Raw genomic sequence first — 53393 nt, 5'->3', positions numbered from 1 at the left:
CTTTTTCCTGGGTGTCAGTTGCCCCATCTGGTTCAGCAGGGGTCCAATGTTGCCCTTGCTTTTCCTCCAGCTCCCCACATATCTGAAAAAGGACTTTTTATTGTCCTTGATGCTCGAAGCTAGTTAGAGTTCAGTTGCAGCCTTGGCTTTCCTGGTTTGCTTCCTGCAGAACCAAACTATCCATCCTTTATAGGCCTTTCTTTTTTAGCCTCTGGAGGTCTGCTAGATCCCTGGAGAGTCAGGGGGGCTGCTGTGCCCTCTTGCTGCCTTTCCTCCTAGATGGAATAGAATTAGCTTGTGCATTGAGGATCACTCCCTTGAGAAGCAACCACTCTTCCTGAACTCCCCTTCCCTGGGGTCGTGGTCCCTTAGGGCCTTACCAATAAGCCTTCTGAGCTTGTCAAAGTCGGCTTTCCTGAAGTCAAGGACTTCCGTGTTGCTGACTGACTTGCCAGCTTTATGGTGAAGGTGATGAGCTCGTAGTCGCTTTCACCCAGCTTCCCATTGATCACTAGATCCCCAATTAGGTCACCCCCAGTAGCCAGTACCAGGTCGAGCAGCACTTTACCTCTCGTTGGCCCACAGCTTCATGAGTCAGGTAGAGGTCATCCATGCATGAGAGGAAGCTTTGCGACCGCTCAGATTTTGCTGAGTGATCCTCCCACAAGATGTCCAGGTAACTGTGTGGCCTCAGCCTGGTCAAGCTCAGGACTTTGGGTGGGAGGTCCGTAGTAGACTCCCACCGTTGTGTCCCCATTGCCCTGTTCCCCATGGATTTTAACCCAGAGGGTCTCCAGCCGTCCACCCTGGTCACCAATATCAACTTGCAGGGATGCGTAGTTTTCCTTAAGGTAGAGAGCTACAACCCCACCCCTTTTATCTACTCGATCCCTCCTGTACAGAGTATAGCCATCTATACCCATGATCCAGTCATGGGTGGAGTCCCACCAGGTCTCCGTTATCCCTATGACATCATAATTATTTGCAGTGAGCAGGAGGGTGAGCTCCTCCTGCTTATTTCCCAAGCTCCTGGCATTTGCATACAGGCAGGCAAGTTTCCCCTTGGGGGCTCTTGCCTTGCCCACAGATTGAACCAGGGCTGTGGCAGGCGTGGGCTCCCTTAAGTGCCTTGGCCTGTTGGCTTTGCAAGGATTGCTCCGTGGGCCAGCAGGGGCAGTAGTCCCCCCGACCCCCAGCAGGCTTAGTTTTAAAGCCTGGTGGAGCAGGTCAGCCAGTTTGGCTGAGAGGAGCCTCCTCCCCAGGGGGGAGAGGTGGAGGCCATCTCTTCCCAGCAGCTCGCTGCCTCTCTCTCCAAAGAGTGGGCTGTGGTCATGGAAGCCAAAACTTTCCCGATGACACCAGCACTGCAGTCTTTGGTTCACTGCGTGGATCCTCCTCTCCTCCTCAGCCCATACCCCAAGACTGGGAGGATCAATGAGAACATCACCTGTGCCCCCAGTCCCTTTAGCCTCGCTCCCAAATCCCTGTAGCGCCTTATGACCCGGCTGGAAGTGCTCTGAGCCGTGTCATCGGTGCCCACGTGAATAAGATTTTAACCTGAAACTGATCTTTTCAATATTTTTTTTAAAAACATCCTCATTTATTAACAATACCTTAAATGATTTAACCAAAAATAGTTTAAAAAATCTAAATTACTTTATACATTTCTCCAGTTTCTCTTCTTGTCTCAGATAATGAAAGACACTCCTTACGTTCCGTTTATTATGCACTGAAAACAACATACAATTCTGCTCTGACTAGATTGAGAGTCTGGTAGAAGTTTAAATCCAAACTAAAATATCTTTAGAGAAATAAAATCTTCAGCTCCAAATTACACCCAATGTAGTAGGACTGGAGTTTGTTTGTTTGTGTGTTAAAAAAATCCTAACTTTTAGGTCAATGTATAGAAGGGTTTTTTATCATTTAAATTGAAATACATAAATGAAACATTCAGTATTAGACTGGAGGAAAAGCTTATGACTATTTCTAGCAGTGTGCAATATGGTGCAAAGTACAGTGTTGCCAACTCATGATTTTTGGCAACGTTCTTAAAGAAGTACGAGGTGCCTACGTGTCACTCTGTACTGCGTGTAGATATTTTAGACATAATTAATAGCTATTTTCAGAAGAAACTAATTTCAACATTGATGAACCAGTTGATGTAACATGGAGCTACTGCTGCTCCTAAGTTGCGCAAACAATGTGACTAAGAGGCAGCAAAAAGGTGAGTTTTTAAATGTCTCACTATGATGCACTGGAAAAGTCTTGTGAGCAATATTATTTTTTTAAAACCGCAATGAGAATGCCCTTCCTCCTCCTTGACCTACAGAGTGTCACCCTGACCCTCTGATTAATTCATGAGTTTCTCTCATCAATATGGGGTGCAAGATGAGGGCAGAAACTAGCTTGAAGCTTAAAGGAGAAACCTTGTATGCATTTTATTAAAAAAAAAAAAAAAAAAGTAAGCTTGAAAAAAAACTTAGTTGCTCTTGTTCAAAGGCAAAGAATGAGAGAGAAATTTATTGCACAACATTGAAATGGAGTAACAATTTGTTTTGCCGTATAGGAGTCGCATAACGAGCATAAATGAACAGGAAGAAAATGTAAAAAAAAGTCACAAGATGGGGCTGCAGCTAGGTCAAACCTAATCTTCAATTTCTGTTCTGAGACTTGGGTGTAAAAAGAGGGCTTTCTCAAGAGCCCATACACAAATATACACAGTCCATAAAAAAGAAGTGTGAAAAAAACACTTGTTAGCAGGGCTGGATTAACCCTTTAGTGGGCTCTAGGCAAATAAAGTCATGGAGCTGTAATACCATATATTTCTATTACTTTTTTTCACTGAATAATTATAATATATAAAATAAGCACAACTGGCCCTCTTCTTCCTTTAGGGCCCTAGGCATATGTCTCATTTGCCTGTGTGGTAATCCGGCCCTGTCTGTTTGTAAAGTCTGTAGAAATCCATTCATAAAAAAGCTAAGCAACTGGGACCTGGATTGAAAATTCCTGGTCAGAAAGCAGCAGGAGGCAAGCCTTGATGAGCATACAGAGCAGAGCTGCGCTGCCTGGTGTCAAAGTGGGAGCACAGCAGCCTGCAAGCAGTCTCTTAGGCCTTTCTCCCAGCCTCGGTAGCCCCTTCCCTCCCCCCATGTCAATATGCTGCTTCTGTGTCCTGTCACTTGCTTGTGAGGCTGTTGGGTTGCAGAGAAGCAGACGGCAGTCCTTCTGTGGGGGTCTGTGCTGTGATGGTGGGGCAAGGCTGGTGAAGGCAAGGGTTGCAGAGGGCGGTATGGAGTACTGTGAGGGACATCAGTGTGCACCGAGTAGGGGATCCTTTGGGTGGGGGCAGTTCTGTTATTGATCAGCATGTTTTACTAACCCCAGTATAGTTACTATGGTTGGGATTAAACCCCTAAATACGACCCTTGCCTGGCAGAAAGATGGCATTTACATGATCTAAACCTTGTTTTGTGCCAGGAGCCATTTGTGAACACTGATAGCCAGTCCTGACCCAGCACCCCTCACTCCTGACCTGCTGCTCCCAAACCCCAGCCCCCAGTGTGTAAAGCATTGGGGGGGGGGGGGGCAAACAGCCCCTGGCAGGCTGGAACTCTGCCAGGGCTTCCCACTTTTTTTCCTTTAAAGGAGAATCCATTTTTTAAAGTTTCTTGATCTACTTTTAAAGTTTGTTTGCGACCCTTTGATATACTGAACATGCTGCCTCCTCCTCTTTGCAACACCGCATTGCCTGAACTTTGTCATGCCGTTGCACCCTGTAAACAGCTGCTGTAGGTACTGCACAGATACTGGGCAGAATTCAAGGCCTAACCCTGTGGGGGTCTCTGATTTGATTAGGGCAACCTGATGGGCAGCCCAACTTTTTTTGCAGGCCCCCCAGTTCCTTGCTGGCGTCATTCTGACCCCGCACTCTTTCCTGCCCAGAGCAGGGGGGCTGGACCCGGTGATCTCACGAGGTCCCTTCCAGCCCCAAACTTCTGTGAATCCGCGAAAGAGTCAAAGCGTAACTGGCCTGGCCCCGACGCCGGGGAAGGCGGAGCAGTTGTGCCGCGCTCCCGCGCCTTGGGGAACCGGGCACGCCGAGCGCGGGGCGCAGGGGGCACCCGGGTCCCTGCCCACGGAGGCGTCTCACCCGCGCCCTGCGCCCTTAGCCGCGCTGCGCCGAGCCCGCTCCCCCCCTCGCAGCCACCGCAGCGCTCGGCGGGAGGGGAGGGGAGGGGAGGGGCGTGGTGCGCGACACCACGAGCGGCCCCGCCTCTCCTCCCAGGCTTCCCGCGCGGACCTTTCTCCCTTAAAAGGACAATGGGGGCCGGATGTAGAGCAGCTCGATTGAGGAGAACCGAGCCGTGGGAACGGCGCACGCGCGCAGCGCCTCGTGGGCGGGGACACATACACGCACGCACGCACTAGCGAGCTAACAACCCAAGTGCTGCGGGCGCAGGAGCGGCGGCGCAGCGCGCGCGGGGCGGCGAAGCCAAGTTGCGGGCGGCGGCGGCGGCGAGGTGAGCGCTTCGCGGTCCTCGGGCTCTTGTGGTGGTGATGATTATATTTCCCGCGGGCCGCCCCAGCTTCTGCTCGACCCAACTTCTGCCCCGGGGCAGCTGCCCCCGCTTTGTTCGCGAGCGGAGGAGCCCCGGCGGCGCCTGGCCCGGCGCGGCGGGACCTGCTGGTGCTGTCGGCGCGGAGACCCCTCCGCGGGCGGGAGGAGGGCGCGGAGCCCGGGTCGCCTTCCCGCGTGGGGCCGGCCCGCGCCCGCCGCCTGCACCTGTAGCTCGGGCGGGGGGTGGGGAGGGGTGGAGGTGGTAGCAGGGTGTGATGGGCTGGGGCCGGTTCAAGTAGCCCGGAGGGGGGAGGTGTGTATGTGTGTAAGGGGGTAGGTGGGTGTGCAGGTGGCCCGGCCTGCTGCCCTGGGGGGGCGCGTGCAAGTGGGGCGCGGGCGCGTGCAAGGGGCCCGGCCGGGCTGTGCGCGCGCGCTCTGACACGACACGTGCTCCCGGCCCGGCCGAGTCTCGTCCCCGCGGCCCCGGACCGTGATGGCGTCTGGCCACTTCCCGAGCCCCAGCGCGACTTGCCAGCAAACTCCTCTCCGCGTGGCCCCCGCAGCCGCGGAGCGAACCGCCTTCCCCGCTGGCCCCGCACGTAGGCAGGAGCAGGCTGCAGGGAAAACAAAGGGCTGGTCGCGGGCGCCGCGGGCTGTGGGCGACGTGCCTGCCCCCACCCCAGCCGGCCGGGGGGGCACGGGTTGGGGTGGTGGTGGCACCCTGCTCTGGGGGCCTGCAAACTTCAACTGGTGGCAGGAGGTGGGGGGAGCCGAGCAGCGATGACTCCGCGTCTCCCTCCCCCAGTGGCCACAAGCGCTGCGCTTCCCTGCGACCTCGTGGCAGGGGCTGTGGGAGGGCGGCTGGGGGGAGGGGGGTTGTTTCTGGCTGCACCTTGCTTCAGCGCAGCTGCTTTTGTGCACTGCAGAGAGGCTCGGGGTGCCCAGGGTGGCTGCGGGTGACCTGAGCCTTGTTGTCTACCTGATCATCATGGCCTCTGTGAAAAGTAGGTCGTCCTCGCCGGGGTGGCTGGGGGGTGGGTGGTCTTTGTTCCAGGCTGCACTGCACTCTGGCGGGGGATGCCCGTCTCCAGTACGCTTCCCTCCCACGCCCTTGCTCCTACCTGAACTTTTTTTTCTTTTTGCCCTAACTTTTTGTTCCTTGGTGTCATGGGCGCAGCTTGAGAAGAGAGCTTGGCCTCTTGGGTGTTCCTTTTTTGTCGCCAGTCCCTGGGCACGCTGCACGCTGGAAATCTGCCCGGGAATCCCAGCCCCGGCTCTGTTCAATTCCCAGGACTTTTCAGGCTTGACTTCAGGGGCTGGGATTTAGGGCCTGACCCACTTGTTGTTGTTTGGAGGGCTTTTGGAGTCTTTTCAGAGGGTTTAAGTCCTTTTTCAGGGGGACATTTAGCAGTATCCGGTAGCTACACAAAGCATCTTAGTAGAAAAATGGCAAAGTATGAGTGGTTCAGGGGCTGCTTCTCTTTACTGTGAGAGATTTAGAGAGCGTGTAGTTTTAGAACTTTTCTCTTTCTTTCCTCTTTTTTGCTACCTCACTTGGCATTATTACACTGTTTCAAATACTTGTCCTTTTGAGCTTTGTTTCAGCTGGGAATTGCAAGCTGAAACAGAGCTTAAGAGTTCTTGTTTTTGCCGTAAACTGGTTTGTTATATATAAATTTGAAAAGAGCCAGATTTCGCTTGGAGCAGCTTACCATCCATATGTGGGGGGTGGGGTGGGGTATGTATACATTTGTATTTATTTTAAGAAAGTAACCTTATTTTGAGTAAGGAGAAACACTTCTAGTTACTTAAGTCTCCATTTCATCTGGACTTAATTTCTGTTTCCTTTCCTATGCTCATCTGCAGATATGTTACTAAAGGGCTAATAAGGGGAAGCTACTGTGGGTTGTCTTGTTTACTTGCTTGCTAGGTTGTCTCTATCAGCCCAGACCAGGAAATACCTGGACAAAGCAGTGGCAAGATCCTGTTTTCCTTGTATCAAAAGCTCCCTCTGACTCTGTCAGACCTGTGGGGTGAATATCCTATGGCTGCCCCATAGATATATTCCCCCAACAGCTTTTCCTCTAAGAATTGCCAGCCAGTCCTTTGGGTCAAGATTACTTGATGATAATTGCAAAAAGAATTTCCTAGTTTTGCTTGTTTAACAAAGTTGACTAATTACTTGGCCTCTGACTTGATCTAATTGTTTTTAGCATTTTAAAACTGGCAGAAATCTAAAACACTGGAAGCTTTTGTTATGCACTTACTTGTATTTTTATGAGGGAGGTGTGCGTATTTTAGATAGGCAGTACAAGTGGCATGCTCTGATTGCAGATGTGGCTTATTTCTAATAGCATCTAGGTACATGTATGATAAAGGATGAGGATACTTACTCTTGTGGGACCAAGTTTCCAAGAGTGTAGGGCCAGATGTTGTTGAAACAGGTTAGCATTCATATATGGAATAAGTAATGTACTTGAACCTATTCTGTTTGCTTTGTTTTCTCTTAGTGCTCCTGGCAGGTTGAGGGCTTTTGTAGACCTCTGTTTTTCCATAGACCACACAGCACGAGGGTGGCAACACTTCTGCAAACAGCTCTGATCCTGAGCACTCCCTCCTACAGGTAAGACTATAAATGGCCCATCTACAGAAGTCTACTGTGGCTCTCTGTAAATCAGTACATGGCTAGATCCATTGTGCATGATGGACTTCCAGGTTTTGACAGTCATCCTACCAAATGGATTGAGGTCCAGCATACAGTGGGCACATGCATATAGTTTCTGAGTGACTTGCATTTGGTTGAATCAAACTGTAATATTTCTGCTGACTTGAGTGGGCATTGAGCAGACACTCTCTTTCCTTATTCCTGGGTTCCAATCTTCCTCTGATTCATAGTGTTAGCCTGAAATCGGGCAGAAGATGGGAAAGGGTGACTGACACCTTTTTAGAGCTGAGTAGCAGTTGGTAAGGTGCCACCCTGCCCTGCCTTCTGTTTGATTTATAGCTCGTAGTAAACTTCTTTTGAAGTCAGTGGTGGAGGTTCAGGTTCACTTATGACAGCTAGTAGAAACTTCAGCACCACCCACAGGTACCAGGTGTCCAATTTCCTTTAGTACTCAAGTCCAATTGCTTTTCAAAGTCCATTAGGTGCTACTGAAAGCCCTACAAAAATTGTTGGTTGATGCCTGACTTGTGTGAGCACCTGGTGCTTGCTAAAAGTAGAGAGATGTTTTGTTATTTGGTAGAAAATGTGTAAAAATTGTAGCTAATAGTCATGTAAGCTAGAACAAACAAACAATTTATTAGCCTTAAAACAAGGACAGTTGAGTTCTTCATGCATCTCTCATCCACCTGTTAGCAGGCAGTTAAGGTCATGGTTCCCTGCTTACTTTGTAATCAGTTTTTTGGGGTTTTTTAATCAACTCTTTGACTGACTTCCCTTTAACTAAGATAAAAGGAGTGTGATTGTGCATGTGACAGTTTCTGAAGCAAATGTTAGTGGTTATGCTTGCTCACCACTAGCTAACAGCAGGTATCGGAAAAAGCAGACTGTATGGTTGGAAACATGGCTTTGAAAGGTCTGTGTATAGTCAGAACAGGAGGGTGGAACTCCATTTCGTAACAGTCCTTCTGCATACTGGATTTCCAGGTCATACTTTGGCATATGCCCTGATGGTTTAAAATGCGAATGAAATAATGAATAAGAGTACTCTATTACAATGCAAATGCATCTCTGGATCAAAGGGTTTTACACTTTTACCAAAACAAATATCTTTACTCATTCAGTGCTGCTGTTGAGTTGCAACAGCTTTTGCAGGAGAAACAGATATGAAAGCAAGACTGTGTCTGTAAGGACCATAAGTGCCCATCATGTTGATTTTGATTTATTTTTAACTTGTGTGCAAGCCTGCACCTCAAATTGGATGGCCTTAAAAACCATGTTGCTCTACTGGCTTGCTGCTGATTCGTACAAGTGTTGCCTGTTACCTCATCAGCCCTACTTGTACAACACCTTAGGATTTTCTTGTAAGTGTGCAGTTTTGTTGGGACTGAACCCTGGTTGTGGTAGCTAATAAAGCCATAGGTCAGGTGTGAATGGGTGCAGCTGAGTTGTACTTTTTTTACACACATGTATTTTTTTTTTTTCTTGTCCTAAACATTGTTGTTTAGAGTTCTCATGCCTAGCTATTCATTTTAGAATGCTTTTATAGCTTAACCTTTTTACAAAGGCGCCCAAGTGACTTAAGCTCCTAAATTCCCATTAATCCCATTTTTAAGTGCCCAGGTACTATAAGTATGTGGGCCATAAGCTCCTAAATAATTCAGGTACTTCTGAAAACTTTACCCACAGTAGTTACAGATGCAGTCCAAAATGTTACAGCAACTCAGCCACAGCAAGAGGTGGGGGGGGGAGCAGAAAAATGTTGATTTTTCTCACTAACTGTAGACCAGTGGTTGCTGCCGGTTGTAGCTACTACATTGTAAGTTTTTTCATCAGTGAAGCAGCAGCAGCAAAAGGATTAGCGTATGTGTTCTTGGAGCAGAAAATATTCCTGAGGTTACAGCTGAACTGTCTTATAATTTGTTTTGTCTTGGCATAACATTGCAGACCACAACTTGGAGGTTACCATGCACAGTTAACTTGTATTTAAGCCAATAGTGTGCCCTTATGAAGAAGGCTAACAGCATAATAGCTTTATTGGCAGGAATGTTACCAGCAGATCCTGGGAAGGGGTTTATTCCCCTCTACACCACTAGTGAAGCTGCATGTGGAGTACTGTGTCCAGTTGTGGGTCCCCCACTTCAGAAAGGATGTGGATACATGGGGGAGAGTCCAGCAGAGGGCACCAAAAATGGTTAAGGGGCTCTGGCACACGACCTACAAGGTGATGCTGAGGGAACTGGGTTTACTTAGTCTGGAGGAGAGGAGACTAAGGAGGGATTTAATTTCAGCCTTCAACTACCTGAAGGGTAGTTCCAAAGAGGATGGAGCTAGACTGCTCTCAGTGGTGCCTGATAACAGAAAAAGGAGCAATGGTCTCAAGTTGAAGTGAGGGAAGTTTAGGCTGGATATTAAGAACAACTTTCCCACTAGAAGGATAGTAAAACACTGGAACAGGTAACCCAGAGAGCTTGTGGGATTTCTATCCTTGCCTCCAGGCTTTAAAGAACTGGCTAGACAAAGCCTTGGCTGGGGTGATGTAGTTTAGGCAGGCATTGGAGTAGATGACATCCTGAGGTCCCTTCCAAGTCTCACATTCTATGTGAGAGATTTAGGATATGGCAGTTAGAAGAATTTACACAGTTCCAAAGTTGTGCTTTTTTTTATAGGAACCAATCCTTGCTTTTTTTTTTGAGTGAAACCTTTTTATACTGTCTCCCTCCTTATGTGAAAATTACATTGGCTTTTCTAGTGGGTGCTACTGTTTTTTGTTCCTTGTACCATTTTGGCTTTGGACAACTCGGCTCAGATCAAGTGCAATTGTGTGGGGTCTAGTTTAATTTTGCACACCATACTGAGGGTTTTGGAGGGAGGGGGGGAGATTACTTGTGAGAGATTTCTTTATCAAAGACTCAAAGGCCAGATCTTTTAGTTGGTATGAGGCTCTGTGTACCTCCACTGAATTCCAGTAGAGCAATGTCAGTTTTCCATGGCTAAGGGACAAGCCCAAGCATTTACTAGCTAGATGGGCAACTCGGCTCCTGGCACGATGGGCTGGTTTGGAAGAAGCTTATTGTTCTAGTGTGCAGGTGTGCATTCCAGAGCTTTGTTTCTTTAGTTCAAGGCCTTCCTATCTAAAGAAGTTCTTTCACTTGGACATAATTTTCATCTTCATCCAAGTGCTGTAGAAATCAACATTTTGGGTTTTCTGCTGACAGACATGGTTTGTATCTGTAGGTGTGGGTCAGATTCTCAGTTTTGAATTGGCTCAACTACAGAATGTGGAGGTGTCTTGCTAACTTACAGCAGGTAAAAATTGTAGTGGGGGGTGGGGGCATTGTCTTTGTACTGAAAGGAAGAAGTCAAGTTAATAGCAGGGTTTCTTTTTACTCTTTCTCTGCCAACTGTTGGAGGATTTGGGCTGGGCAAAGCCTGAATGAGCCCAGGACTGGAGCAGGAAGAGAGCAGGTGTTGAGTGCCTGGAATGCCATCCCTTTGCTTCTCTGATAAGCTGCTTTCTTTGTAAAGTACCCAGGGAATGGCTGTCTCTAGTGTCCACAAACCAGGTGGCGGGGGGAGTGTGCTTTCTTTTGATTGGTTTACAAAGCTGTATGTGAAATGGGATTGTTTGTCTGTTATCTACAAATTCCTTTCTTTTTGTTACAAAGGTTTCCCTTCAACTTCTATTGCTGGGATGACTGCAGGAGGAAGCTGGAAAGGAAAATTGCTGACCTTTCCTGTTTTGCTTTTAAAAATCAACCAGCCCAGAAGACTGTTAGCTCCTATGTTTTGTTGTAAAGCCTAAACTTCAAGAATTGGGATCTTTCTGCTAGTTTTATAATGTCACAAACATCTGAAGCCGAGTGGTTTTTTTTGTGCATTAGCAACTAAAGCAGAAGAGCCAGTGTTAGATGGAACTGTTGAATCCCAAATTCTAGTCCTGACAGGTAAACTGAAGGAGAAAATTGCTCTCAAGCAGGGTTGATGCATGCTGTATTGTGCCCAGCCCCTCCCACCCTGCCATTGCTCACTGCCTGACCCCACATCTTCTGAAGAGGCGCTGCTTCCTGCTAGTACTTCAGATGACGCTAACCTTCTGAACAGGCTTTGCTGCCTCTGTCATTTTCCCCTCCACCCTTTCCCAGTCTGACGGATGCAGAGTTTTGGAGTATGTCAGAGTTCTTGCTAAACAAGAATTGGAAGTAGATTTGCATTTGGCCTCAACTGCTGAAAGCTGGCATAGCTCCTTTAACTTCAGGAGTGCTATACCCGTTTTTACCTGCTGTGCATCTGTCCCAATTGATATCTATTTAAATTTATGATTAAGGGTTAACCTTTCTCCAGCCCTGCTGCTACTCTTGTTGGCATCTGAAGTTGCAAAACTTTAAACTAGTCCTTTCAAGCATGCTGAACTCTGACTTGATGTCAGCAGTGATTCAAGGACAAGGCACATTAATTATGCTTTTGAACAGACATGCAGACAGAACTGTGTGACAGCAGTATCAGTAAGTGCTCCTAAGCTTAAGTGTGATCTCTTTTGGCTATTAAACTCATCAGCTGACCGTCTGTTTAGTGTATAATGGTCAAATGGCAACTGATTGGGATTAAATGTGTGGCTGTACTGACACCTTCCATTTATAACACTGCTGTTTGACATTTGTCAAAGCGATCTATTTTGCTGGTGTTTTCTCGAGTAATTCTTATCCATTCAGGAATGATGTATGCTGTCACTGACCATTCATCAAATAGGAAACAGATGCTTCTAGTTTTTCCTTCTCTTGGAAGCTTTGTGTTGAAAAGCAGCTCCTGGGAGAATGGGAGCGAGAATCCAGTGCAGAATGCCCAAACATTGTTGAAATGACTGATTTGTGGTGTCCCCCTGTGGCTCCTCTCTTTGAGAACCCAGGTTGGAAACATTCATATGTGAACACCCTTTCCACATCTGTGCACTGGCCTCTTCTATAGAGGTAAAGGCAGGTGTTGTTTCTTTTGCACCACTGGTGAAGCTGTTAGCAGCAAGTATCATGCTTTCTAAAGTAAAGCACCAAACTGCAGGCTTAATATTGGGTTGCCATAAACAAAATCTAAAAATTGTCAGTTAGTTAAAATCTCCCAAGTGAATGCACTGACAGTCTCAAAAGACTTGTTAAATACAGTACTCTCACAAGTCTTGTTGAAGGGTCATATTGTACACTAATGAATTAAAACAGATATCTTGCATGGCTGCTTATAAACCCTGGCCCCCATCCTGTCCCCAGTGCCAGGAGTCTCTGTATACTTCCCCACCAGCTTGTACCCTAGGATAAAAGGAGATGTTAACCTGACTTGGCTATATATTGTGTTCACTCTCTCTACCTTGTCATGACAGGGGAAATGGTGGAGAAGAGTTCTTGACACCTTTTGTACCTCTACCCTATCTGGTTTCCCACTCTGATTCAGAATAACCAGAGTTTCCCCTCATGTTTGCCAGAAGTTACCCAGTCTTACTACTAGCTAAGTATTACTGAAAAGTTATTTGTGGAAGAACAGAGAAGTAGTTTTGAGCTACACTTCCCTTAACTGCCTCCTGCACATCCTTTTGCAGAGCACCAGTGTGGTTCATGGGGAAGGGGGTGGAGGTGGAGAAAGATTTGGGTGAGCATCTGCTGGAAAGTGCATCATCTCCTATTGCAAAGTCCAGCACCATGGGAGCTCTGCCATACAAGTACGCTGGGATTTGAGGATGGGTTTGGTGGATCTGCAACTAAAATTCTCCTCCACAGGAAGGGTGCAAGTGCCCCAAAGCCTAGTCCAAGCATGAGGCCAGAATAATAGCCAGACTGTAGCCTGGACTGGGGAGGAAGGGCAGGAGAGAAGTCCAGCATTCAGCCTGGCTGCTTGGGCTTTGAAGAAGAATAGGCTGGCAGTTCCAGGCTGCCTGTCTTGCAGATTCAGGAAGGAAGACGTACTGTCTAAAGCCTATTTGTGCTTCTGTTGGAGGCTGTGGAATGTCTCTAATGGAAAAGAAAGTTTTTTTGATTCCACTGAAAATGATGCTTAGGGGTTTTTTCCCTCCCCTTGAAATTTGTCTGGGAAAATTCATAATTGCAGCTGGTGAAATCAGGGAAGTATTGTTGTTTGTCAGCTCCAGCTCTTTGGAGCATAGACTGTGTCTTCCTGTCTGTACAGTACCTAGCGTAGTGGAGAATTAAGCCTGATTGGGGCCTTTGGGTATTAGTGAAGGTAGTGTGATGATGATAATGATAATAAGCAGTTTATTAAAGTACACCAAAATCATAGGCTTTTGATCTACTATCTGTCTTTCTAGATCAGGGGCGGGCAATATATAGCCTGTGTGCTGCTGAATGTCTCATTGCTGAGGCTTCTGTAGTATTCAGCAGTGGGGGCTCTTGCCAAACCACCGCTGAGTGCTTTTCCATGATGGGGATGAGGCCAAGCAGTGGTCGCTGCGTTGGACCCAAGTTGGGCCATTCCAGTCTGCTGCCACCATGTTGCTGACCGCTAGTCTAGATGGGTTTAGTGTGAAGGTGTTAACATGGATTTTTTTTTTTTTTTTTGGTGCAAGACTCCCAGATCTTTATTTTCTCCATTGGAGTCTGGGAGCATTGCAGAGCTGCTCAACTTCTGCGCTGTAGTGGTGTTCTTCAGAGCCACTAAAAATACACACAGGAGTTCGTGGTGCTGGAACAGCTTGTGGTAGGGTGACCTTCACCTTTTCATGTAGAGGGTTGGCACTTTGCTGTGAAGGGCCACTCTCTTTCCTGGAAGTGCTTCTGCAATGCTCTGGTTGGTTAGAACCAGCCTTCTGCTCGGGAGCAACTTTCACCCACTGTTTATCACTAAGCCAAGCAGTAAACATTTGTAGAATGGACCCTTAGTTCCTCTTTTCCACTCTTATTTTATTGGACAAACATAAGAGCATGTTTCACTTGCTGACTACTTACTACAGAGTAAGTTCCATCTCTTTATCATCACCACTTTACTTCATAGTCCCCCAAATTCTCTTCTGGTTTTGATGGATTCTCTCATAATGTAATTGCTTGGTCTTATTTCCATCCCTTTACTTCTCACTGCTGCTAGTAGCTGCTGTTTGTTGCAGCAGAGAGCCTGCTTGTATAGAGCTTCTAGCACCAAATTTGGTTTCTCCATTCTCTGTACAATTAATCTGTTCTTGGCACTCATAGCAAATAGAAGCAGCTCTCTTTGTTAGATAGGATTGTACAAGTAAAAGTTGCAACACTTTGTGTTTTTAAAAAAACACTCTTGGAATAGCACCTCAATGTGTTTACTTCATAACTAGCTAATGTGTTTTGCATGGCCTGTAAAAACTTGTTCTTGGTTAAGGCCCTGAGCTGGCTGGTGGTAATACACATGTGTGACTGAGGTCTTGAATAGCTGTAATCAAGTGCTTGAAGTTTTAAATGCGTTCTTAAGTATTTTCTAAAATTGGGGGCTAAATGCAGTTCCACAGGTGATTAGGAGTTTTGGAGCTCGTGGAGGGAGGGGAGCTGTGGCATCTTAAGGCCACTCTCTTTATTTGTGGGTTACTGAGTCCAAAATTTAGCTTAATTGGTTTGTGTTTTTGTTTTGTTTTTTCCTAACTGGAAGCCAACAGACACTTCCACTGCACATTGCTTGTACTCATATGATACGCCTTGGTTGGATCAGGATTGCTAGTAACAATACAGAAGCTGCAAGGAATACTGCTTGACCTTCAGAGTCTAGATGGAGCTTGTGGAGCTGGCAGCTAGAATGAACCTTTCTACCTGGAAAATGAATCCACTTGACATGGAGTCCCTAAGCGTCTAGTAAAGAACTCTAGCAGGCCACTTGCAGTGCAGTTGTTTTTTGTTTTTTTTGTTTGTTTGTTTGTTTTTAGGCTAGGTCTCTACTGCAGTCTGGTGCTGTGACTGTAGTTCATGTAAACATATATCTGTGCTAGTATTTATCTAGCCAGTTTGGGGACAAGTGGCAGAATAACCACTGTGGCACATGCTTCAGCACTCCATAGTTACTGAGAGCCCTAGATAGGGTCGTATACTCTGCACTGAAATTCTGGGGTGCCCCCCCCCTAGCATGTTGCTGCCATCAGCTAGGTTGAACTAGTTAAAGCTAGCTCAAGGGTGTCTGTGCAAGCTGCATTTGGACCCATAGACTACAGTGTAAGCATACCTTCCATGTAGACCTATATTCTGGGAGACCTAGTCATATGTCCAGTTAGATTGGCTTGGGGCACTCAGATTTGGGACGCAGCAGACATCAGCTATTTTGTGCTGAATTTAAAATAAGCATGCTTTAAGTACCTGTCCTTTTAAATTACTGTTAGTGCTGTTAGGTGTGCAGTCATGATTGACAAGATAAACACAGAGATTTTATGTAGGAATGTAGTGTTAAAAGCATTCTGATCTGCGGTGGTCTTGCAGAGTTCTTTGTTTTAGTATTTTCCTGTAGTCAGAAAATGAAAACTAAGAGCAGGCATTTTCCAAGGGATGCCTTGAGTCTAAGAAGATTGAGAGCTACTGTTTTAAAGATCATGTGGGATAGCAAGAGTGTCTTAAATGAGAAGTTTTTCATAAGGGTGTTCCCCCTCCTGAAGTATAACCTATATATAACTTTTACCCAGTTACCCATGAGGCTGTTTCTTCTGGGTTTTTTTGTTTGTTTGTTTGTTTTTTTTAAATCCCCAAGCTATGACTTGAAGAGATTAAGTGATGGTAGTTCTTTGTTCCACAGACAACAGCAAAGAAAGAAAGAAAGATGTTTGGTTTTCACAAACCGAAGATGTACCGAAGTATAGAGGGCTGCTGTATTTGCAGGGCTAAGTCTTCCAGTTCTCGTTTCACTGACAGTAAACGTTATGAAAAGGATTTCCAGAACTGCTTTGGGTAAGATCCTTTGCCAGGCAAATGTGTATTGTCATTTCTATTGGTTCTTGCTTCTGTCTTTAAGCAGCAAACTTGAAAAATTAAGTTTCTCTCAAAGTGCAGTACTAAAGGCACTGATTAGAGTTTGGTATAGAGCTGGCTTTGGCCTCCACAGCTTACACGAATGGCGTGGGGCTATAGCGCAGCTCCAGTGACTTCAGGAGAGTACTGCTGACTCATACTGGTGAAGGACCTGGCCTGCATTGTTCCAACGGCTTGGACATTGTGGGTGTGCCTATGGGTGCCCGTGTGGTTTGTGGAACCACAAAGCAGTCTACGGCACTGCAAAGCACACTTGCACCCATTCGCCATACTGTGAACTTGCAGCGCAGCAATTTTTTTTTTTTGATGCTGGGAGATCCTGGTGTCAACAAACAAACAAAAAAAAGCCACCAGTGAAAAAAGCAGCCTGGTGCATGTGGCAGCAGCATAAAACACCAGAGAGGCATCCTGCTCTGGCTGCTGGCCAAGCTCCAAGCAACTGGCTTGGCACCACTGCTGCCTCAGGAGGCCCCCAGCACCCCGGGGAAGGCCCTGGGGCCAGCGCAGGTGTAGACCCCAGCCTCCCCTACCCAACTGGGGTCACCTTGCTGTTCACCAGAATGTACTTGCCAGGTGCATGCCCAGAGACTAATAGCAGTGGCACAGCTGTGTCACTATTTGTCCCATAGGAAATGCATACCCCTGGAGTTGCACGCTTGTGGGGATGCATCCTTTGTGTTAATTTAAATCTGTACAAAGAGCCAACACATCAGAAGGTGCATGTGTAGTGCAGCAGAGCACAATAGAGCTGTGGAGGCTCTTGTGACTTTGATTAAATAAAATCTTCTGGGGTTTCATTTTAAAACTCAAATTTTGTAAGTCATTTTTCTTAGCTCAAAAGAGTGATGCCTCTCAGTTTAGAATAGGGGCTCCCATTGTAAAGGTAAACTTTCACAGCAGAAATGTGATGTGAAAAGAGCCTGGAAAAAAGTTTTGTTTCTTTTTTGCCATTAGAAGGCATTGGACACATGGACATTTCAAAGCCCTAATAAATTAAGTTGCACAACTTAAAAATGCTCATTTTAAAGCTGGTTTGACCATGTAGCTTTGGCACTCTGAAATGGTCTTACAATAACCTTGAATTTTTCTATCTTTTATCAAGTTGTCAAGGCATCCAGTTGCTGCTTGACAGCTTGTAATTATTATTTCTTTTAATGCACATAGTTTGTAATTAGCCATAGCACTAGGAATCTCATAGCTGTAGAAGTTTATCCACTGCAGCATTTTACTGTGCAAAAATGTCTGTTGTCATTGTCTCTGCATATATTTTTTCCTTTTGTTCCCACCAGTTTGTTCAGTTATTGTGAGCATTTATACCCTTTAAACATGCTTCTGCCTGTGGTTTTATGACATGTGAGCAGTATCACTTGCTACATGGGTGCCACCCATAGCGGGAAGGTTTTGAGAGCATTAGCAGGGTTAGGCCCTTAGTTTGCCTTGTTCCTTTTTTCCTGTGGTGTGTGTGTGTGTTTTTTACAGTTATTTCTCTTGCTCATGACCTGTGTGTGTGAATCTGGCACTGGACGTCTGGCCTCAGCTAAATATCTGGTGACCTGCTAAAGTGTCAAAACAGTACATCTATGCTTTTTGTTTTGGGGCTGTCTGAAGCATATTTAGCAACACAGGGCCTGTAATTGAACAATGAACAAAAACTGGCTTGTCCTATCCAGGCATGTCAGTCAAATTTACAGTGTTTCAGGGTTCTTTTCAGAATTGATAGAATTTTAATGCAAACTTTATAGCTCTATCTCCATATAAATTTTTGGTATTAACAAGCATCTCAAAAGCAAAGAATTCCCACACCTCCCCATGCCTTTGAGTGGATTTCTGCTGCCTCTTCTGACTGCTTTTTCACTAAATACTTGATTCTGAGATGAGGCTTCCTGGGGTGTGTTTTTTGTTTTGGGTTTTTGTTTTTTTTTTTCCTCCCACCGTGTTGAAAGGGAGGGAGGAAAAATATCAGCATCTTGGAATTTGAATAAAAATTGATCCTACAGAGGGTTATGACTCGTCTTTAATATGTTGGGGCCAAAGTTGCTTGAAAGAGGCAAATGGTTTATTTATATATTGGCTCCCAGCCTGAGGCACCTTTTTAAAAAAAAAAAAAAAAAAAAGGCCCTATTCCAATTGAATATATGGATATTGGATCCCTTTTTAGGGTGCATCAAGTTGAGCATGCTCAATTGCTAATCACTTCTGAAAGTCTTAGTTTGAGAATCTCCCACCCCACACTCCCTGCTTTTATGCCAACTGTTTTGACTTTAAGAGGCTAACCAGTAAGCAAGGGTTTTGTTCTGTTTTGTTTTTCCTGATAGGCTCCATGAGGCCCGGTCAGGAGACATCTGCAATGCATGTGTTCTTTTGGTGAAAAGATGGAAAAAACTGCCAGCAGGATCCAAAAAAAACTGGAATCATGTTAGTCAGCTTTTTTTTTTAAATATTTACCTCCTTCAGTCCCTATTCATCTAGTAATGGCACTGTTAAGTGACTTTCTTCCACGTTCTGCATCTGTAAAAGCTACTTAAAACTGACTATTATATGGCTATTCCCTGCCTTCACCTGGTTCATACACAGCCTTTCGTTGCTGAAACCACTCTAATTTTCACAAGCTGTTTCTCCAAAAGTCTTCCTTTTGACATTAAAATGTTCCAGATGTGGCCTAAGTCCAAAGATGGTAATTTGGCTGTGAAGGTTCGTTTTGTTTTTGTCTTTTTGCCTGAACAAGCCAGGTGACTTGCTTAAGCAACATTATAAATCCACTTGGCTTGGTCAGATAATTAAAATGACTAATCTCTCACCATCACACCCTCTTGCACATTCTGACTGGATATAGCCGTCTGTTTTGGGTCTACAGCTGGGGGGAGAGAGCTTCCTCCCGCTGTCCCTCTTTACATGAGGACTTTGACAGTGTCATGGGAGCTAAGCATGCTGCCACTATTTGGGGCTTACCCATCCAACAGTTAGCTCAAACCAGTTTTAAAACAAACAAGGCAGAAACTGTGTGAACACTCCTTACTTTGATTTGTGTTGACTTTAATTACAGCTGCAAACCAAGCTGAATATTTGTCAACACAAAGTTGCACTAGTTCACCTGAAGGTGTTTTAAGCCCACTTTACTTTCTTTTATAGAATAGTCTAGTTCCAAGCTAAGTTTAAATGACTAGAAAAGTGTCAATACACAGTTGTGTTACTTTAAACCCATTTAAACACCTGTTGCTAAACTAGTGCAACTTCTCTTGCGTAAACCATGCTTGAGCTCTGATAAGGAAATAAGAGTAGAAGTAACTGAACACTTTTCAATTACTATGTTGCCTTTCAGGTGGTGGATGCAAGGGCTGGACCCAGTCTTAAAACAACACTGAAACCAAAGAAAATGAAAACCCTTTCTGGAAGCAGAATGAAGAGCAATCAAATCAGCAAACTGCAAAAGGATTTCAAACGGCACAGTAAGTTGAGAAATACTAGGAACGCAAGTTCATTGCCAAAGCAGCTTACAGTTAATTGGCCTAATCTAGATAATGCCCAGTGCAATCAATTGGGTGTTATTTTAAAATCAGTTTAGCCCTTTCCTTAGTAGTAGAATACTCCAGCCATGTAACTACTGTCGTCTTATTCCCTTATCTGTTTTTTGTTATTACCTGACTTGAAGGGGACACACGCAGAACAATTTCCAAAGATCTCTGGGTTTTACTGTTGTTCATATTGTGCCCTTGGAACAGACAGTAGTATATGCAAGTATAAATTAGCATGAACAAAATAGCGAAGTTTAGATGCTGGCCATGCACATAGTGAAGGGGGGAGAGACTGGCTTTGTCTCAAGGAGTCCAAGGCCTTGACTGACATGGGCTTCCATACATGCCTAACGTCATGTGCTGTAAGTAGTCCCAAGGATGAGGGGCTTCATGGACTTGGACTCCAAACTGATATGGTAAAGGGAGTGGGGAGAGGCTGTTTATACCCTGACTTTCAGAGCTAAGGATGCAAGCCATTGGGAGTTTTGTCATGGATGTCAGTGGGACCAGATCCTCAAGTCTGTGGTTGTGGGGGAAGCCTGTGACAGACAGGAATAGGTCCCAGAAGTGCCAGTGCAGTGCTTTGCCTATAAGACCATCCTTGTCCATGGGATCTTTCTGAATTGCTGGCATGACCTTCCAGGATTTTACTGAAAATGCCAGAAGTCAATGGAAATGATCAGTTTATGTTCTTCCTAGCTAGTTGACAGTAGCATTACTTGTACTGGAAAAGTGTCTTCAGTTCTGTTTCTTACGTTGTCTCTGACCTATTGGTGGTAGATGACTAACTAGTAAATTGCACACAATTCTCCCCCCGCCCCCTTGTTCTCCCATCTCCTGTAGATTCTGATGCCCACAGCACCACTTCAAGTGCCTCTCCAGCTCAGTCTCCCTGTTACAGTAACCAGTCTGATGATGGCTCTGACACAGAGATGAGCCCGGGGTCCAGCAGAACACCAGTCTTCTCCTTTTTAGATCTCACCTACTGGAAAAGGTAAAAGGCAACAAAAACATTTAGTGCACCCAGCAATTCAGCTTAATTACAAGGCACGCTATGCTTCTTTCCTTAGCAACTTCCATAGCATTCATAGACAGCTGTTGAAGAACACAACGTTTAAGGTTGTGGCTTAAGTTTATTCAGTAGTACAGAAAGTGTGGATTTGGACCTGTGGAAGAAAATCCTCTTGAAAGAAATGCTGTGTTCTTAAGACTTGTTGGTTTGGTTTTTGTTTTGTTTTGTTTTGTTTTCCCCTCAAAGTATTAAAGATATTTAGTCTGAAATAACTGACATTTTGACAGTAGGAAACAACATCAATCTAGCTGTTCCTTGGAGGGTTTGTAATTATTTTATTTTAAGATTGGCTTCTGCATACTAAATATCAGATGAAATGTCTAGATTGGGGTTGTCAATCAGGGGTACGCATACATATGGGAGTACCTTGAAAGGTCCGGGGGGATAGCTAACTATGAGCAGCACCCACGCAAATCAGTTGCATAACTGATCCATGATCATGGTCATAAAATATTTGAAATAGGGGAGTGGTGGGTTTTCCTAGAGGCTTAGGAATCCTTAGGATCCTTTTTTTTTTTTTTTTTTTTTTTTTTTTTCATGCTTTTGCTACATGGCGAATGTACTGACCTCTTGTTCAGTATGTTTGTCAAATACATGCGACTTACTGCCTTTAAAATGGCCTTCACAAGTACAATGTGTTTAAAATAGCTTGGTAAAAAAGCACATGTCTATGTTCATGCAACTTTAAGGACCAAAGTAGGAAATGTAAATTCAGACTTGACTTTTTTTTCAAAGCAGTTCAGGGGATTTAGAGACCAGATGTGTTTTTTGTGTTTTGGGTTCTGTGGGACCTGTCTCTTTTTCTGGGTGGGTGTGTGTTTTCCGTGTGGTTCCCCCTTTTTTTTTTTTTTTTTTTTTTTTGACCAAAAATTTCCATCTATCCTAAGGAAAAGTCAGCAGAGATGGAAAATAGGCACAAGTGTCAAGTATGTGTATGGTGCCTAAGATCTAAATTGAGATCTGGGTGCATCTACACATGCCAATTTTGAGGTGCATTGGCCATTTTTAAGGCACATTAAGGGTGTGGGTTTATATGTGCATACTCATAATCTGCCTTAATAGTGATTTTTTTTTTTTTTTTATGGCCTTTTGCACTTAAATTGATACCTGCAAAAGCAGGTATCAGATTTTAGAGTGAATAGCTAGAGTGCCTGCTGCATATGTAGACTGACTTGGCACTAACTTTAGTGCCAAGTTGGTCCATCCACCATGTTAATACACCTTAGTGCATGCATGTGTAGACATGCACCTAAATTGCCTTAATGCACATTAAATGTAGGCCTGCATAAAAGCATGTGTAGACATGCCCCCTAGATTGTAAACTGTGGCATCCTGGTTACATTTTTTTTTTTTTTGTATATCTGTACCTGTTTCTGCATGCATGTGTGTACCTTGATGGATATAAACAATCTTTTTCCACCCTCTGCCTCTTCCAGGCAAAAAGTCTGCTGTGGAATTATTTACAAAGGACGTTTTGGAGAAGTCCTTATAGACACTCATCTCTTCAAACCATGCTGTAGCAATAAGAAGTCAGACACTGAGAAGCCAGAACCACAGGGACCCCAATCTCCAGCCGTCTCTAATCAGGAGGAATGGTGACTTCCTTAGCAAATAGCAAAAAAATGTATATGGAACCTTTTTTTTATTCTCTGGAAGATGCTAGAAAATGACCCTCTCTTCACTTTGGACACCTGCTATGCTGCCAAAAAGACCATTCCTTAGAACAGTTTTCGGTTTTACTGCCACAGTTCCACAAACTCTGAAACCAGTTTGCATCTTTTTCTTCCTGGAAAAAAAAAAAATGTACATAATATTTAAGATGCTATGGAACACTTAGCAAAGCTGAATGCTGCTGCAAGGTCGTCCCCCAAGTCATTCTTCCCACAACACGGCCCTCTACATGACTGAACTTGGAGATGGGTTTTGCTGTATAATAAAATGTATGTAGTTTAATATTTCTATACTGAGAGAAGCATTGGTGGTGTCGTGCATTTTAAGTTGGTTGAGCAGTCTTATTTTTCTCCCCAATTTAAGGTATTTCTTTTTTGAGACACGATTTGGTAGCATGAATCTATGCATAGAAGCGTTTAAGTCTATTCTTTACCAGACTTCTATTTATATATATATATATATTGTTTGTTTGTTTTTTTTTTTTAAATATATGGTGATCTAAACCTGTACTACTGATCTTTAAACAAAGACGGACTTTAATTTCATCCTTCGTTTAGGGCAAGGACAGGTAACTGCAGACACCCCTTATGCAAGTAGTGCTAATGTAAGAGATGGGTCAAAATATTAAGTATTCAGGAAAGCTGAAGAGAGATGGTGAACTCTTTGGCCATCTTGTCAGTCCCTCCTTAACTAAGAGTCGAATAAAAGTAAAGTGTAAAACCACTGAATTACAACTGAGATGCAGACAGGCGAGGCCTTGTGCGATTGCCCCCAGAGAGAAGTCAGAGAGGCAACCTGTGGCCCACATCAGATGTAGATGAGGAATTGGGTTTAGAATTTGCCATCTTGAATTGTTGGACTCTATGAAAGAACAAACAGCTGATGGAGTATAACCAGAGAAGAGGCCAGGTCCTGGATTTGGACCCGTCACAACCAAAACCACGTGGATAAGGAGTCAAGCACCATTCCAGATGTAACTTGGCACCTCAGTGTTTTGTCTGCGTGTTTGTTTTTGTTTTTTTCTGGGGGTCTGATCCAAGATTCCTGTTCTGGAACATATTCCTTTCTTTTGCAACCAATGAAGTAACACTTCTGTAAATGCTGGATCTATTGCAAATTCTGTACATGCTGTTTAAAAACTCAAGACTGCTCTATGCATGCTGCATGTTGTGGCAAAACAGTGGGTTAATATTTCCTATGCACATTCCTGATTTAAAACTTGTGTGCAAATGGTTGTGGCATTCCTGTGTGCTACAGCTTTTGCTTTTAGAGTGCAAACAGCTTCTTCAGAGTCTGCTATAGTTTTAAGCTTCTGACTTGCTTCATATTTCTTTTATGAAGGTTTAACTTGCATAATGTTGAAATTTAGACTTTTTTTGGATCCTTGTGTGAACCTGCAGTGGACTGCTAGAAACTTTTTATTTTTTCCTATGGGTCTTCAGCATGAAATTTGGATAGGCAGGGCTTTGCTGGTTGGTGAGCATATAGAAGATAAAATGATAGCGGGGGGAAAAGAGATTTTCAGGTTTTAAATATAAACCTTCCTTCAACTTCAAAGCAGAAACCAAGCTTTTTTTCCCCCTTCTGTTAAGATGTCTCAAGTTGTTGGCAGGATGTCACGAAAAATGGAGCTTGGTATTTTCACGGCCTTACAGTGCCCTTTCACCTGTAGTTTTTGCTTTGTTTTAAACATGTTAACTTGCATTCTAAAGGGAGGGCAAAATTTACATAGTACCATTTTACATTTGAGTTTGTGTTTTAAGTGTCAGTGATTCCTTTTGCTCATGGCTGCAGTACTGGTGGTAGGATGTGCTCTAATATCAATCATCTCTGTCTTCTGTATTTATTTATTTATTGCTAGATTTCAGCCACCAACTGCTTCCCCTTGCTCCTTTCCACTTCCTTTCTCTGTAGTAATGCAAGATGAACTGTATGTAGTCCATGCACTTTGTATTAATGTATTAGAAATGTATGGAAACTGTTTTGTACTTTTTCTATACTGTTCATACACTTGTAATCCAAACTTTTTGTGTTTTTTGGGTTTTTTTACTAGGGTAACAAATAAAAATTCAGACTTATTTAGAGAAATAAACCTGTTTTTTATCTCTCTCTCTTTTTCTTTCCAGGATTACTTGAGTTCTGTCTAGAAATGAGGCTTGCAGACACAGTGGTTAAACCAGATCAGGCAATGCAAGGTTCATTGTAAGCAATTTTGTGCAAGAAAAGACTGAAAGATAACTCTTTTTCCTGAAATATAGAGAAACTGAAACTTTGGAAGAAGAGTTGAAGTATAGTGGAGGAGTACTGTATACTTCCTTGTTTTTACCTGCTCAGGAATTACCAGTAAATGTGAACTGCTTTCATCTCTAATCCTTGAAGATGATGCTGTTTGGGTGACCTTCAGTAAATTTGTTGTGGTCTCAAGGCACCAGGAACATTGCTCTTGGGAACAAAACCATTTTATTGTGTAGTATTGAGAAGCAGGTCACCTAGTGGAGTTGTCTGGACACAGAAAGAGGCCACTTCAGTGATTTATAAAATCAGGGAGATATGTTCAGCAGCTTTACTGCAATCTTGTTTTTTCGAATGAAGGGAGTGAGACTTCATGCCAGACTACTATTCTTACTCAATGTTTTAGGCCATCACAGTGATTTTAAGGAAAACCCCAATACAACATCATCAAGTACAAGAGGTAAATAAAAACCACTCTCTGAAAAAAGCTTGCTTAAGTTGTTTGTTTTTTTTTTTTTCCTGAGTTGTTAGTGATTTGACTGTTTCAAGGCATCTGAGGGTAGTGAAGAATCAAAACTTAAGGGTCCCTAATACCTATACAATAAGTCCCAAACCCCTGCAAGAGGTTTGTGTATCGGGTTATTGTAAAGAGAGATGCAAAGCCCTAGTACTTGGTTCATACCACACTGCTCATCAGTGCATCTCAAGGACCTTCGTGGAAGAGGTCTGTGCACCTAGTTTATAGATGGAGAAGTGGATGGCCAGAAAAGCAATGTGAGTTGCCTAAGGTCAGCCCAGAATTTAGTGGCAGAACTAGAAATAGTATCTGGCAGTGTGACTACCAGGTTTCTACAAAAAGAAAGGTGTGCTTCTGTGCAAAAGTGTTCACAGGGTTAGGCACACTGTACTTCTGTATGCTATAAAGGAATTTTCTTTTCTGGTACTAGTGGCACTAACCCTGAATGTACATTCACTTTAGAATAGTTTAGTTTCATTGACATTAATTTTAGACGAATTAAGTTAGAACCATTCTGTCTTGATTTAAAATGCAGTTTTGGTTAGATTTAAGTAATGGATTGAGACTTGGTGTAATTAGGCCTAAAAATGAATTGATGGTTTGTTGTCCTAAATTAACATAATGTATGCACAACTACTTGGGTCCAGATATTTAGGTGCCTGTCTCCTACTGATCTTGGTGGAAGGTAAGTACCTAAATCCCTTGGAAAAATTGGGCCTTTAACCTAGCAACTCATTAAAAATAGATTGTAATTTGTAATGAGTTCAAATACATGCATGAACTCAGGGCAACTTTTCATTGTGCTGCTACTACAAAAAAAGAATAGTGGGTAAGTATACTATTATCTGGCATATAAAAAAGAGAAACAAACTGGTATGCAAAGGGTTTGTGGTTCTATAAATGTTAAATGGATGTACACAGACTAAGATAGTAAAATTACATGCAGTTTGTATTGAAGATTTTTTTCCAAACATCATTGGATATTTTAGATGCATCTTCTAAGAGATGTTTTTAATGTTGTACCATTTATTATGAAAGTTAGTTACTAAAGACCTGCTTTCTCCTGTTCTGCCTAATATCACCTTGGTTAGGATGCAGCAGAGAGCTCTAGATATTTGGCCTTGAGTTCTAAAAATAAAAGACCCTCAGTTTAATACCCTGCTAATTTCTTAGAGCAATGAAAAGGAGTCTCTGTGTAAATAAGAATCTGGGAAAAATGTTACAGCCTATTGCTGAAAACAGATCTGTAGTTCTGGGAAATAATTTGCCATAAGAAAAGTTGACCCTTTATATAGGCTTTTTTGTTGGGAATCAAGTCTGTGAAGTAGCATTATAAAAATTAATGTTATTACGAAATTGGACAGAGATCAAAACACTCTGCTATAGCAAAAATAGCAACACTTATGACAAGAATGGAGAGGATTCAATGTCTGTACCAAAGGGTATCCTGGAATGTACCTATGCAAATTCAGATTGCCAGGTAACTGATGCACAAAATACATTTAACTAATAACCACGATGATTGGGTGCTATTCATTTTTTCTCTACGAAAAGTCACAAGCCCCTGTGCTTTGCCATTGTTACTTTAACATCTATGAATCCATGGAATTAAAGTCAAAGGCACCATTGCAATCATTCAATCTAGTCTCCTGCCTAACAAACCACAGAACTTCACTGAGTAATTTATACTTTAAGCCCATAACTTCTAAGAACTTTTATTGGAATGAATAAATCAGGTTGGCCTCTCTGGTGCTAAGGGATAGATGTTCCCTGTAGTTGTGAGAACTAATCGGGTTCATAAGGCTGCTCGCCTGCTTGGAAGTAAATTGATAACGTACTGGTGGAACAGAAAATTAGGCTGAGAAACTATAGATGGGAGGGGCAGAGCTTGAATAACTACTGCATATTTCTATTGCTTGTTATTCCCAGTAGCCCTGAAGAGCCAATGCAACTGACGATGGAGTGGCCTGTGGATTTTATCTTGTGCTTCAACCATAAGGCTATCCGAGTTCCAATCCATCACAACTGTGCAAACCTACTAAAACAATGGGGTTCCATAGGAAAGCGTAACTTTTAGACAACACAGTTGCAAAGTTGTCACTTGGATGCAGAGCCTTTGTTGTTAGGAGACGGAGAGAATCCATCTTCTTTCAGAGCTCAGGGTACATTTGCTGTGCTTGTAGCTAGTAATCTATTTTAACTGCCGGTTGAACATTTTAAGCATGCCATTATGGGACACTGACAACAAACCCACAATGCTATGCTGCAACAACCTCTTTCAGAGCTGGACTGCACTATAATGGTATTGTGATGATCTATAGGTACAGCTTGAAAGCTTATTACTCCCTCTGTCCTTTAATATGGTTCTGTTGGTCTTCTATGTTTGAGTTCTGGTAATGGCCATGAGGTGGTGCTGTTTTCACAGGATAGCCAAAATTCTTCACTTCCACCCAATTTCTGCAAGCTGTTTGAAATGTTGTTGGGCCTTTCTCAAGTGATGCACAGAAAAGAGCCAAGTTGTTCTTTCCCCTAAAAGTGTGTGACAAACAGTTGATATCATCAGGGTTTCTTGAACAAATTGCTTCTACATGCAGTACAGAAAAACACATTGGGCAGTCTCAGGTAGAAATAGGGAAGTAAAGTGTGTTGTGTTGTTTGTGTCTTTATGTGCACACAAATGCATATATGCATGCTCCCAAACATCCTGCCTTCCCAAAAGACACACATTGTATATTTTGGAAATACATTTCAGAGAGAAGCAACCTTGAAAATGTTCTTTCTGGGTCATGAGTCATTTACACTTAGGACTTTGGCAAAAGCTGAATCATCTATTGAATATTGAGTAATGCGTTTTACTTTGAGCCAGCAAGAAATAAAACATTCTTTTTTACCTCTCTGTCTTTTCCCTGGACTCAGTGCCTCCCAAGGAAGCAAATGGACTAGAGCAAGAACGGTAAGTGACCCACATTTTAAAGTCAGAACTTGCTAATCTTGGAAGATGCTCCAGTGAATGAAAATCAGGTGAGCAGGTTCCAGCCAAGGACTGGGCATGTGAAAAGATGGCTGTTCACTAATGTATGTGATCTTTAGTTAGTATTCTCAACCTATTTCCTAGTGAATATATATAATATGCACCCAGTGACTGAGACCAGTTTGCAGTTATAGGAGAAGAATGATGGTTGAAAGGAGGAAGGAGCTTTAAGTCATAGAATCATAGAAAATGAGGGTTGGAAGGGATCTCAGGAGGTCATCTAGTCCAACCCCTGCTCAAAGCAGAACCATCCCTATGTCATCCCAACTTATCAGAGCTAGAAATCTAGGACACAGTAGAAAACCCTATGCTACTTCCATGTGTTGGGAAAGAGGGTGATGTGTTCTACAGGAGTGGTACCTGTTGGGTCTGGCTCAGTTTCCCCTTTGTATAAGAATAATAAGTTCACTGAAGTCACTAGACTAGAAAGTGATGGAAGTGATTAGATAATCAGGTCCATTTTATTTGTTCTGTGGGCAAAAAGGACTCCAGATCTCCATATCAGTCTGGTACACATTACATTAGCAATTAACATTGGGAATATACTCAGATGACCTCCCATACGATCTTTATTTTTCTTTTCCACAAGAAATCTCTCTAACTTCTAGGATTAGATATTTCTTCCATGGTTTCTTTTCAACAGCATTGAACTTATTGAGAGCTCCATACATGGGCACCAAATTTTATTTTTGCCTGGGGGGGGGAGCCTAAGATGATGGACATCCAGCCCTCCAGTGTGTGGGGAACAGGATGGGTGCATGGGGAAGAGGGGGTGTGGGCACAGGTGACACATGGCAGAGGGCAGGAGGTGGCACAAGTGACATGGCAGGGAAGTGGGGGGCACATGTGCCCTGAGATTGCTGCACCCACAGTAGGGTACAGGGCTGCAGCTGGGCCAGACCAGTTTTGGATAGGAGCCACCTCTGCAGCCCAGTGGGCAGGACCTGGCACAGGAAGGGGTGCTGCACCACCAACATGAGGCATGCCCTGCCTGCCCTGCAGCAGTGGGGGTACAGCTCCACACTGCTGCACCTCATCTTGTTGGCCGCGGCAGGGCAGTGCTCCCTCTTGCACCAGGTCTTGCCCAGAGCTGGTCCAGCCCAGCTGCAGCCCTGTGCCCTGCTGTGGACACATGTCCCCCCACACACACCCCTCTCCACTGTGTTGCCTTTGCCTTGTCCCCTGGAGTGCTCTTGCACAGTGTGTGCTTGTTGTTCAAAGCTAACAGCACAGTGGGTTGCATTAACAACTATCACCTACAAGTCAAAGGAAGTGATTCTTCTACACCATCCACCATTTGTAACACCTCACCTGCACTATTGGGTCCATATAAATCCCTTCCCTCCAGATTTTGTTACTCTGCTACAGTATTCCTCTTCTGGTTGTCAGCAGGCACTCAAGATCTCAAACTATTAGATCTTTAATCAATCATATCTTTGGTTAGAGATTTAAAAATTCCCACGCACTTTCTGTTTTAGAATGCTTTTTTTTCTGGTTCCTATGCTTCTGAGAATGAAATTTTTCATAATGTATGTTCTTCAGTTAAATACAAACGCATTTAATCAAACTGGACTTCAAATATGGTTACGGTAAAAGTTTACAAATATATTTTCCTTTGTGTATTACTGATCCACTACTAAAATCACATCTTTCTAGGTAAGGGATCTGATACAGGCAGATGTCAAACGCTAGGTTTCCACCCTGAACTATGGATAGTTGGAGGCCTGGTTCTGAATTAAGAGAGACCCTGACTGACTGTAATCAACTCCCTAAGAGGAGGGCAGTGATCAGCTCAGGGTGATGTCCCTTGCTAGATAAAGACTAGGGTCATTTATAGGCATGTTCCAGAAGTGGCAGGGGAGGAGGGGGTTAATTAAAGCGCCTCTAAGAGCTGCTCTAATTAGAGTGTCTGGAGAGTCGCATGTATTGACATCCCCATGCTGAAAAATGATGGTGGGGGCACTTTAACTAAAGCTCATCAAACAAGGTTTAGTTAAAACGTCCCTGCCTCCATTTTTCAGTATGGGGATGCTGATGCACGTGATGCTCAATCGAGTCTGCTCTGATGCGCTGCAGTGCATCAGAGCAGCCTTGCTGCACATGTATAGGCACCTTGGGCGTCAGATTTCATGCTTATTGATTTGTAGACCTGAACTCTTTTGTCCAAACCTTCTGTTTCCTCTTAAGATGTGCAGTATGTGCATTGTTTCAAGGGAGCCAAGGTTTTGGTGAAAGTCTTCAGACATTCAGTGAAGAAACTAGGGATTTACTTCAGATCCTTTTCTGGTATTTGGGCAAGGCCAGCATGGACATTGGCCCTCATAGGTTAGCAAAAAGTGAAGAGTGAAAAACAGAGAGATGCTGCTTAAGTACCTCCATGGAGAGTGAGTTTTCTGTTTCACTAGTCTGGTTTGCACAGCACTCTCTGGGGGCATCTGCACATGCAGTTAATGCAAGGTGATAAACTCTGAAGCAGTTTGTGCCAGAGAAAACTGGTCCCAGGTGCAGTGTGTGCACGTGTACCCAGGAGAGCAATTTGAGCTGGGATGAAGTAGCCCCAGGCTGGCAGGGGACACAGGGGTGACAGCAGAGGGGCTGGCTTGGGCACAAGGGTGCAGAACTTGCAGGGCTGTATGGCTAGCTGGCAGACAGACCCTGCACTTGTGCACCAACCAGCCCATCACCACCTACACATGCATTTCAGTGCAATTACTTACTCTGACAGTACTATCTTAATTAATTCAATGTGTCCTAATACTGGCAGACATGTAGAGGGTGACACTTTCCTGCAGTTAATTGGTCTACTCTTCAGCAAAGTGCATGTGTAGATGCACCCTGTGGGCACATCCTGATGAGCGCACACATGCAGGGGCGCATGTTTCCTGCAAGATAAATAGTTTGTCTTTGGGCACACCCCGGTGCATATCATATTGACCTGGTTGGGGCCAGCACCTGCGCTGGTCCCAGCAGCCTTACCTAGGGTCCTGAGGGCTGTGCAGGGCAGCAGTGGCACTGAGCCAGCTGCTTGGAGTCTGGCTGGCAGCCAGAGGATGGCTCTAACTGGCCAAGCTTTGTTTCTGGTGGTGCATGTTCCTGCCACATGTGCCTCACTGCTTTTTTTTAGCAGTGCTCTTTTTTTGACACCAGGACTTCTAGGTGACAAAAAAACCCACTGCACTGCAAATTAGCAATACAGCAAACGGATGCACATGCACATGCCTCAGGTGGGTTTGAGGAGCTGCAAACCACGTGTGCGTGCTTGTCAGAACACACCCTCTGGGCGTTTCTACACAAGACACTACATCACTGTAGCGATGAGCTATGGTGACGTAGCATCTAAAAATAACTGCCACTGGGATTGCTCAGTAAATGACTGCAGCACCAAATGCAGAGTCAGGGGCACATGTAGACATGCCCTCTGAGTATAATGTACAGATATGTTGACTTTAGTCTGGCAGTATAGAGCATCTCTAGTGTGACGCACCTTTAAAGTAATGGGGAATCAGGCCAGGTAGTTCTGTTGCTTGAAGGCTGAGGTTACAGTTGAACAGGAATTCATTCTAATGCATGTTGTTATTTCACATATTTTCCCGATTCTGTGTTACTGGAGCAGGGTGAGACAATTGGGCAGGCAATAAGCGAAGTATCAGAAAGTACCACTTTACAAACACACGCACACAAAACAGGTTCTGGGCTGGACTGTAACTTGGTTTCAATTGCGATAGCTGCATTGGAGAGAGCATCAGTGGGCACCAGCTAAGAATCTGGTCTATTAAAAATAGTTGGAGGTACTGACAGACATTAATGCTGATAAGAACTTGTAGAAGGGAAAGATGTTTAGTGGCTGATGCCCATGCCCATGCTTGCTGATTCCTGCCAGAGAGCTCTATAGTGATGTTAGAGCTGTATCTGTGTTTGTGGTAATACAGGCCCATGTCACTTTTGTTTTCAGTTAACTGGCTGCCGTACAACTTTGCAAAAGTAGCATTCCACTTGACAGAACTCTATTGTATGGGTAAATAGGGAACCGTCACAAAGCCACATTGAAAAGTTGTGCATGTGGGACAACTTTTCAGTAGCTGTCACACAGATATCAGACACGTTCCTGGTGACAGTTTTGTCCCTGGGCTTTTTATTTATGAAATGATGCCTTCATACATTTCAAGTTGGAATAGAATAGAACAGAGTTGTGTTATTTGGCAGGCTCCTACGGTTTTCCTGGCTGGTAGGACTGATTCTAAAGTATGCCAAGCTTTTCTTGACAGTATGTTTATCTGCTTTGTTTCACTCTCACTGAATATTGCAGAAATTTGCTTTAATGAGGAAGATTTGCAATACCGAATAACTGAGTAAGCAGAAGTGATCGAACAAAACAAATGTAGTAAGCATAATATAGGACTAGTAAGTATTCTGTTTGCCTGATATAGCATGCTAATGTCTGAGGTGCTGTGATATTAACAGAAATAAGTGGATTGAGTTTGTGTGTCACTAGCACCCTCTGGTCAGGTTTGTTTTTAACTGCAAAATCAGTTTAGGTGGAATCAAGGAGAAAAGCTAAGCCAACCTATTGACAGAATATATATATAAATATATCTAAAACATCTAATGTAAAGGGCAAAACATTAATTCACTGTTGCTGTTTAGAAAAATTCTTGTGACTAATTACAAATGTTCTGTCCATTTTACATCAGGATCCTCAGGTCTGTACAGATCCCTGCATACGCCTGCCTGTTGTAGTACTACCAATGTTAGAAAACTGCTCTGACAGGTCAAGGGGTTTCTAACTTGCTATTTTATGTTCTAATTGGGCATCACGTTGTGGCCTTGGCTCACCTGGGAGTGAGAGAAAAAAGTAATAGTGGTATGGGAACCTACCCTGTTAATATTACCTCCTATTTACAATTGGTAGAGCTTTCAAAACATTTTATTCAGAAATAATCATAGGCAGGGGTCTAGATACTGCCAAAAATAATTGCGCTGGGCACAAACTACTCTCTGCATTTCAAGTGACTTACAAATTCAAACTACTTTCTGCATTTTGCTTTCTTGTTTGTCCAAACCCACCTGTTAATTCTTGTCTTGTTTAGATTGTGAACACACTGGGGCAGGGATTGTCTCTTATTTTCTGTATGCTCAGTACCTAATGAAGCATAGAAACATAAAATTAGGGTTGGAAGGGACCTCAGGAGGTCAATTATTCCAACCTCCTGCTCAAAGCAGGACCATCCCCAGCTAGATCATTCCAGCCATGGTTTTGTCTAGCCAGCCCTTAAAAACATCCAGGGATGGAGATTCCACCACCTCTAGGAAACCTGTTCCAGTGCTTCACCACCCTCCTAGTGAGAGAGTTTTTTCCCAATATTCACCTTATATCTTCCTTCCTACAACTTGAGACCATTGCTCCTTGTTCTGTCATTTGCCACCACTGAGAACAGTCTAGCTCCATCCTCTTTGGACCCTCCCTTCCCTTTCAGGTAGTTAAAGGCTGCTATCAGATCCCCTCTCAGTCTTCTCGTCTGCAGACTAAATAGACCTAGTTCCCTCAGTCTCTTCTCGTAAGTTATGTGCCTCAGCCCCTGACGCATTTCTGTTGCTCTCTGCTGGACTGTCTCCAACTTCATAAATTTCATAGACATTAGGGCTGGAAGGGACCTTGGAAGATCATCGGGTCCAGCCCCCTACCCCAGGGGCAAGAAGTCAGCTGGGGTCAAAGGATCCCAGCAAGATAAGCATCCAAACGTTTCTTGAACGTGTCCAGAGTAGGTGCTTGCACCACCTCTGGTGGCAGTCTGTTCCAGGGCTTGAGGGGCTCAGACAGTAAAGAAGTTTTTCCTTATGTCCAGCCTGAAACAGCCGTTTGCAGCCACTGGACCTTTTCTTCCCGTGGGGTGCCCTGGTGAACAGGTGCTCCCCCAGATCCTGAAGCACCCACCTCATGTACTTATAGGCTTTCGCCCTGGAGTCCTGGTTTGGGTCTGTGGCCTTTTCCTGATCCTGATTTTAAAAGCTGCTGTGAGGAATCAGCTCAGCTGAAGGGATCATCCAGGACCAATCTGTACGACTTGGGCTTCTTGTCCACATCCTTTCTATAGTGGGGGACCCAAAACTGGAAATAGTACTCCAAATGTGGCTCACCAGTGCAGAATAGAGGAATATTTATTTCCCTTGATCTGCTGGCAATGCTCCTACTAATGCAGCCTAGTATGCTGTTAACCTTCTTGGCAACAAGGGCACATTGTTGGCTCATATCCAGCTTATTGTCCACTGTAACCCCCAGGTCCTTTTCTGCACAGCTGCTGCTTAGCCAGTTAATCCCCAAGTTGTACTAGTACATGGGGCTCTTCCATCATAAGTGCAGGACTTTGCACTTGTCCTTGTTGAACCTCATGAGATTTCTTTTGGCCCAATCCCACGATTTATCTAAATCATTCTTAATCCTAGCCCTACCCTCCAATGCATCTACTACACCTCCCAGTTTGGTGTAATCCATGAACTTGCTGAGGGTGCAATCCATCCCAGGGCCCAATTCAAATGATGCTACTGAAATACAAGTAATGAGTCATAATGAAAAATCATATATTATCTGCAGCGCTTTAGACATGAAACAGATGAAGTTTCTCCATTGTTTATCATCTAATTCAGCTAAGTGCAATGATATACAACCCGAATGGTGAAATTTGAACAGATAGCAGTGGAACAGAACTCAGTGTAGGAAGACTAAGCAGAAAGTGAGTTTTAAGGAAGGATTTGAAAGGAAGGGAGGGTACCTGGCATTAGGGTGTTTCAGATATAAAAGGTGGCATGAATGGCACAAAGCTTTGTAAAGATATGAGGACAAATGTCATTTTCAGTAAAGGACAGAGGAGCTGAAGGAAAAGAGGAGTGAAGAAGATGCTTGAAGTTGGGTCAGACTCACTTTTGCTTGTGGAGAGCTAGAGGATTTTTCCTTATCTCACCGACACACAGGCCATGAGAATCCTTGCTGCACTGAACCACCTTGGAGAGGATCCTCTGTACTAGCTCCATGAGTTTTCAGGGATGTTTGGGGGGAAACTAGCCACTGCCAAGTTGTCTGTTTCCTTAGTGGGGAATCTCCCATGGATAGCTGTGCCTATGTGGATGGTGCTTAAGGCAGTCTTGTCTCAGGCTATGTGCCTGTTGTCCCCTTAGAATGGGGTGTTTGTGTCCCACTGGGGGGTCTGTCCATAGCTTCTTGCAGGAGCTGTGCTGTTAGATATTAACTGGTTGTGGTCTCTCAGCACCAGACATGCCCCTCCTTGCATCTCTTAAAAAAGATAAGATGGGAAGTCCTCCACTGCTGTATCCTGCATAAATTAATCAGATCCTTCTTACTTGAAGAGAAAAGGTGAGGGAGATGGCATAAGGACAATCAATCGTCCATGCAGGAATGTACAGTTCAGTCTGTCATGAGGTTGGGAAGCTGGGGAGTGGATACCTGATACAGAGTTGTGTGGTTGAGGTGACAGGAGAGGAAGATGATGCTGGTAGTTCAGCAAGTAAATATATGCTAGCTTATTTTTCATATAATTATAGAAAATTGCACAGTTCAGTCTATCTCTTCCATGTTTCTATATCGCTAACTACCAAGTTAAAGCAGCATGGCCTGTAAACTATGGGCTCTGAGATTCACTTCCCCTCAGACAGGGATAGTGAATCTCCTTTCTTAGGAAAGCTTATATATTTGTGAGACAGCCAAAATGAAAGGTGAATGTTTATATGCAAGGGATGATATGATATGGTTGCCTGAGATAGCAGGGGACTGGTCTCACTGAACCAAGAGTTCCTTGCTCTGCCATCATTATTGAAATATGTTTTCAAAACCTGTGGGTCTGATATGGCTTCTTGCTTGAACTGCTGAAGTCAAATTGTGTGTTGAGGGCCAAATGTTGCCACAGTGGAGTTATAAAAAAAAAAAAAACCTAGCTCTTTCTTAGGTTAGAGTAAGGTAAAGGAAAGTGGTCAGCTCTGGCTCAAGCTTTCCACTGCAGGAACATTCTTTCAGAAACTGTTGGAAAAGGAGAAGTTCAAAATGAGAAATGCATTGAATCAGCTTTTCCTACCCCGGTTCTCTCCTCTCCCCAAAGTGAAGCCACATTCAGTGATATAAGAAGGTTCTCCAGGGAAAAGTCCTATGCTTTATCAAAAGAACCGTTTCATCTCATATAATATCCAGGTCGGTTTTTTCGTAGTACTTGGTGTTGACCTAACTTGCCTCCCACTGAAGTCAATAGGAGTACTCCAGTTGCCTACAACAGGAACTGAGTTAGGCTGAATTTTTGCAAAGCACACTATTATTTTATTTTGCACTCATCACCCTTGTCTTTGAGTATCTGGGATCAAAGGTCTGTAATAAAGAAAAGAATTATTTTCAAAAGCTGTGTTTTGAAATATACTTATCCATCAGTTTCAGTCTTTGCATATTTTCTGTTAATGATTTGGAAACCTACAATGGTTTTTCATTTGACCTTTGGAAGAAGGCTTTTTGTGTTCTCGTGTAAAGTTGCAGAAATTCTTCTATATCAGATGAATAATGATCAGATGTAACTAATCTTTAGAAGATGAGTAGCTATTTTAAATATTTGAAAATGACTGATTACATTTTCCTTTAATTTTGTATGTATTTGTTTGTGGCTTCTTAGATTGCTGAGAACCCAGTGGCCAAAGTGGAGAACTTGGCAGGTATTCTACCTCTCTTCCCCTTGAAAGTAAAGGAAAGCCTCAGTTACTGAACCATCAGTTTCACAAGTGATTTTACTGTCTGACGTCTTCTGATGAATCGCCATCAACCTTGATTGTCTTGGAAGTGTTCTTCTATTATCTTATACCAATAGGACAATTCTTATCAATTTAGTTTTGAAAGCTACAAAATTACTCCTAGGCAGAAACATTTTTAAAGGTTTTAATTTACAGTTGATTAAAGTAAACATATTCATCTCTACAAACAATATTGTAGTGCCTAGGAGCTTGTCTACATGGGAACGTTTTTTTGTTTTATAACCTAAAATGTGAATTTAAATGGATGAAGCTATGCTATACTATACCATATGTGGCTGTGTTATGATAATAATGGTTTAAATTCACCTTGGATGTAGAAACATGTTCTGATATAAGCATGCCTTTCCAATTTAGCTTATGTCTCTTGAGAGAGGATTTAAGCTGAACTGAGAGAGCTATTTACGCTACAATAGGAATGTGGTGCTTTATATTTGTTTAATGACATATTTATGGCTGATAACGCTTTCCTGTATAAAAAAAAAGTCTCAGGATCTGGGCTTAAGGCCCATTTACACCATTCTGGGGCATGAACAAATGTTTACTGGGAGCAGATTCAAAAGGGAGGGCAGTAGCATAACTGGAAGAAGGTGGGCAGCAACCATGACAGCAGCTCTGGATGCCACCTTTGTGTGGGGAATGCAAAAATAGCCACCACTGCAGCTGGTGGTTGGCCATGCCACTGCCACTACTAACACGCAGCAGCCAGCGCTGCCATGTGCACCAAAGCTGTCCAGGGTGAGAGCTGTCCTGTTACTTATTTGGAGGAGGTGGAGGTATTGCTTGGGAGCCCCCAGCAGCTATTACACTCTAGGGGTGGGCAATTGTTTGGGTTGGAGGGCCACTTAAGGAATTTTGGCCAGGGGTAAGGGGCTGTGGAGATGCTAATTGGTCTTATCCAGCCCTCCAGCCACTGCTGGGAGTCTGAGGAGGGAGGGCTGCACCCCATGCTGCTCCGCTCTGCTGCAGCTGGCGCAGGGCTGCGCCACAGTGCTCAGACTCCTCTACCTCCCTGCATACGTCCTTGCCCCCACCCCCAGCTTACTGTTGGTGCTGCAGCTGCAGCTGCAGAGTCCTGGCACCACAAGTTGCCAGCAGCTGGGCCTGAATGAGATGGGGCATGATGCAGCATGCTGAGTAGCTGTGCCACCTGCTTGCCGTGATAAGCCACTGCTGCTGTGCTGCACTGGGGAAGTTGGGGGTGGCTGCTCCAGGCCAACCATGAACTAGTGATGCCATGGCAGCAGTAGTTCACAACAGTGGCTAGCCAGGCAGGACAGCTGCTTGGCACACTGCATCACATGTGAGCTGTCCCATCTTGGCCTGGCTGCCAGCAGTCACGATGCCAGGACTGTGCAGCTGCAGTGCCAACAGAAAGCTGGGCCAGGGGGAAGGGAGCAAGGGAGTCTGCGTGCTGCCCAGATTGGCCCTACCTGCGGCAGAGTGCAGTGGGTCAGCACAGGTCACAGCTTTCCGTTCTCAAGCTCTCAGAGGCAGCTGGTGGGCCAGAAAGGATTAACTGACAGGCTCAGAACAGCTCGGTACTGTATTCTGTCCACCCCTGCTCTAACTGCTATATGTGCACAAGTCCATAGCAATACAAGTGACCTATGGCCCAAACTCTGACCCTGGATGAAGAAGGGTTTAATCTGGAATGTTTTTGCAAATTTGTATCCCTATAGGCAGTAGCAGCTAGAGCATAACAGCTGTTGGGCCATGAGAAGCATCTCTTCCCTATCTCTTTTGAAAACCAATTAAGATGCAATTAACTTTTGTCCATGCTCTTGGTAGTATAAATGGACCTAAAAACAGGTCTAGATGTAATTAAGTGTAAGGTTTTATATACCAATATAACCTTTCCCTTCCCATACCTTTTAAGCCTCAATACCTCCCCCACTCCTTTTTTTTTTTAAACTCCAGTGGCTGGTTTGAGTACAAGTATCATTTGTACATTAGGCCATTTATAAAGCTTGCTACCCAGTTAACAGGCACAAGGAAAAAGCTAGATTTTAGTTTTCAGCAGTCATTCTGACACCATTCTGAGTCCTGAAACTACATACAATTTTAAATAAGTTTAAGCCAGTTTCCCCTAACAAAATAAAAGACATTTGATTATTTTTAAGATATTAATTTTTACTTCTAACCTGTCCTGTTATCTGTACAATACTAGGAATTTAAAAATGATTCATTCTATATTATGTCCATGAAGTAGTTATAAATATTCACTAGTCTCAAAGTGTTTTAAAAAATTAAATGTACCATTGCTAATGACTGTGCAATTAAGTAATTTGCCTACCTCTTACACAGATTTTAAGTATGCATGTTAATCATCTCTCTCTATTATCTATTTAGAAATCACTGCCATCACTTATTAACGTATGATGTACAAAATAAATGTAGATCATTTCAGTTGACTCCATAATTTTAAAAAACATTGCTTTTAAGCTCTTCATTACAAAGTACAAAATTATAAATATCTGCTCCACTTAAAACATGTAAAAGAAGAAGATTTTACCTTCAGCATCACAAATAATTCATAGTTACAAAGCTCAAGGAATAATGAGTTCAGATCATTCTTTCCCCACTCAAGTGCCTTATTTAGATGCTACACATACTTACTGTGTAACTTACTGATGAAGGAAAGAAGTCAGTATGTTTTGCGTGTTTAAAAGAGAGCACAGATGAAAATATATTTCTAGGGTTTGGACGATGGGGCATCCTGATGACTAACAGAATGGTATAAAACACAACATGAACCAACAAGTGATATTAAAGAATAAACAGAGCAGCCTCACTCCCTGATGTAATAGAAATCCGTTCTGATGTTTTGTTCTCCTGACTTTTGGGAAACTCCTATTTGCCACCATGGGCATCCAGTATGTATAGGGAGAGGAAGACAAAGACTCATCATGCATCATTTTGCTTTTGCTGAACATGTTTCATCAGGATCCTTGAGCATATATTTAGTCTAATCACATGCTGAGAGAGAAAGTCATTGAGATTACTCATGCGTAGATTTTTAAGTAGCTTCCTGAAATGAGACCAAAGTAAACACACAAAACATGAGCCACTAAAACAGTTACTGTGACTTCTTGCCCTCCTAATGAAGATAGTGTATGTAATGGAAAAAAAAGTGGAGCAGCTTTTGGTGGCTGTAATATAAGATAGCAGAAGCTTGGAAACAGTAGGGGCATAATAACCAGGGCAGGGCAACTGGAGCAGCTGCCTTGGGTGTTGACTTGGAGTGAGGAAGAGGACATGGGAAAACATGGCTGTTGCTTCAGCCGTGTGATCACACCTAGTGGTGTGCGAGGTGGTGACCAGAAGTTGCCATTGCCTCTGTGCATGGCAGCTGCTCCAGGTGCCCAGCTGCCTGGTTACACCTCTGAGCATTCAACAGTGATTATGAACATGAAAGTCCAAATGGTATTTTACGGAGTATAGTTCAGATCAGAATCTAGCCTGTGGTGCTTTATTCTCCTGTCTTTGTTTTCCTTAACGTCATATTTGCACCAATAGTAGTTATATCAAAACAACTCATTGTCATTGCAAGCAGTGCCATGACAAAAACCTCTCAAGACTATAGCAATATGACAAACGTATTCTGTGGTTTTATGCAATCCTAGGTGACAAAATTCTCTTCACTTTTTCTTTCTTTGGGTTGGTCATAGAGACAGCTGCTTCCAGTCTCTGTGGCACCATCTACATTTTTGCATATGTCTGGCAGGGAAGAATTTGTCTCCCATGTAAGCAGACTAGACAGAACAAGAGAAGTTGTGCTCAAACCAGTAAGCTAAGAAAGTATATATTGAACCCCAGCAAAGCATGTGTTGTGCTAAAACTTTAGGCCAGTAGTTTTCAACCTTTTTTCATTTGCAGACCCCTTTGGAAATTTTGACTGGAGGTGCGGACTCCTTTGAAGTGTAAGTGTGGGTATTCACATACCTTTAATTGATCATAGTCATCTTTTGCAGACCCCTTAAACATAGTCTGCAGACCCCCATAGGTCTACGGACCATAGGTTGAAAACCACTGCTTTAGGCTAAATAACACTCCCCTATACAATCAGACACCTATTAAACTATTTATACTTCTACTGTTTGTTTCACTTCTTTGGTTATCAGTGTGAATTGAATTTTAATTCCGCATTACAATAATAAGCTCAAAATGTCAAAAATACAGTAAGTTTTAAACAACCTTATATAGCCAACAAAACAGCTAGCAGATTGTAATGTTTCGGAGTGAAGATAAAAAATGTGAAAGGCATAGCAAGACTAATAATTAGGTCTTAATTAGCAATGTGGAAAGCTCATTTGTCATGTCAAAAAATGTGAAAATGATCAGTTTGGTTAGCTTGAGAAAGAATAAAGGAGGAAAAGTAATGCCACCAATTTATGCTCTGCTGCATATAACATATAATCTTTGGTATGAGAATAGCCTTTTTAGGGTTTGTTACCTAATTTAGTATCTAAGTACCTTCTACATAAAAAGTATAGCAATAACGAGATGCCAGTTGACTTTTGAAGGCTCTTTGCCCTTTGTGGATTTTAGAGAGTTTGGTTTGGGGAAGCAGATTTATCTCTCTTTCCTTAACAGGCAACAGAAAATTAACTAATTTAGATCAACCTCAGTTCTAGACGGTCTCTGATAGCATGGTACAAATGATTTGAAATAAGTACCAAACTATCATGCTTTGGTATTGTAAACAAAGAATTCAACGTTTAGACACTACATTGAATTAGGGTACCCAGAATTTTTCATCTAAAATATCTTCTTCACAAAACAGGTAAGAAAGCAAACTTTTTTGTGAGCTTTTGAACTCTGGTTTAGCCAAGTACCTGAAGCTTACATTTCCCTTTGAACACATGACTAGTTCTATTCAAGTCTGTGGATGAAATCCTGATGCCAGTGAAATAAATAGCAAAATTTGCAGAGGCTTCATTGGAGCCAGGATTTCACTCTGTAGGGGCATGTCTACACAAGACATTAACTGCGGAGCTGACTAATTAGCTGCCCAGTAAAACATCAGTCTACACATGCAACCCTACTAGGTTGCAGTAGACTAATAAACGCCACCACAGGGTAGTCTGGCTGAACACATGTACTACTCTGCAGCAGTGTTATTTCATGCACTGCAGCACACATGTGAACAGTGACAGGGCTGGGACAATTCAGCACAGGGTTTTAAAAGATTCCTTTCAGACATGTTTGGGAGTCATCAGGGTCTTCATCTCTCTCTCTCTATCTCCAACCCTTCCATTATTCTCTTTCTACCAGTGGAGGGAGCTTGGCAGGGATACATAATAAGCCTGAACCTATGAGGTACTAAATACCCTTTGCTCCTCTTAACTTCAAAGGAAACTGGAGATGCTTTTTATTTTACAGATTGCAATATTAATTCAAAAGTTTTCAATTTTATAAACATTTTCATTGAAAATTGGGGCATGTTTTTCCTGAACACTTTACCAAAAAAAAAAATATTTTTCAGATCATCTTTAGATCTGGTTGAATGTTCCCAGTTTTCCACCAATTTTTGGTAGTGTGATAGCAGAGCACTGTGAAAATACCACTTATTATCTATATAATAATTGTTCTTTATTTCTTCAATGGTGTTCATGAATATCAGCTAAAATGTGATCAAGATTTCTGGCTTGAGCTTTGTTCATAACTTTTAAACGTTATGCATATTTTTCTGTGTGTGTGCATGTACATGTGCACGTGTATAATGTAAATAGTAAAGCAAAGAAAAAATAATTAAAAAATCAAAATGAAATTTTCTATTGTCTTCTTCCCTGATAGTATGTAGCTGTTAGACTGGACAGCTGTCAGTGTTGTGTCAGCAAGGCTTTTATGCCTATGCCTAACTTCAGGCACATGAGGTGTCCCTTTGAAGCCACAATTCCTGCAGGAAAAAAATATTTACTTTTCAAACATTTTTTCCAAAGAAAACTAACACTAATTTACAATAAATAATTAAAATCCTGGTTTAAATAGACATCCTTAATGAAGTCAATGGAACTACTTGAGCAAAGTTACAAGTACATGCTTAAGTGCCTCACTGGATCAGGGCCTAGAACAGCAATTAGTGGGGCCAAATGCAATCTATACCTACTGTAGCTCATGCCTGTAACAAAATTCCAACACCTGTATATAGCCACCATAACTTTCTTTATGGTTAAATGGGAAGAGGGGAATCATTTTTTTGTTTTTGAGGTTAGCATGGAGTGATGATTAAAAAAAGGTTTATGTACCGCAGCAGAGATAGCAGAGAGATGTTCTGAAAGCACTGTCTTTAAAATGTACTGGAGCTGAAGTCCTGAGGATGGCTTAGACCTCAGACTTGGGAAGGAACACAAGCAAGGATACTCTCTCTAGGTCTGCCTGAAGTGTTCAACAGATCAAACCTGAGTTGGCAATAATATTCAATGTCAATAATAAAAATCTTGTAAAGTGCTTAGCTATGGCATGCAAGTCAGCAGCAGTAGAGGTCCTAATAATTTGATCTCCAGACTGTGAGATACTGGCAACTTTTATAAGGCCTTAGGTTTCGGTACTAAACAAATGTGCATTAGGCTGCCCTACTGTGTAATAGCAAAAGCTTAATGCACAGTAGCCTATTTTTACTGTGCATTAGCATATTAGCACTGTTTTTTATATGACACTTTAATGCGCAGTAAAATAGGCCACTGCACATTAAAGTGCACTTGTAGATGTGCTCAGTAACTACAAAGGAAGCATCAACTAGGCTGTGGTGACCCAGACAAGATATTCCTTAGAAATCCCCAGTTGTAATTGTTGCAGGAGCCCGCTAGGGGCTCAGAGGACCTGGGGATAATGAAATAAGAGGAATAGAGCTTCCAACAGTCAAAACTAGAGCTGTAAAGTAATGTCTGCTGCTACGCTTTCCTGGGTCTGCTATGAAGCATTGCAAGTAGAGGCAGAGACAGGCTGAGGCATGGTTTTTAATTTCTTTCTGGTTGTTTAATCTTTCTACTTAAGTCTTTCTTGTATCTTTCCTCTTTTTTCCTAGAAAATAAAAGGGAAAAGTGAGGGGAGTGGGGAGCAAAATGACTGAAGCAAAGGCTGCATATGCCTAAGGAAAAGGAGACAAAAAAACTGAGAAAGGAGCAGTTTCACAAGTTCCTTGCCTCCTTCCTTTGCCACAAGTGGCAATAAGATGTAGACTCTCCTGACACCACTGTCAGAACAGAAGAAGACAGATAAATTACAATATCATATCTAATTCAACACTTTTGTGAGGATTAGTTAAAATGTCTGTACAGAACTGTAAACATGTGAAGCACTAAGATTGTTATTAATAGTGAACTCTTCCTGACATGGATTGGCTGACATATAGTAAGGAAAAAGCTTGCACATTCTGAACACGACCAAAACTAAATAATAAAAATAAAGGTCTAAACTGGAAAGGAATCAGAGTTGTTTTAGATGATGGTTTCATGCAGTAAACTAGACCATGTCTTCTCTAATTATATATAAAAAACACTCAAAAATTTGGAAATGCCAGAGTTAAGATTCCTCCCTTAACTAACCCCTCAGGATCATATATACAAGGATATAGTCTTTAATGATGTGAATGCTTACTATTTGCCCACAGGACCCTTACCTCAGCACAGAGGATGGATGGTGTTCACTGAATAAACAACTATTAAATGTTTTATTTTTAGTGTTCAGCTTTTGACCTTAGGCCTTATTTACTGCACATTGTTCAAAGTTTGCTCTGAATACAAAATAATTAATTTCCTAACAGGTTTTTCTACATCATGATAATAGATCTGAGTTTAAGCATTAATGAATTTGTTTCACAACAATCATGTGAAGTATGTATGCGTGGGGGATATTTCCCACATTTTACAAATGAAGGGACATAGAGATTGGGGTCCCAAAACTGGAAGACTTTGACAATCTGACATGGTTAAGGCATAACTTTTCAGAAGATTTAGTATAATATAGTACTTCATTTGTTCACAGCACAGTTCCCTCATTTGCAGCTGCAAGAGTGCTTAGCATATCTGTGAACAGATGCTCTATAGAGAAGTTGATTTTCCCCTTAGAGGCAGACAATGCCCTGGGTGTGTGCTAAATACCTTGCTTAATTATCTTCCAGTTACATCATCAAATAACAAAAGTACATTTATTTCAAGCACTATAATACATACAGGGCACGGCTACACATGCATATTAATACAACTTTATTAGTTTACTCCAGCCTAATAGCCTTGCACGTATAGACACTGAGACATTTACTGCAGAGCTAATTAGCCTACTCTGCAGTAAATATCTTGTGTAGACATGCCCACAGATATGAAAACTAAGCCCAGCTTCATGAGCTACAAACAGACTAAAGACTACAGTAGTAAATCTAATTTGGGAAAATATCCACGCATGCTATATGGTGAACCACAACAGCAACTCAGTTTTGGGGTGCATCTCTAACACCTACTATGTAGCAGTCTATTGGTACCTACGTGGTTTGTCAGCCAGGTTGAAGCCTTCACATCCACTGCACAGACCTCTGCCACTGAAGCCAATGGAAGTAGCTCATAGCAGGATGGGGTAAGTACTTCTGTGGGGACTGGTGGGAGCAGATATTGAGATATACTCTTTATTACTGGGTTTCAAGAATATTCATTAACAGCAGAGTAATGCTGAAACCAGGAATCCTGGTAAATGAAGGAAGTGTGTGCTGGTGATGATCACTCTTCTGCCTTTGCCTATCTCTTCCCCACATCTCACAGCTTCTTATCCCACTCGTGCTCACCAGTCCCAGGGATCCTCATTCAATCGCTTTCCTTAACTAGTCTACTTTTCAGACCTCCCAGTTGTCTCCATCTGCTCCCGTCCTGTCTGCCCATCTCAATCTCCCTCCTTCCAGTCCTTTATCCCAATCTCTGCCCAGCCAGTACTATTTTAATTCTACATTGTCCAATCTTGGTTCCTTCCCCAACTTTGAGTTTTTGTTCTGGCCTTCCTTCCAGGCTCACTGGTCTACTCACTTTATTTATCAAATTAATACCAAACACTTTTAAAACAGGTTAAAAAAGGGATTAGTCATATTTATGGAGGGCAGGCCCATTAATAGCTATTAAACAGAATGGTCAGGGATATGTCCTCTAGCAACCCTAAACCATTTATGTTAGATGCCAGGAGGGGGGAGGGGATGGATCACTCTGGATATGCCCTGTTCATGTAGTCTCCATCTATAGCATCTACTATTGCCACTGTCAGAGACAGCATACTCCTGCTTGAAGTGAGAGTCACCCTGTCTAAACCATCTAATTCAAGTGACAGTCTAAATTGCTCCCTAAAAATGTCCAAGAATGGAGATTCCATCACCTTTCTAAATAACCTGTTTCAGTGTTTAACCACCCTTATAGTTGAACGTCTTCCTTTTAACCGACATAATTTCCCCTTCTTGCTATATAAGGCAATTGCTTCTTGTACTGTTCCTGCAGGCACCAAAAACAGTCCATCACCATCCTTTGTATCCTTTCAGATATTTGAAGACTATTATTAAATCCCCCCTTACAATCTTCCGTTCTCCAGGCTAAACAGTCCCATTTGTCCCACCTGTTTTCATATGTCACATTTCTCAGGCATCTACATTTTTTGTTGCTTTCTATTGGATTCTTTTCAATTCGTCTACATCTCTCCCTTGAATCCTGGTGCCCAAAAACTGCGCTCATGGTTTACAAGCTTTTTTCCACAGTTATGAAAGCTAAACACTTTTTGAAGAAGCTGACATTTTTTAATCATTATTTGAGTCCAGAAGTTGGGGCTTTAAAAAACAAGCAAGCAAAGAAAAACAAACATACTATCATGAAACATACTATCACGAGACTTTGCATAAAATCATGAGGACAATAGCAACTGTATCTGTCTGGGCAGACGTGGTTCTGGGATTGGGGGCTATACCTTCTTTTTCCCTACTTGTCCTCAGACCATTTAGCACCAGCTTCCTCTCAGTTCTTCTACAGCACCTCTCCATTGTGATACCCTTGTCCTCTCCAGTGGTTCCTTTTGGCACCTGGGCTGCATACAAGCACCCATCCTACATGTGGAAAAGCTACATCCCTCCTGCTCTCACCCTGCCTGACTCCCCCAGTTCTCTCCCTCTTTCTATTGCATGTACGCTTTCATTTCTCTGGTATTCACTTCATTTTTCAGGTCACCTCTGCAAGAAGCAACGCTCAGGGGGTGCCACCTTCACCCAGTCCTCTGCCTTCAGGCGCAGGGGTCTCAAACATAAAGACTGTGGCCAGATCCAGCCCACAGATCCACTCTATCTGGCTTGCTAGGCCACCCAAATTGGGAGGCCTGACCTGCTACAGAACTCGGGGCCCTTTGGCCACATTGGACCTGGCCAAGCTGAGCACTGCTGCCCTCAGACCCCTGGTTTCCAGGGGAAACCCCCCTGTCCCTGTTTCTGGACCCCTCAGTGTTGCTGGACATCCACTCACACTGCCCCCACACCCCTGGTGGCTGCACCCATGCTGGATCTGGCCCCTGAAGAGCCCCCAGTGTGGATTGAGCCTGGAGCAGCAGGGGAGATGGCCAACTGGCTCTGTACCAACAGCTGCATGAGGCAGGACTGTGGTGAGTGATGGCTTGTGACTGGAATCCCCCTCCCCTGACTGCAAAGCCTAAAATCGCTGCTTTAAAGGTGCATTAAGGGCACGTGTCTGCATGTGCATGCCTTTGATGCACCTTAAAAATGGCAATGTAAGGTCATACAAGCCTAAATTTGATACCTGCAAAAAGCAGGTATCAAAAGTAGGCACAAGCAACCAAGTCACATTAGCCCACGCATAGATGCACAAACGCACATTCATGCAGCATGCGTCAGTGGCTGCACGCCACGTTAATGTCCATTCATGCATCTGCACCTACCTGTGCTAATGCAACTTGGCTATTACGGCCAGATTGAAAGCGCATCAGCACATCCATGTGTGGATGCGCACTGAAAGTGCCTTAACATGCTCAGGTGTGGGAAGTTAGGTATGTAAATACACGTGTATACATGCCCGGTCTGTGTTTGTGTGTGTGACACTTACGTTCGGGAGTGCTCGGACCCAAGGGCAGCCACAGGGCCCCCCCTCTAAGGAGCCGCCCGCGTCAGCCCCACTCCTACCCCACCTACGGCTCGGGGGTGGCACGCCCATAGGGGGAGGCAGTTACGTCACACGCGCCCCGCCCCACAACATGGCCGCCCCCATGGTCGGGACGTCACGAGCGAGCCCCAAAGACCCAGAGATAACGGTCCCCAAGGTCACGTGGGTAGGGCCGAGGATGGGGCGGAGCCAGGTGGACAGGCGGAAGCCAGCGGTGATTGGAAGGCGGGGGGGTGACCTCAGCGCAGGCCCCGCCCCTGGGGGCCGGGCGCCTCTATAAGGGGCGAGGTGGGCGGTGGGGGGGGCTGGGCGCGCTGCGGTTGCTGAGGTGAGAGTGGGGCGGGGCAGAGCCGCGCAGCGCCGCTGCAGGCGCATCCATCCTCCGCACTCGTGACAGAGTCCACCGCGGCGGCGGCGGAGGTGAATCCCGCGCTCTCTGCGGCGGAGGCCGATGCTTGCAGGCGACCTCGCCCCGTCTCGCCGGGGCCGCAGGGGGGAAGCTGCTTCCCCTCCAGCCGGCGGAACCCTCGAGACGGCGGGCGGGCAGGGACCCCCGCGCGCGTCTGGCCCCGCCTGGCCCTGCCTGGGGCTGCAGCGTCCTGTGAAGGGCGAGAGACTCGTGCCGAGACTCGCCGCTTCTTGTGCCCTCGCCCTGGGCGCGCTGGAACAGGGAGCCTCGCATGGGCGCTGGGGTTTCTGGAAGCATCCCTGACGCTGCTGTGCGGGGTGACTGGAGAGAAGCATGGGGGGAAGGGGCAAGGAGACACCCGAGCCAGGGGAAGTTTGTGCAGTTGGAGGTTGAATGGGTGAAGGAACTGGAAGGGGATGCCGTGAATATTTTTTTGGTACCTGGGTGTGTTCATTTGGTGATAAGAGCAGTAATAAGAGTAAGTCTCTTTGCAGCCCCATCCGTTTCAATGGTGCAGCTTTCCCAAGCCCAGGCTCGCTGCCTGTCGCCTTCAGTTCTCTCCGAGGAAGGGGAGGACAAGAGCATGAAGCCGGCCAAGCAGCAGGTGAATCAGCCCGGGGAGAGTCAGCCTCCGCTGAGCCCCCTGCAGTCGACTCTGAACTCTGCGGCTAATACTGCCCAGGCGTATGAGACTTACATTGAAAATGGGATCATCTGCCTCAAACACAAGATCAGGAACATTGAGAAAAAGAAGGTAACTTGGCTTCTTCATCACAGTTGAATAACTAAAACGCCACTTTTTTTTTTTTTAAGTTGCAGTTAGTTGATAGTGAGCTTTCAGCCGTGCTGTGAGACATGAACACATAGCAATTCTTAAAAGCAACAGTATGGATGTGATGAGATGACTGCAGCTACTATCAAGTGCCCTATAAAGCAGTTTAACATGGCTACAGTTCAGATTAAGCAGTAGTGCTCAAGGCTGAACTTGGCAGGGAGCTTCATCAAATGTGAAAAGTATGGTTCATTCTTGTACACTTCAGTATTTATTTGTTAACTTTTTTTTTAAAGTTTTTTGCAAACTACTGCTGTCAAATACACAAATGGGGAAACTGTGTGGCAATGGTGGTAAACTAACTTGGTTGTATTACATACCAAGGCTGTGTAATAATGACACCTCATTAGTTCTTTTGTAAATCAAACTAAAATTGAGCTGTTCTAAAATCTGAGTTCATGATCTTAATGAATGTAAAATTTAGTGTGCTTTTAAAATACATTTTAAAAGCATGGATTGAGAGAATTGTTTCCTCTGACTCGAGCCAATGCTGATTATGTTTTACTGTGTATTTTCAATTTCTTATGAAGCTTGGTACCTAGACTGCAGGGAGCACGTGGGTTGTTTTTTTTTTTTCCAATAAGTGATTCGGTCATCAATGTCTGTCCACTTTTTAAAAAATTTTAAGCATCCTTTTTTGGAAGGCTGCTCCCTAGAAGTGTTGGCAATCTGGTAAAGGGCTATGGCTTCAAAATACTAGATGAAAAGTTGCATTTCTTGATCTTAATTCAGTGCAGAAAGAAATCTAAATTTAGATATGGATGGATTGGTTTTTAGGTGTTTAAAGCTTGTAGTCATGAATGAAATGGCATTTGCAATCTAAAAGGTGTCTGCAATTGCTTCCTAGATTTGAAACGTAGGAATTTATTTATTTTAAAATTTTCTCAGTAAAAATTGAATTTTCCTGAAATGTCAGAGCAAAGGGTATTTATTATATGCCGTTTTTTACTTCAAGGATGTGTAATCCTGAATAGCTTTTTAAAGTAGGCATTGTGTTGATTAGTTTCTTGTAAAGAAATGCGAAGTATAAGATTTGCCATACCTACTTGTATCTTTTTTGCAGGGCTGGATTGACACATAAGCAAACTAGACACATGCCTAGGGCCTTAAGTGAAGAAGCGGCCCAGTTGTGCTTGTTTTAAATAGTACAATTGAGCGGGAGGGGAAGTAATGTAAATATAAAGTACATTAAGTAGGGGCCTATGAGTTTGTTTGCCTAGGGCCCACTGTAAAAGGTTAATCCATCCCTGTCCTTTTGAACTATTTTTCCCTCTGGCAGTGAAGGCATTTTACTTGAGAGAAATTGTGGAACCAGTAACTTGAGTAGTTGAACAAAGCTGTACAGCAGCAATGAGGATTCCTTTTTGTACTCTGCAAGAACAACTGCTGATAGAAGTATCTAGGTTTTTATTAAATCACTCAAATTGACTTAGTATTGTAGTTATGCTGTTACAGGATTAAATCTTGTTTGGTTTGAGGTTTTCAGACAGCATAACGATGAGCACAGCAAAAAGGTGTGGCAAGGCTTTCCTTCTTATATCATCTCCTGATGTATGAAAAGTGACTATATCAAAGCTCAGGCCATATAACAGAATTGTTCTCTGAATGTGGAAGGTTAAAGCCTAATTGCATTTACGTAGGAGATGCTGGGTATGCACATCTCCGACATCAAATTGCAGTCTACTGCACTTCCTGTTTGAGGCTTTTCTTCAGTAGAGCTGAATGGTTAAATGATTCTGCACTACATGCATGAATTCTATCTGAACAAGTCAGACATAGGCTGGGAGTTACCTTGGCATATTGATGGCTCTCCTTCCATCATATCCATGTATTAAAGCCCTATGATTATGTAGAAACAGCATGGCTTTCTACTCGATAAATACAATAGTTTAAAGGTGACTGTACTCTTGGTCTATGCTCCTAGTATTGGTATGCAAGCGACTCTTATTTGGATGTATGCAGAAAAAAGAACAGTTTTAATTACTGTGAACTACAATAGTGAATTCCTTGACTGTTACAAGTCACTTTGAAAGTGCTGCAAAACATGAAACGGGGTGACTTTTTTGATTTAAATCAAATCTATTTAAATCACAATAGAAAATACTGGTCAGAAACCAGAGATGAAAAATCGAGGCTTCCTACAAAAAGTGCATTCTTATTTTTTTGATGCAACTATAATACATTATTTACAGCTTGGAGAGAGATGTAGGATTCATTTTTAGAAGCAGTGATTTTTCTGAAACATTTTAAAGCAGTGGCTTATTTTGGTATTTTTTTCAGATAAATTTTGCAGCTACATAAGAGAACTGAATTATGATCTGGTTATTTTATTTACCAAAGCTAATTGAAGCAGATGCTTGTGAAGTTATTGGGAAGTCTTATCTCCAATTCACTAGATCAATCATGGGTATTTGGGGGATTTTTGCCACGCTATATTAGGAGGACATCAAATGAGTGTTGCAGCCATATGTTGTTAGCTTGGGGCTTTCTTATTTCTTCTAGACTTCTCATTTTTGATGGCCTGGCAAGCCGCCTGCCCTGATCAGGTTTTTCCCCTGTTTCCTCACTAAATCTCAAATCAATGGAGAGGCTGTACTCAGAAACTTATCCCTTAAGACTTCTGGAATATTCTGCTCAAAATGTTTCTTTATTTTCTTTTTCTTTTTTTCTATTGCCCCTCCCTCCTTGCATTTATCTCCAGACTCTTCCTCCTTGCCCAGATCTACTCCACACCCAACAATCCTCTATTCATTTAACTTCTTACCTCTCTCTAAAAGTGCAGTTTTAAGAGCTTGACTAGGTATACACAAACTTGTAGAGAGACAATAGGGCTGATTGGTAGCTAATCAGGGTTGTTATCTCTCATCTCCTTATACTGCTGTTAATAAGGATGTTATGTCTGGAGACTACAAACTCCCCCTATGCCAGAAGAAGGGCATCTGTGCCCAAAAGCTTACAAAGAACAATTTTTTCCAACTATTTAGTTGGTCTAATAAAAGAGCTCCCCAAGGAACCTTGTCTGCCTGTGATCTCTGGAGACACAAATTCACAGTTTGAGCACTGAAACTGTGATGCTTAGATGCTTAATGGGATCTTCTAGACCAGGGGTCAGCAACCCCCCAGCATACATGCCAAGCATGAGGGCATTTTGCTTAGCACACTGCCACCTGGGAGGCTCCAAGCAGTCTGGGCACCATGGCTCTGGGAAGGCAGCAGGTGCTGGTAATGCTTCCTGTTGTGCTGTCCTCCCCTGCTTCTTGTGCAGAGCAGTGTGTGGAACCCACTGTGGCAGGGCATGGAAGCTGCCTGCCACTTGGAGCTCCCTGCTGCCCTGGCCACACTTCTCCTGCAGGTGGGGCCAGCAGTGAGGGGTACAACATTGTGCTGCTGCCCTCTCTGCCCTCATGCACACAGGGGAAGTGTGACCAAGGTAGCGCAGAGCTTGCAGCTGCAGGCAGCTTCCCTGTGCTGCCTCTCTGGGTTGCACATGCTGCACTCCCAGCCCTGCTGCCCTCCCTCGGGCCCTCCAGAGTGCAGGGGCCACACAGGGAAGCTGCCTGCTGTTGCAAGCTTTGCACTGCCCTGGACACTCTTCCCCTGTGTGCACAGGGGCAGCAGCGCATGGTTGTGCCCCTTGCTGCGGTGCTGCTGCTGCCACCTTCAGGGGAAGTGTGGCCAGGGCAGCAGGAAGATCAGAGCAGCAGACTGCTTTCTGCACCTCCTTGCTGTGCCATTCTAAGCTGGGTTCCATATGCTGTTCTGCAGAGCTGGTGGGAGAGGGCAGCGTGGCGGAGACCACAAATATGCAGTGTGTACCCATCCTGCCTCTGCCCCTCACTTGGATTTGGGGTGTGCAGGTCCTCCCTGCCCCCCAGGACTGCAAGCTGCTGCTGGGAGCAGTCCCCACCCCCTGCCCAAGCCCACAGCAGGTAGCAGCAGTGGGTGAGCCAGTTCTTGCTCCTGCTGCAGGAGCCACTGCCTTCTGTTGGAGGCAGGCAGAGAGCTG

At 43.7% G+C, this 53393-nt stretch overlaps 2 protein-coding genes and 1 long non-coding RNA gene across 10 annotated transcripts in view; all 3 read left to right on the top strand.

Moving 5' to 3' along the window:
- The first annotated feature begins 4482 nt into the window (after positions 1-4482).
- FAM60A (family with sequence similarity 60 member A) lies at positions 4483-24977 on the top strand. 4 transcript variants are annotated; one of them, XM_019544621.1, is made up of 7 exons: positions 5489-5565; positions 7072-7184; positions 15957-16108; positions 18505-18604; positions 19509-19635; positions 20545-20695; positions 22210-24528. In XM_019544621.1, the coding sequence occupies exons 3-7, from the start codon at positions 15981-15983 to the stop codon at positions 22370-22372; spliced, it is 669 nt and encodes a 222-aa protein (XP_019400166.1). In that variant the 5' UTR covers positions 5489-5565; positions 7072-7184; positions 15957-15980; the 3' UTR covers positions 22373-24528. The 4 variants fall into 4 exon arrangements, 3 of the variants coding, with proteins under 3 accessions (XP_019400167.1, XP_019400166.1, XP_019400165.1); XR_002102855.1 differs by lacking the exon at positions 5489-5565 and adding an exon at positions 24571-24977 and having other exon boundaries at positions 6963-7184; positions 22210-22713; XM_019544622.1 differs by lacking the exons at positions 5489-5565; positions 7072-7184 and adding an exon at positions 4483-4526 and having other exon boundaries at positions 15955-16108.
- Positions 24978-27861: 2884 nt separating this feature from the next.
- On the top strand, positions 27862-37532 carry LOC109316489. Its single transcript, XR_002102854.1, has 2 exons — positions 27862-28146; positions 36885-37532. It is a non-coding gene; the product is annotated as an uncharacterized LOC109316489 (long non-coding RNA).
- A 10863-nt stretch (positions 37533-48395) lies between these two features.
- The window catches only part of CAPRIN2 (caprin family member 2), a 76565-nt gene continuing 71567 nt past the window's right edge, over positions 48396-53393 (top strand). For all 5 annotated transcript variants that reach the window (XM_019544617.1, XM_019544616.1, XM_019544615.1 and 2 more), the window contains exons 1-2: positions 48396-48474; positions 49050-49309. In XM_019544617.1, the coding sequence (XP_019400162.1) occupies positions 49064-49309 (246 nt within the window). In that variant the 5' untranslated portion in view covers positions 48396-48474; positions 49050-49063. The remainder of the gene's footprint in view (positions 48475-49049; positions 49310-53393) is intronic.

This window comes from Crocodylus porosus, unplaced genomic scaffold (genome assembly GCF_001723895.1).
Source record: "Crocodylus porosus isolate Cpor-Errol unplaced genomic scaffold, CroPor_comp1, whole genome shotgun sequence".
Taxonomy (NCBI): domain Eukaryota; kingdom Metazoa; phylum Chordata; order Crocodylia; family Crocodylidae; genus Crocodylus; species Crocodylus porosus.
The sequence above is the reverse complement of the archived record's forward strand: the minus strand, read 5'-3'. Positions and strand labels throughout refer to the sequence as shown.

What these genes read in the sequence shown, in the direction of transcription:
- FAM60A (XM_019544622.1), top strand. Translation starts at nt 15,981, where the DNA reads ATGTTTGGTTTTCACAAACCGAAGATGTACCGAAGTATAGAGGGCTGC. An exon ending in GATTTCCAGAACTGCTTTGG is followed by an intron (nt 16,109 to 18,504) that starts GTAAGATCCTTT and finishes TTTTCCTGATAG; the next exon opens with GCTCCATGAGGCCCGGTCAG. An exon ending in GATCTCACCTACTGGAAAAG is followed by an intron (nt 20,696 to 22,209) that starts GTAAAAGGCAAC and finishes TGCCTCTTCCAG; the next exon opens with GCAAAAAGTCTGCTGTGGAA.